We start from the raw sequence: 72089 nt of genomic DNA, 5'->3' as shown, positions 1-72089 counted from the left end.
AGTAGAAACAGTGTCAGACTTTATTTTGGGGGGCTCCAAAACCACTGCAGATGGTGATTGCAGCCATGAAATTATAAGACGCTTACTCCTTGGAAGGAAAGTTATGACAACCTAGGCAACATATTAAAAAGCAGAGACATTACTTTGCCAACAAAGGTCTGCCTGGTCAAGGCTATGGTTTTTCCAGTGGTCATGTATGGATGTGAGAGTTGGACTGTAAAGAAAGCCGAGCACTGAAAAATTGATGCTTTTGAACTGTGGTGTTGGAGAAGACTCTTGAGAGTCCCTTGGACTGCAAGGAGATCCAACCAGTCCATCCTGAAGGAGATAAGTCCTGGGTGTTCATTGGAAGGACTGATGATGAAGCTGAAACTCCAATACTTTGGCCACCTCATGCAAAGTGTTGACTCATTGGAAAAGACACTGATGCTGGGAGGGATTGGAGGTAGGAGGAGAAGGGGATGACAGAGGATGAGATGGCTGGATGGCATCACCGACTCGATGGGCATGAGTTTGAGTAAACTCCGGGAGTTTGTGATGGACAGGGAGGCCTGGCGTGCTGCGATTCATGGGGTCGCAAAGAGTCAGACACAACTGAGCGACTGAACTGAACTGAACTAATGGACAAATGCTCCAATTGAGACACATAGAGTAGCTGAACAGATTTTTTTTTTTAAAGACATATATATGCATCCTATAAAAGACTCATTTCACATCTAAGGAAACAGTTTGAAAATGTGGAGCTGATGAAAAGAGATCCCATGCAAATAGAAACAAAAAGAAGGCTGAGGTAGCAATGCTTAAATCAGACTAAACAAACTTTAAAGCAGAAACTGCAGCAAGAGACAAAGATCATTCCATAATGATAAACAGATTATTTAACAAGATGTAACAAATTTGAGTATATATGCAACAAATGTAGGAGCACCTAAATTCAAAAAGCAAATGCTAAAAAAAAAAAAAAAAAGAATAGCAGAGGGGACTATAAACCTCCACTACTTCAATGGACATATCATCCACACAGGAAATCAATAAGGAAACAGTGGTCTTAATTGATGTATTATCATAGACAAATTAATACATATGTATAGAGTATTCAATCTAACAGCAGCAAAGAACACATTCTGTTCAAGAGACCATGGAACATTCTCCAGAATAGATCATGAACATGGCTGTTCAGAAAACTAGTCTCAATAAGTTTAAGATTGAAATAATATCAAGTGTCTTTTCTGACCACAATAGTATGAGACTAGCAATCAACTAAAAGGAAAAAAAATGTGAAAAACACAAGCATACAGAGTCTAAAGAACATGTTAATAATGGATCACATAAAAAAATCAAAGAGATGATCAAAAACTGCCTGGAGAAAGTTGAAAACAGAAAGAAAACAATCAAAAAGCTAAAGAAATAGGGTAAAAAAGAGAGAGAGAGAGAGAGACAGAGATAGCCCAAATAAAGTTAGCAATTAAATAGGAGAATCTACAATTAGTACTACAGTAACACAGAAGGTCAAAAGAAGCTTTTATGAGCAATTTTATGCCATTAAGTTCTTCCCAGGTAGTACTAATGATAAAAACCCACCTGTCAATACGGGAGACACAAGAGACACAGGTTTAATTCCTGAGTAGGGAAGATATCCTGAAGGAGAAATGGAAGCCTACTCCAGCATTCTTGCCTGGAGAATCCCCACGGACAGAGGAACCTGGCAAACTACAATCCATAGCGCCACAAAGAGTCAACATAAAGTCAGAAATATTTTCATTGAGGTCTCAATAAAAACTAGATCCAATGTCTGTATGGTAGACATATCACAGTTGTAGTTTCATTTTGACATTATGGATATTGATGAGCCCCCTAGGATCAGGATCTCAGTCTTGGAAAATTTTTTTATTCAAATGATCTGCAATTCTGAGGCTGCTGAGTGAGACACAAATCAACCTCTGAATATTTCTTGGGTTTGGCTGTTCTCAGATGGAAAACATGGTAAGAATGCTCAGCTTGCAGTAGCCTACATCCCCTTTAGATCCATTCCCAGATAGAAACAGGACTAAATTATATTGAATGGTCTAAACAGACTCTAAATGTGCAAGTTTGTGATTTAATTTAGAAGACTCTAGACATCCTATGTTAGTATCTGAGAGGGGCCATAGTAAAAGAAATCATAAAATACAGGATATGAGTAAGTGTGTTGATGTTGAGCCAAGAAAAATAAAACATAATAAAGATATGTTAAGGATATAGTCTATGAATTTTGGAAGTTTTTATCTGAAATATGAAAAGGAAAAAATATACTATAGGCAAAGGAGATAAGACAGATAGGGAGACTGGTTACAGTACTGATGGTCCCAGGTGATTCTCATGTATGGGTATGTGTGCGTGTGTGTATGTGTGTGTAAGTCGCTCAGTGGTGTCTGACTCTGTCATTCTATAGACTGTAAATAACCAGGCTCCTCTGTCCATGGGATTTTCCAGGCCATAATACTGGAGTGGCCTTCTCCAGGGGATCTTCCCGACCCAGGGATTGAACCCAGATCTCCCACATTGCAGGCAGATTCTTTACCATCTGAGCTACCAGGAAAGCCCCATTCACATGTATAGGCCCACATAAAAGCATAAACCAAAGCGGGGCAAATGGCCCTATTTATGTGCCATCTATTCCTGATCTTGGTTTTAAGCGCACATGCTCTATGAGAAGAATGAAAGGGTAAGTGACAGTTGTGAAAGTTCTCCAGTGGCAGCTAGTATCTGGCAGGCCTGATGATTGCAGTATAGCAGAAGGCAGACTCAAATTTTGAGCTAAAACCTTCATTTCTTCTAGTTAATGAGCATCTAAGATTTTTCATGATTTTCTCATGAAAACTGGCATGGCAGATATTTATCACACTATATTATAGAGGAGGAAAGCAAGTTTCAGAGTAACTTGCTCAACAACTGAGAAAGACGAAGTTCCAAATATGAGCTGTCAGATGGCAAAATCTACACATTTTCCAGCTATGCCAAGCTGACTCTAAGTCATTAAGAATCTTATCTAAGTGATTAGAGGTGATTTTCTGAAGTTGATGAGAACTGGGGATAATGGAAAGAAAAATTTTTATAACAGGAAAGATGTTTATATGTAATAATGGTGTCACCAATACAGCAAGATTACCCACTCAAAGATAGTAATAACAGAGAACAAAAGTTTTGGAAAACTATAATTCTGATAGTGAAATGTGACAGCATTAATAATATGAAATTTTTGCTTTAAAATACCTAGAAACAGCATCTTTTCAATAAACATAACCAGAAATATATTCACAGACACTTTAAAAAATGCAACATGAATTTCTTCCCCCACAGTAATTAAATGATGGCTAATTCATTTTTTTCAAAGTTCTTTAGTATTCTTAGAGTATTATGCATATTTTTAATTTTATGGAATAAATTTCAATAAATATGCATAATTTGAATAGCAAGCCATCTGATCTGAAAATAAAAATAAAACTACCTGACGTCTGTTGCCAGTTGTACTTTCAACTCATTATTCCCAGGTTTTCTTTTCAGTACTATCTTGTACTCTTCAGTTGTCCTAAATTCATGCCTTTTTTTAATCATAATTTCTCTCCCCATTCTCTCTTGTCCCATCTTACATTATATCAATTTTATAACATGCAACGCATTCTACCCTGCATCTTAAGTCTTTTACACATGACTTTTTTTCCTTTTTTTGGGGGGGGGGGAGGGTCAGAAACATATTTTATTTCTATCTTATCAGTTAAATTTTATAATATTTTTCTGCCTAATAATTTGTTTTATTTGAAATAAATTTTCATTTCTTTTTCAGCATACCACTTGCCTCCAAAACATTTTACCAGTACACAAGCTATGTTTAATACTTTTGAAACATCCTGGCTCTCTTTATGACCAGATTATTTTTATTTATATATCTGAGCAATTTCAAAATCACAGAGCACTACTTTAGTTTCTCAGAGATAGGCTTTTTGATGACTCATGATGTCACCATGCTAGTTATGGCAAATATTTAATTTGTGGCCAGTGCTTTAATGATGGGAGAACCATGGAGGTCATCTGACCCACTCTCCCAGTGTTACAGCCAACAGGAAGCTACCTAGCACAAAGCTGGGGCTATTTACCCTGGAATTTAGGGATGCATAGATTCAGATAGGTGTCTTACAAGGGTCCTGCTACTGCTCTTTCTACATAATACCATAGAATCATACAGGAGACCTTTCACCCTAAGAGAGATAAATCTATCATACTAGGTTAATCCAAGGGTAATGTGTCAGGTATATGGAAAATTGTTAGTACTACAGAGTAGAATTTATTCAATTTACTTTCCACGGCAGTAGCTTTGAGTTTATCCCTGAATTATGTCACATGTAATCCATTGCCAAAGCCAAATAGCACAGTGAAAAGTGGGAGGATTCTGAAAATAATTGTCTCTATTTGGCAGCATGAGAGGGAAAATCTCTAGGACTCAAATAATTTGATGCAAATTTAATTGATAAGGAAATCTCCCAAATTCTATGAAAGAGGTTTTCAGGATGACCTCCAGGGTCTGGAAAACAGCACAATGCTCAAAGTAGAAATGCTAGTGGCCTGGACCAGTGTAACAGCTTCAGACAGAAAGAAAATTTATTGGTTGCAATGTAAGTACTGTCTGCAGTGTTAGGGAAGTTGCAGCAGGAAGTTCAGTGTAACTTTACTGAAGCATTACTGGAATCCAGAGCATCATCACAAGAAGCAAAGTTGTCTATTGAGTGGGAGAAATTGCCAGTGTTGAAAGCAGGGCACTTGTGTGCATATGAGTAATGTTCTTTGGGACCTCTTGGTTGGAAATAGAGATATGGGAGAACTAAAAATACTGGAACCAGAAGCACTTGAGGGCAATGGCTACCAATTATGACCTAGAGTAATATCAGTTGTCATCCTTAAAATGTGTAGCCAGAAAAATAATAGCTCATTAGAGATGAGGTGAAGCAAAATAAGCTTTTATAAAATTAGCCAATGAAACATGATACTTTCTTTCTTAGTTTTTCTGCATTATTTTCTAGAGTTCTTCAATCCTCACTTACACAAAGTGTCAAAAATTCTCATTTGATCTTCAACTGGCCAGGAAATCTGAATTCAGTTTCTTAAAAATGAATCCTTTTCTAAACCTCTGACTCTACCTTAAACTATCCACAAGGCCAAGTTCTTTCTTTGTGATAATTTTTTCTTGTGAAATGCATATGGAAATATATACTTTTTTTTTTTTTTCAGACAGTCTGAACATGGAGTACTAGAAAACTATTTGTGCATTGCCTGTGTGCTAAAACTACCTCTGTGAAGTGGTATATAATGTTCTGATTTATCGGTAGGTTGCACTGCTGACAGTTATTTGCCAGACACCTGATCAGTCCTATTATCTCTTAAGTGAGGATGTTACATTAACTAGATTTACATGATAGCTGCAAAGTCTCAAAGTTTTATCACTCATATGTTGTTTAAAGCATGAGATTATGTTAAATAAACTTGCAGGTTTGTGCTACTCTTGGGACTTTCAGGACTGCAAGATACCATAGTAGGAAGTGGCCATTCTTCACAGTAGAGGGCAGCTCTCTGCATTTAGCCACTATTAAGTTCACGGGCCTAAACTTTCTTTGTTGATCTGTAAATCTATAAGGAATGTACCATGCTCTTATAACATTTTTATTTCTTCAAAATTATTTCAAATCACACAACGAAGAAAGGAATATTCTTCTGTTTCCTGCATAGCATTTCATTGTCATCCCACTTTGCTTCTAGTGTACCCAGGACAGAGTCCACCTTTTCACTTTCATTGCAAAGGGGAAATTGTAAATTTAGAGTAGACGGCAGTCATGTTCCAAAGATCAGGCACAATTTCTGAGATTATGTTGTGCTTAAGATTCAGGAAAGAAGGTTCTGCATACAGTTTTTTGTTTGTTTGTTTCTTTCTTTCTTTTTCTCTTTTCCCTAGCTGGTGCTTTTTTTTTTTTTTTTCCCCCTTTCCAGTTTGGGGACTCCTGGATTTTGAAAAATAGATAAAAGTGAAAATCAGTAAAAAAATTTTCGGCTACTTTTACACATCCCTTTACCAATCAATCTTCCTGATGGTGTTAAGGACTTAGGCTCTGTAAATGCCCAACTATTACATTGTTAAATATATTACAAAAGACATTCCATAAGGAGGTTGGTAACAAGATAGTCTATTGAGGAAACAATGAGATGACTGGCTTCTGTCATCTATGATGAAGGAACATATATACATGTTCTAGATGTATATAATACATCTAGATGTATTAATCTAGATGTCTAGATGATATAATAAAATCCTACACTCTAGGTCTATTTTCCTTCACTCCATAGAACCCAGAACTTCCATACAAATTAAGGAATTTTGATTAAAAGAGGCAGAACTAATAAATATTGAGCACAATTTCAGAAAGTTTGCTTTTAACATTAGAGGACCTGATTTCTGCTATTTAACAGATGTTGATTAAATACTCAGAATGTATGACATTGTGCAAGGACCGGGGAATGGACATTTGTGTGTGAGAGATGGAAAGACATTTAAATGACTACAAGATTTTGGGAGTAAATAACTAGAATAGTGGAGTGTACTTTTAGTAGGAGGTGGAAGACTTTGGTAGGAGGTTTTCAGCTGACAAGGAGCTGATTCATTGTGACTACTGTTTTGAGTGTGCTAAATTAAACATACAAGATGTTAAACATACAAGTGGAATTTCTTTACAACATATTCAGAAAGAAATGCCAAGTGAAAAAGACCTTCATTCTTTAGAAAATGAGGTTATTCTTCACATCTCAAAAGAATATACCTTAAAATATATTTTCTATAGCATGCTACTGAGGAATGAATATGATATTTTAAAATAAAAGATTTAGGCTCCACTCTTTGGACAAGTTATATAATGTTTCAGTGTCCTCATCCATAAGATGGACTCAAAGATCTTAAATAATTCACTTGGGCTTTTTGAAGATTTGATGAGTTTAAAGTATATCAAACTACTTTATTAACTCTAAATCAGTGCTGCTAAAAAAGATGTTGATAGTAAGAACTCCCTGCTGAAGTTTCATTTTGGTTTTGGTTTGTTGTTGTTTGTTCTTAAAACATAGTATGGTCCTATCAGAAGTCTACTGAGACAGAAATTTCAAGAGTAGGGCTTGTTAATCTATCTTTCTAAAAACCCAAGTTCCTCAGCTTTCTATTTTGAGATGTTTTAACTTAAGACTCTGCTCCAACTCTATCAAATAAGTATTGTATATTTTAAAAATTATATTCCCTTATATAAACAGTTCCATGGATTAAAGACAGTATCAAATAGAATTTGACACACAAAACTATTTAGTTTAAAAGTTTCCAATTGGTAGTTCTATTGGTGTAGCATAAGGCTTGATAAAGAGTTAGGCTGCCCACAACTACACCCTCCATTTGTTTTAGAGATCTTGGTTGATTTTGATAACTAACCATTTAAACCCCCCCTTTTTTTTTTCTCTTCCTGAACTTTAAATATCCACTCTTTTGTTGTTTGAATATTTATTAATTGAACATGGTTGGTTTATAATACAACATTAGTTTCAGATGTATAAAATGACAATTCTGTATTTTTACAGATTGTGTTCCATTACAAGTTATTACATGATATAGGCTATAATTCTCTGGGCTATATAACATATTCTCATTGCTTATCTATTTTATACATAGTAGACTATCTCCATTAATACCCCAGAACTAGTCCAACCACATTTGTAATGCATAGGCTAAGACTTGTGCAAAACAGTGAAGTAACACACTTTATAATAATTCTGCTTATTTAACTTTTATGCACAGCATGTCATGTGAAAAGCTGGTCTAGAGGGATCACAAGCTGGAATCAAGCTTGACAGGAGAAATATGAACAAATTCAAATATGCAGATAATACCACTCTGATGGCAGAAAATTAAGAGAAACTAAAGAACTCCTTGATGAGGGTGAAAGAGGAGAGTGAAAAAGATAGCTTGAAACTCAACATTAAAGAAAAAAAAAAAAACAAGATCATGGCATCTGGTCCCATCAATTCAAGGCAAATAGAAGAGAAAAGGTGGAAGCAGTGACATATTTGGCTTTCTTAGGCTCACAAACACTGTGGACAGTGACTGTAGCCATGAAAGTAAAAGAGCTTTTGAGAGAGTCATTTCCTTGGAAGGTTGATAGGAAGTCTAGGGGTCCCCTTGGAAAGAGGGGTCTGGATTTCTCAAGGAGGAAGAAAGGACAAACTTTTTTTCCCTTCTACATTCCTCTGGATTATATAACAATAATGTGTCCTGCTTGAGGACAGTCTCTGGAAAAACCTTCTGGCTAATCCTGTTATCTCAAAATGTAAATTATGGGAGTAGGTCTGGTGAGGCCTTTACAACCTCCAGGCAGTCTTTTGATTCACTGTAATAAATAATTTGAATATATAATTACATTGCTAAGACTAGCAAGGCGGTACTCTTTCTGCCCCCTTCTGATGTCTATGTCAGAAGGTTTCTCTATCCCTTTTACACTTTAATAAACTCTATTGCATAAAAGCTCTGAGTGATCAAGACTCCTCTCTGGCCCCGGATTGAATTCTTCTCTTCTGGAGGCCAAGAATCCCAGCATCTTTTCGTGGGTTCAGCAACAACCTTACACTTTCTCCTTGAAAGGAGAACTATGACAAACCTAGACAGCATATTAAAAAGTAGAGACATCACTTGGCTGACAATGATGGATATAGTCAAAGCTGTGGTTTTTCCAGTAGTAATGCACACATATGAGTTGAACTATAAAGAAGGCTGAGTGCCAAAGAATTTATGTTTTTGAATTGTGCTGGAGAGGATTCTTGAGAGTCCCTTGGACAGCAAGGAGATCAAACCAGTCACTTCTAAAGGAAATCAACCCTGAACATACATTGGAAGGACTTTTGCTGAAGATGAAGCTCCAATACTTTGGCCACCTGATGCAAAGACTGACTCATTGGAAAAGACCCTGAGGCTGGGAAAGACTGAAGGCAAATGGAGAAAGGGGCAACAGAGAACGAGATGGCTAGAGAGCATCACTGAGTCAGTGGACATTAATTTGACCAAACTTTGGGAGATAGTGGAGGACAGAGGAGCCTGACAGGCTACAGGCAATGGGGTCGCAAAGAGTCAGATACAACTTAGCAACTGAACAACAACAATAGCAACTCTAACACCAAACCTACAGGATAATTTTGAAAAATATTAAGCTTATCTTTAGAATTTACTATCCTCTTGAGCATCCTTCCTTTTTAACCACATTTACACTCACACAGGAGCCAGAATTGTGCAAGTTTCAAGGTTGGATTTACACTCATTCACCTCAGTTTGTAGTATATTAATATAGTATGCCTCTTAAATACCTTAAATAATGTTAAGTAATATGTCAGCATATTCCAAAGTGGACATTTCAAAGAGGCAATATTGAAGCTTAAAGAATGAATAGTACAAGCATAAACATTTATAGCTGAATGTCTATTTAAGGAAAGGTACTATTTCTCTGGAACTTGTTATGCCAATGTGTTTAGAAAATCTCTCTTTACCTGTTGGGAAAATAGATCTCAACCAGTCTACAAGAAACTACTAAGGGAACATAATAGTAGCAGAGGTCCCAAGTTAGCCTCTCAGTAAGTCAACTGATTTTTCTACTTCTCATCTGTTATGCATGAGGGTGAAGAATTAAGCACCTGGAAAAAAGTACTGGGAAAAAAAAGATCCATATTGACCAAATTATGTCTGATTTTAACATTGGTGTTTCAAATTTCTCGCTCTCTTTATTTTTTTTAACTGCCTTTTCTAAGATATGTGGATAAATGAAAATGACCAGAGTTGTTAAATGACTGAATGATATCACAATAGAGTAATATATCTTGGGTTGTACAAAATTATATAATCTTAAAAATATTAGAAAAAATTAATTACCCATGATAAGAGTTAAGTTAGGTTGGAACCTTGATATGCTGCCAGTCCTACCTCATGTAGCACAGTTTGCACACTGCCTGTCTATAATTTTTTCAGTACACATATTTCTATGATAATTAATGTGATAAAATTATTAACATCTTTTTTCCATATTTTATAGCAAATCCACTATCACTTTCAAGCAAAAATCTGGTCTACCTAGATTTTCTTATTTCAGTAATGAAAAGGCCAACTAACATGGTTTGAATTTTCTTTTTTGTTACACTAGAAGTTTTATTATTTATACTAATAATAGTGAAATGCTTTTTACTATTTTTTCCCACAAAATATATCTTCAGAAAGAATTAAAATATTTACAACTATCTCTCTCTAAACAAACATGACTGTCCCTATGGCTAGCTATTGGGAGTAATTAAACAAATTGTGTTGTCCACATAGTTCAAAAGGTGGAATACATAGAATGAGTAATTCCCTTTGATGTGAATGCGGCATCTGAATGCAGAGTTCCAAAGAATAACAAGGAAAGATAGGAAAGGCTTCTTATGTGAACAGTGATGGGGAAAATATAAAAATAATTTAAAAAAAAAAAGAAGGAAAACAATAGAATGGGGAAGACTAAGGATCTCTTGCAGAAAATTAGAAATATCAAGGGAGCACTTCATTCAAAGATGGCTGCAATAAAGGGCAGAAGTGGTAAGGAACTAAGAGTAGCAGAAGAGATTAAGAAAAGGTGGAAAGAAAACACAGAAAAACTGTACCAAAAAAAAGTCTTAATGACCTGGATAACCACAATGTTGTGATCACTCACCTAGAGCCAGACATCCTGGAATGCAAAGTCAAGTGGGCCTTAGGAAGTATCACTATGGACAAAGGTAGTGGAGGTGATGGAATTCCAGTTGAACTGTTTCAAATCTTAAAAGATGATGGTGTGAGCGTGCTGCACTCAATATCCTCATGTGGATTTACACTGCGGTTTGTACAACTGGCTGTCACTGGAGCAGGCCCAAGTCCTCCAGGGCAGTCTCAGGGCAAATCCCTGTGGATGACTCACATGCAGAGGTAAATTGTGGAGATAAAGACACAGTTGAAACCCAGGGGCGGGGTGGCTAATGAGCAGGACCTAAAACCTTCCCACTGGCTGTGCAAGCTGCTCAGTAAATCCACATGATCTACTTGCAGACTCTGTGTCTATAGAATATATAAAAGGATACTGAAAGCTCCCACAAGAGAAAATGCATGAATTCTGACAGCTATGGACACTGGAAACAAGAACACACAGGAGCAGGACCAGGTTAGAGTCTGAGCTGCCCCTACAGCAGGTCCAGAGACCAGCACAATATTGGAGGACAACCTAGGGAGGCAGGGTGGACTGTGACTCCCCGCAAGGGAAAGTATGCTGATAGCAGAGACTCAAGAAAAATATTTCTTATTCTTATATTATGACTTGTTCTATAGATGCTTCTGGATTTTTTTCCCCTTATTTCCCTCCCTTCTCCACCCCCCCTTTTTTCTTCTTCTGTTGTTGTAGGTGTCAGTTTTATTAGTAGTATTAAACTTATTTAAACTTTTAAAAATTTGTTTTTAATCACACTTTTTATTTGCTATTTGCTTCTGCATGTAAGCTGGTCTTTTGTGGTCTGTGGGGTTTTCTTGCTTTTTTCTTTTCTTTTTTCAATTTTAATTAAAAAATATTTCAAATTTATTATAATTTTTCTACAGTTACTCTTTTGTTTGCTTTTCCTACTGTTTTATTCCTGTTGCAATTATTCTTTAATATTTATAAATCTTCTTTATCCACCTCTATTTGCTATGCATTTCTATTCTTTCTTTTTCTAATAATATTTGTTAGTTTCTTTGTTTTTGTTGCTTTATTCCCCAGTTGGCACCTTGCTTTAGTTTTGATTTCCAGTTTGTGCTTTAGTTAGCTTTGTCTTAACTGGTAGATATCATTTTTTGTTTCCTTTGTTCCTCAGTTCAATCTATCGCACTTTTCTTTGGGATGGGGAGGCTGTTTTGGCTTTGTTTATGGATGTATATATATTTGTGTATATTCCATTATTTTGTTTATTAATTGCCTGACTTTGTAATTGCAATTTGTCTGGGATGCATCTTTTCTCATTTTTCTATATTTGTTTTAATCCCATTTAATGCCATAACAAACCACTGGTGGAATCTCCATTCCCCAGCCAGAGATCAAAAGCCTAGACTACCGGAGAACTCCTAATCCTGGGAACTCCCACAGAGGCAATCACTGTATACAAGATCCAGCATGATCAAACTGCCAGTAGCATCCTGTGCAGGATTTCTGACCCAAATAACAAACCAAAATACAAACCCAGTTATCAGCAGACAAGATTATCACCTACCACCACACTAAGTCCTGCCTATCTGCAAAAAAAAAAAAAAAAAAAAAATTAAAATAAAACAACTCATCTCCCACCAGGACACAAACACGAGCCACACCCTATATGAAGCTTACACAAACCACTGGATCAACCAAAAGGAAGAAAGAATTCAACCTTGAAGCCTGGGAAAAGGAGACCTCAAACACAGTAAGCTAAAAAAAATAATAATAATAATGAAAAGGCAGAGAAGTACTGTGAAAATGAAGGAACAACCTAGAAACACACAAGTCCAAATAAATGAAGAGGGAATAGGCAAACTATCCAAAAAAGAATTCAGACAAGTGATAGTAAAAATGATCAAAAACCTCTAAAATAGAGTGGAGAAAATGCAGGAATCAACTAATAAAGACCTAGAAGAAATAGAGAATAAACATACAGAGACAAACAACACAATTGCTGAAATTTAAAGTATTCCAGAAGGAATCAATAGAAGAATATCTGAAAGAGAAGAATGGATAAGTAAGTTATTCATAATAGTATAAATAACTGCTGAAGAGCAGAATAAAGTAAAAAGAATGAAAATAACTGAGGACAGTCTCAGAGACCTCTGGGACAATATCAAATGCACCAACATTTGAATATAGGGGTCCAAGAAGAAGAAGAGAAAAATAAAATGAATGAGAAAAAATTTGGAAGAGAGATAATAGTTGAAATTTTCCCCAACAAGGGAAAGGAAATAGTCAATCAAGCCCAAGAAGCAGAGTCCCTTATAGGATAAACCCAAGGAAAAACATACCAAGACATATACTAATCAAACAAAAAATATTAAAAACACAAAGAAAGAATACTAAAAACAATAAGGGAAGAGAAACAGTAACATACAAGGGAAACCCTATACATTTAACAGCTGATCTTTCAGCAGAAACTCTGCAGGTCTGAAGGGAATGACAGGATATATTTAAAGTACTGAAAGGGAAAAATCTACAAGCAAGATTACTCCACTCAGTAAGGATGTCATTCAAAATTGATGGACAAATCAAAAAATTTACAGACAAGCAAAAGTTATGAGAATTCAGTACCACCAAACCAACTTTACAACAAATGTTAAAGGGACTTATATAGTCAAGAAATACAAGAGAAGATAAAGATTTACAGAAACAAACTCCAAACAGTTAAGAAAATGCAATAGGAACATATATACCAATAATTAGTTCCTGTAAATGGATTAAATACTCCAAACAAAAGACACAGACTGACTGAATGGATACAAAAACAAAACATGTATGCATGCTGTCTACAAGAAAACCACTTCAGAATTAAAGGCACATATAAACAGAAAGTGAGAGGATGAAAAAATGTAATCCATGCAAATGGAAATCAAAAGAAAGCTGGGTATCAATCTTCATATCAGACAAAAGAGATCTTAAAAAATATTACAAGAGATAAGAAAGGACACTGCATAATGATAAAGGGATAAATCCAAGAGGAAGATATAACAACTGTAGGTATCTATCCATCCAACATAGGAGCACCTCAATACATAAGACAAACACTAGCAAACATAAAAGGAGAAACTGGCAGTAACACAGTAATAGTAGACTTTAACACCCTACTTACACCAATGGACAAATAATAAAAATAGAAAATTAATAAGTAAACACAAGACTTAAGTGACATATTAGAGCAGATGGATCTCATTGATATAAATAGGACTTTCTATCCAAATGCAGAAGAATACACTTTCTTCTCAAGTGCACATGGAACCTTCTTTTGAATAGACCGCACTTTGGGTCACAAATCAAATCTTGGTAAACTGCGGAAAATTGAAATCATATAAGCATCTTTTCTAACTACAATGCTATGAGACTAGATATCAATTACAAGAAAAAATAAAACTGTAAAACAAGCACACACGTGGAGATTAAACAATACGTTTCTAAATAAAGAACAGGTGACTGAAGAAATCAAAAATGAAATAAAAAGATTACCAGAAAGAGATGACAATGAAAACAAAACAACTCAAAACCAATGTGATGTAACAAAATCAGTTCCAAGAGGGAAGTTTATAGCAATCCAATCCTACCTCAAGATACAAGTTCAGTTCAGGTCAGTCATGCATAACACTTTGTGACCCCATTAACTTCAGCACATCAGGCTTCCCTGTCCATCACCAACTCCTGGAGATTGCTCAAATTGAATCAGTGATGCCATCCAACCATCTTATCCTCTGTCGCACACTTATCCTCCTGCCTTCAATCTTTCCCAGCATCAGGGTTTTTCCAAATGAGTCAGTTCTTCACAAAAGGTGGTCAAAGTATTGGAGTTTCAGCTTCAGCATTAGTCCTTTCAAAGAATATTCAGGACTGATTTTCTTTAGGATTGACTGTATCTCCTTGAGTCTTCTCCAACACCACAGTTCAAAAGCATCAATTTTTTGGCTCTCAGCTTTCTTTATAGTCCAAATCTCACATCCATACATGACTACTGGAAAAACCACAGCTTTGACTAGATGGACATTTGTTGGCAAAGTAATGTCTCTGCTTTTTAATATGCAGTCTAGGTTGACCACAGCTTTTCTTCCAAGGAGCAAGCATCTTTTAATTTCATGGCTGCAGTCACCATCTGCAGTAATTTTGAAGTCCAAAAAAATAAAGTCTCTCACTGTTTCCATCATTTCCCTATCTATTTGCCATGAAGTGGCAGGACCAGATTCCACAATCTTAGTTTTCTGAATGTTGAGTTTTAAGCCAACTTTTTCACTCTCCTCTTTCACTTTCATCAAGAGGCTCTTTAGTTCTTCTTTGCTTTCTGCCATAAGGGTGGTGTCATCTGCATATTAAGGTTATTGTTATTTCTCCTGGCAATCTTGATTCCAGTTTGTACTTCATCCAGTCTGGCATTTGGCATGATCCATTCTGCATATAAGTTAAATAAGCAGGGTAACAATATACAGCCTTGACGTACTCCTTTCCCATTTTGGAACCAGTCTGTTGTTCCAAGAATCAAGACCAATATCGAATAGACAAACTAGCTTTAAACCTAAAACAGCTGGAAAAAGGACTATCAAACCCCCTCAAAGTTAGAAGGAAAGAAATCATGAAGACCAGAGCAGGAAAAAAATGAAAAAGAATAAAAGAAGCAATAGTAAAGATTAATAAAACTAAAAGCTGGTTCTTAGAAAAGATAAACAAAATTAACAAATCTTTAGCCAGACTCACCAAGAAAAAAAGAGAGAAGAATCAAATTAAGAAAGCTAGAAATGAAAAAGGAGAGGTTACAACAGACAACACAGATATACAAAGGATTATAAGAGGCTACTATGAGCAACTATATAGCAATAAAATAGGCAACCTGGAAGAAATGGACAGATTCTTAGAAAAGTTCAACCTTCTAAGGCTGAACTAGAAAGAAATAGAAATTATTAATCACCCTATTACAAGCACTGAAATAGAAACTGTGATCAAAAATCTCCCAGAAAGCAAAAATTCAGGGCCAGTTGGCTTCACAGGGGAATTCTATCCAACATTTAGAGAAGAGCTAATGCATCTCTGTCTAAAACTCTTTCAAAAAATTTCAGAGCAAGGAACATTTCCAAACTCATTCTATGAGATCACCATCATCCTGACGCCAAAACCAGGCAAAGACAACACACACACACACACACACACACACACACACACACACACACACACACACACGAAAGTTGCAGGTCAATATAATGATGAACATAGATGCAAAATCTTCAACAAAATTCTTGCGAACAGGATTCAACAACACATTTAAAATCACATACACCATAATCAAGTTGGATTTATTCCAGAGATACAAGTATTCCTCAATATACAGAAATCAGTCAATGTGATACATCACATTAACAAATTGAAAGATAAAAACAATATGATAATCTCAATAGATGCATGAAAAGCCTTTGAATCAGCACCCACTTATTATAAAAAACTCTCTAGAAAGTGGGCATAGAAGGAACCTACCTCAACATAATAAAGGCCATATAGGACAAACCCTCAGAAAACATTATTCTCAATGGTGAAAAATGGAAACCATTCCTTCTAGGAACAGGAACAAGACAAGGGTGTCCACTGTCACCACTAACAACATAGTTTTGGGAGTTCTAGCTACAACAATTAAATAAGAAAAAGAAATAAAAGGAATCCAGATTGGAAAAGAAGTATAAACTCTCATTTTTTGCAGATGACATGACACCATAGGTAGATAACCCTACAGATACCATCTGAAAATTACTGGAGCTAATCAGTGAATTTAGCAAAGTTACATGATACAAAATCAATATAAAGAAATCACTTGTTCTCCTATATACTAACAATGAAAAATCAGAAAGACAAATTAAGCAATAAATCCCATTCACCACTACAACAACAATAATAAAATATCTAGGAATAAACCTAACTAATGAGACAAAAAAAAAAAAAAAAAAAAAGAACTGTATGCAGAAAAGTATAAGACACAGATGAAAGAAATCAAAGGCTACAATAAACAGATGGTGAGATATTCCATGTTCCTGGGCTGGAAGAATCAATATTACCAAAATTACTATACTACCAAATGTCTTCCCTGTGGCTCAGATTGTAAAGAATCTGCCTGCAATACAGGAGACCTCACCACTCCAATATTTTTGCCTGGAGAATTCTATGGACAGAGGAGCCTGGTGGGCTACAGTCCATTGAGTCACAAAGAATCTCACACAACTCAGTAACTAACATACACACACACCAAATGCAATTTACAGATTCAATGCTATCCCTATCAAATTACCAGTGACATTTTTCACAGAACTAGAACAAAAAAATGACACAATTCATATGGAAACTTGTACAAAAGACCATGAAAAACCAAAACAATCTTAAAAAAGAAGAATGAAGCTGGAGGAATAAACCTTCCTGACTTCAGACTATCCTACAGAGCCACAGTCATCAAGACAGTATGGTAGTGGCACAAAAACAGAAATATAGACCAATGAAACAAGATAGAAAGCCCAGAGATAAACCCATGCACCTATGTGTACCTTATTTTTGACAAAGAAGGCAAGAATATACAATGGGGCAAAGACAGCCTCTTCAATAAATGGTGCTCGGAAAACTGGATAGTTATATGTAAAAGAATGAAATAAGAACATTTCCTAACACCGTGCACAAAGATAAACTCAAAATAGATTAAAGACCTGCATGTAAGACCAGAAACTATAAACTCTTTGAGGAAAACATAGGCAGAACACTCAATGACAGAAATCAAAGCAAGATCTCCTATGACCCACCTCCTACAGTAACGGTAGTAAAAACAAAAATAAACAAATGGGACCTAATTAAATTTGAGAGTCCCTTGAATTGGAAGGAGATCAAACCTTGGAGAGCAAGGAGATCAAAAGCAAGGAGATCAAATGGATATCAAAGGAGTACTAAAGAAAATCAACTCTGAATACTCATTGGAAGGATTGATGCCAAAACTGAAGCTCCAATACTTTGACCACCGAATGTGAAAAGTCGACTCATTGGAAAAGATCCTGATGCTAGGAAAAATAGAAGTCAGGAAGAGAAGAGGGCAACAGAGGACAATATGTTTGGATGGCATCACTGACTCAGTGGACATGAGTTTGAGCAAGCTCTGGAAGATGATGAAGGACAGGGAAGCCTGGCATCCTGCATTTCATGAGGTCTCCAAGAATCAGACATGACTGTGTGACTGAACAGCAATAACAACAGCAAGCCTTCAAAATTATGAGACAAAAAATAATAATAACAGTTGTTTAAGACATTCAAGTTGTGGCATTTATTACAGCAGTCTTAGCAAGGTAATATTCTATAACATCTCTTTTTAAAAAATTTCTGAGTGCAAATCTATGTTTTGTCACAAAATAACTTTTAAATTGCATTGTTTGCTTTCATCATAATTATTGAAAATAAATTATATGATCTAAATGATGTTCATTTTTACAAATATCCCAGAATTTGTAGAATTCTTTCTATGGCTTATGAAACTGATTAAGTTTAAAATTTTACTTTTGCTCCTAACAGCATGTTTGATACTTAATTCAATGCAAAGCACCCAGGATTTTGCACGAATTTATTAATATGCATGAATGAAGACAGAGCTGCATAACATAGCAATAAAGTTCAGCTCAGTTCAGTCTCTTAGTCATGGCCACATGATGGTGTGATCACTCACCTAGACTCAGACATCCTGGAATGTAAAGTCAAGTAGGCCTTAGGAAGCATCATTATGAACAAAGCTAGTGGAGGTGATGGAATTCCAGTTGAGCTGTTTTAAATCCTAAAAGATGATGCTGTGAAAGTGCTGCACTCAATATGCCAGCAAACTTGGAAAATGTAGCAGAGGCCACAAGACTGGAAAAGATCAGTTTTCATTCCAATCCCTAAGAAAGGCAATGCCGAAGAATGTTCAAAGTACTGCACAGTTGCACTCACCTCACACACTAGCAAACTAATGCTCAAAATCCTCCAAGTGAGGTTTCAACAGTATGTGAGCTAAGAACTTTCAGATGTTCAAGCTGGTTTTAGAAAAGGCAGAGGAATCAGAGATCAAATTGCCAACAGCCGTTGAATCATTGAAAAAGCGAGAGTTCCAGAAAACCATCTACTTCTGCTTTATGACTATGCCAAAGCCTTTGACTGTGTGGATCACAACAACCTATGGAAAATTCTTCAAGAGTTTGGAATTCCAGACCACCTTACCTGCCTCCTGAGAAATCCGTATGCGGTCAAGAAGCAACACTTAGAACTAGACATGGAGCAATGGACGGGTTCCAAATTGGGAAAGGAGTACATCAAGGATGTATATTGTCACCCTGCTTATTTAGCTTATATGCAGAGTACATCATGTGAGATGTAGGGCTAGATGAAGCACAAGCTGGAATCAAGACTGCCAGGAGGAATAATAACCTCAGATACACAGATGACACCACTCTTATTGCAAAAGGAATAAAGTAAGTTAACCCCCCAAAAAAATGTTGTTTCAATTACTCCTAAAGAAAACATTTTTCTAATATTATTTTTTTAAAATAAAGCATTTTTTATACAGCTGACATTGTCTACTTGTCCCTGTGTTCCATGTAATTTCATCATTCATAGCACATTCCCATCATGAATCATTTGGAATTTTCCTAATTCAAAAAGGTTTTTTTGCTGTTTTCTCTGTGTTTTGGCTCTGCCCTGTCTTAAACATGAATTCTGTCTGAAGGGCTGTCTTTCTCTAGTCCTGTTATTTCTTTTTCCATTCATAATTGCTTCTACTGGTAATATACAAAATTTCACTTCTAATAAACTGCCAAATTCACAAACAACTAGAAAAAAGTGATATTTTTGTTACCATGTTCATGAATTTGTTGTAAGGATTAAATATTAAAATAAATATAACAACATACTATAAAATATAAATTGATTTCTAGAAGCAGTTAAAATACTAATACTTATTTTTAAAGTCTTAAAAGACACATTTTCTGAAAAACCATCACCATACAAAATTATTCTCTCTTCCCACTACCCTTCCATGCAAACTGGACATTTTCTTTTTAATGGAGGAATTATGATCCATGCTTTTTTAAGAGGAAGACATTGAAACAAATATTTAATAACAAACAATCCTCACATGGCTAATAAGAGATGAAGTAAAAATTCAAACCAGGGTGACTAAATAAAAACTTACCCTGGAAATAAAGACTAACTGTACTCAAAATAATCAAGATTATGTTGATCAGACCATGGGTAACCAATCTGCAGATGAATGTCAGCACTGACTGTGTTATGCAGGTAGCCCCTCCCTTTGTCTATAGAACTCTCGCTCGCTGACTGTCAAGGGTTGGGGTGTGAATCACCCTTTGGACAGGCATCAACCAACTCTGTTGCTGACATCCAGAATAAAACAAATTTTCCTTTACAAAAAATAAAAATAATGTGGTAATAAAAAATAATAAAATAAAGCTCATATTTCATTTTTTTTAATCCAGTAAGACAGAAAAGTGAAAGTTTTTTAGTCGTGTCTGACTCTTTGTGACCCATGGACTGTAGCTTGCCATGAAATTCCATGAAATTCTCCAGGCCAGAATACTGGAGTGGGTAGCCAATCCCTTCTCCAGGGGATCCTCCCAACCCAGGGATCAAACCAGGTCTCCCACGTTGCAGGTGAGTTCTTTACTATATGAGCCACCAGGATAGCTCAAGAAAACAGAGAGACAAAGAAAATATCATTTTATGTAAGAAGAAGTTGACTTAAATAAAGCAATGTAATCAATTCACATTTTAGCAACCCAAAATCAAAAACCATGAAATTTTACTTATCAGAGACTAAATGGAAACATTTCCTTTAAGCTAGGGAAAATAGTCCTCAGTACATAGATTAATCAAGTTCTTCAGTTTTCTGTTAAGCCATGATTTGTCTTCATAATCCACTTTAGTATGATTTTCCACATAGAAACTTTGGATTGGTATTCAAGATGACATCAAATTGTCATTTCCGTATCAAACACTTAAACCTGAATGTTCAGAGATTAAGCTGTAGTTCTTAAAAACTTTTACTGGAAATTTTACACATATTCAGTTCCAAGTTCTACCACTATTAAATAAAAATTATTCTAACACTTGTTAAACATAGCAAGAAAGACTTTATTAAAGCTTTCGCAAAAGGGGAGAGACACAGAAAACTCAACTCAGAATATGGCAATGATAACTGGGGATTTATAATCAATCAGATGAGTGAGGGGGCTAGTGGATCAAATATGTTCAAGGGGAACTTCATTAGAAATCAAGGGTAGAGAGATTCTTTGTTAACTGTCTTAATGGATTTTTACTAAAGGCAGGTCAAGAAGTTAGATATCAGGGGTGGGTTGGGGGACAAGAAGTTTAACCAGATATCAAGAGTGAGGGAAGATTCTTGATAAATCAATTCAGCCTTGACAGGCTAAAGTTGAGGCCTAGAAAAAGAGGGTTCATAGGAGCTTGACTAAAGTTTGGTAAAGGAAGAAACTTTTACTATTTACTTGTTTTATGATCTGTATTGGGAAAAAAAAAAAAACTTGAGGGGTTAATTCAACCATATTTCCTAGTATTTTCAGTATTTGCCATAGATCTGACATTATCATAAAGACTGAGTGAAAGAAGAAAAATGTATGATTCTGTGCCAGTTTAAAAAAGGTCAGTGCGATGCTATACACACAGTAGGGACTTTGTATTTAAGAGGTACCTCTTGAGCAACCTATGTGCAGATCAGGAAGCAATACTTAGAACTGGACATGGAACAACAGACTGGTTCCAAATAGGAAAAGGAGTACGTCAAGGCTGTATATTGTCACCCTGCTTATTTAACTTATATGCAGAGTACATCATGAGAAACGCTGGGCTGGAAGAAGCACAAGCTAGAGTCAAGATTGCTGGGAGAAATATCAATAACCTCAGATATGCTGGTGACACCACCCTTATGGCAGAAAGTGAAGAACTAAAAAGTTTCTTGATGAAAGTGAAAGAGGAGAGTGAAAACGTTGGCTTAAAACTCAACATTCAGAAAACTAAGATCAAGGCATCTGGTCCCGTCACTTCATGGGAAATAGATGGGGAAACAGTGGAAACAGTGTCAGACTTTATTTTGGGGGGGCTCCAAAATCACTACAGATAGTGATTACAGCCATGAAATTAAAAGACACTTACTCCTTGAAAGGAAAGTTATGGCCAACCTAGATAGCATATTAAAAAGCAGAGACATTACTTTGCCAACAAAAGTCCATCTGGTCAAGGCTATGGTTTTCCAGTGGCCATGTATGGATGTTAGAGTTGGACTGTGAGGAAAACTGAATGCTGAAAAATTGATGCTTTTGAACTGTGGTGTTGGAGAAGACTCTTGAGAGTCCCTTGGACTGCAAGAAGATCCAAACAGTCCATCCTGAAGGCGATTAGTCCTGGGTGTTCATTGGAAGGACTGATGCTGAAGCTGAAACCAATATTTTGGCCACATCATGCGAAGAGTTGACTCATTGGAAAAGACCCTGATGCTGGGAGGGATTGGGGGCAGGAGGAGAAGGGGATGACAGAGGATGAGATGGCTGGATGGCATCACTGACTCAATGGATATGAGTTTGAGTGAACTCCGGGAGTTGGCGATGGATAGGGAGGCCTGGCGTGCTGCAATTCATGGGGTCACTAAGAGTCAGACACGACTGAGCGACTGAACTGAACTAAACTGAAATTCCATCTGATATCAACTGTGTGCTTTTAAATGACATCAAAATCTGAAGTTTATCTTTATCATCAATTGAACTAGAGGATTATTACTCACATTTTGGATTATACTGCACATTAAGTGAGATGCTATAAGTTAGAATACACATTATATTATTAAATTTTCAATTTCAATGTAATAAATTTTGAGTTACCTTCTACCATGAACAGATATTAGGGATACAGCAATGCCTATTACAGAAAGATTCCCCTTGAAGAGGGAATATAAACTTTAGACAAGTAATTCTGGGGTGCTACATTTTAGTACTAGAGGTAATAGAACAGTAGTATCACTCACATTGTCAGTATTATCTGCAATCTAGGTCAGGGGAGCAATTTGGGGTTGAGAACTAAACATTTCACAAAAGTCATTAGCTTTCATGGATATTCTGTTGAATTATAAGTGACCTATGAATGTAGCAGAGACTGAAGCAATACTTTCAGTGTTTTCTGGCCTTTGCCTGAGCCATGCTGACATTTGAGGCCTGGGGATCCACTTGCTTGCTCTGATTTCTGAGTTGCTGTCTAAAGGACTTTGCACAGGCCACCTAAGTAGGTACTTTGGTAATTCCATGCTCTTAAAGTGTTTTGCTTAGATGAACCTTAGCACTTTAGTGGGTCATATTTCATGTGTGCTGTATGATCTCAGTATTAGAATTTCAAGTTATTCACAGTAAATTTTCAAGCCATATCCATGTCTTAGTTGCTTTTATTTTTATCCTTTTAACTTTTTATATGCATCTGGGTTTTAAAAAGTGATTGCAAGTTTTTCTATTAAATCCTAGTTTTGGTGATATAGAGTTCTGTTATTTTTCTGTTGAACAATCATGATACAATGGTATTATGTGAGTAATAGTTACACAATCACAATAGTAAAAGATGTTTCTCAGGCTGGGTGGATGAAAGCATGTGCATGCATGCACTTCCACTTACCACATCACTCTGCTTGAACAGCCCCCCCCCCCAATTATATGTGATCATTTTATATTGTTAAGTTAATCATGTTCTCATTATAACTTTCAATTGTAATTCTCTCTCTCTCTTTTTTTTTTTTTTTTTGAGTCTGGCTACTGATTGCTAGCATGCTTTTGTTCATCTGATAAACAGAAAAATGTGAATGCATGTACATATTTGTATATATTAAAAATTGGAAGAATTAACCCAAAGTTTAAAATTCAGTATGTATGGGAGAGGAGGGAATTATGGAATGTAGGAATAGACAGACTTTTGTTAATTGTTTTGTTTTATAAATATATCTTTATAAAATACAATATTTTATATAACTATAAGCAAAATTAAACTAAAAAATCAATTTCCTAAAAATAGAAGAAAATTTAAAATCTGTTTAAATTAATGAATAGGCAGTATGACTAGACAGAAAACATCACAAAGACTTTAAAAGCAGTTCTCCAACTACATATTCCTGAGGAAATGCACATTATGGAAAAAAAATTATCTCAAAACATGTCAAATACTAATTTTCATAAACCTATTGTTGGTAATAACAATAATATTGCTATTTCTTTTTCTTATAGTTATTAATGAGTTCTATCTTACACATTTTTAACAGTTTTATTGAATTATAATTGAGACATATAGTAAACTGTACAATTTTTATATAAGTATATACTCATGGAAACATTACCACAATGAAGAAGATGAACACATTCATCATCCCTCAAATTTCTCCCTATTGCCTTTTAATCTCTTTCACTCTCACAAGTCCAGATTACCTCTTAAAATCCCAAGCAAACACTGACCTGCCTTTTATCACTAGAGATAAGTTTGTGTTTTCAGACATTTCCTATTAGTTAAATCATAAATTATACACTCTACATTGCTGAGGACTCCATGGGGGAAATAACTAGCTTCTTAAGATTCATATATGGTATTGCATGTATCAACTGTTCATTCATTTTTATTGTGCAGTAACATTGTATTGTGTGGATACAACACTATTTATTCATTCACCTGTTGCTGAACAATTAGATTAATCCAATTTGGGGTTATTACAAAAAAAGCTTCTACAAAAATTAATATGTGAGTCTCTGTGCAAACACATTATTTCTTCTCTCTTAGGTAATACCTGGAAGTGGAATGACTGGGTCATTTGGCAGTTGTATATTTAACTTTTTAAGAAACTGATGACCCAGAGGGATGGAATGGGGAGGGAGGTGGGAGGGAGGTTCAGGATGGGGAATACATGTACACTCATGGTGGATTCAATTCAATGTATGGCAAAACCAATACAATACTGTAAAGTAAAATAAATTAATCAATTAATTTAAAAAATTAAAAAGACAAAAAAATAAAAGAAACTGACTACTTAAGAAACTGCTTCTCAAAGAAGATATGTATTTTATATTTCAATGAGCAGTGTAGGAACCAACTAATTCCTTCAAATTCTCACCAACAGTGGTGGCTTCAAGATGGCAGAGGAATAGAATAGGGAGACCACCTTCTCCCCAACAAATACATCAAAGATCATCTGAATGTGGAACAATTCCCACAGAACAGTTTTTGAAAACTGGCAGAAGAACCCAGATGTCCAGAAAGGTAAATCAAACTCCTTGGAATAAGGTAGAACAAAAGATATAGACAAAAAGGGAGACAAAGTATTTCAAAATGTGGAGCCCTGTCTCTGGGGGAGGGATCCCTGAAGTAGGAGAAGCTTCTACACAATAGGAAATCCCTTCACACAGATAGGGTCGGGGGAAGCTTAGGAACATCAGAAGAAGTACAATGAGACAAAATGGGGGAAATTCACCAGAGACATTGTGAATAATGGCAGTTTTCAGTCAAGAAGCAACTCACAAGCTCACATCAGCCCACAGTGAGTGGGGGTTCAGTGAGGAGACTTGAGCTGCGGGTGTCAGTCCTCAGGGAAAGGATGAGGATTGAAAACTGTGAAGATACTCTGAGAGGGCTAATGTGACACCACACAGACAGAACAGGGAAAATCCTGGAACAACCAGAGAAACAAAGGATTGCCCCATGAGGAAGGATCTAATGCCACACTCTACCTTCTGGTGAGCTCACAGAACAAAGGACCCTGGGCTAGTGAATAATGAAATGGGGCAAGCTGGCTATGGTCTACAGCCCAAGAGGCAGAGAAGTAGGCCTGCAGTTGGCGGAGGTGGAAGGCAAGGATGCAGCTACCATCAAGCCATGAGGGGCTGTGTGTTCCTACCCACATCTTCCTGGGATTCTGAGTGACTCAAATCTGAAAAGTGTGCCACAGCCCAAGACAGGTCCACTCGGGAAGTGCATAAACTGCCTAAGACTGGCAAACCCCACATGGTGAGCTTGGAGCCCAAGTGGCCTGTCTCTGCTGAGGGCCTCACAAACAGGAACCCACTCCCTTGGGAGGTGTGTGGCCCGGTTTGGGCTGTGGCGACCACCCTGTATGGCCCAGACATGGAGAATGCTTCCCACACATGCCAGTGACATTTGTAGCATCCCTCCCTCTCCACAGCATAACTGAGCAAATGAGCCCTAAGAAGCAGCCACTTTCACCCCCTCATGTCATGAAGGTGATCAAATGCTGGAGAGAGACTTAAAAGCAGAAAGTGAAAGTGTTAGTTGCTCAGCTGTGTCCAACTCTTTGTGACCCCACAAACTGTAGCCCACCAGGCTCCTCTGTCCATGGCATTCTCCAGGCATGAATACTGGAGTGGGTTGCCATGCCCTCCCCCAGGGCACCTTCCAAACCCAGGAATCGAACCCAGGTCTCCCACTTTGCTGGCAGATTCTTTACCATCTGAGCCACCAGTACAAGCAGAGTTGGGTCAAAAATCAAAGTGCAAGCTTGAAAGAAAAGAAGGGAGAACCATTCCAAAAATGACAGGTGCAGGAGATCAAAATCCTGTAATTAACATGACACTGTGTACTTTAGGGGATACTGTAGATTTTGAGAGCAAGCACAAGCTGAAACAAGGAAAGATATAAGTGGGAACCGACCCCACACTGCCCACAACGTGTCCAGAGATCTTCTGAGATATATTGGAGGACCTTCTAAGTAGGCAAATTGACTGAAACAGGAAAGTGAAGGAACCATATGGACAGTCCTTTCACTACCACCCTGTAAATAGCTCCTGCTGAAAGGTTGTTGCTGAACCATGAAAAGATGCCAGGATTCTTGGTCTCCGAAGGAGAAGAATTCAATCCAGGGCCAGAGATGAGGCTTGATTGCTCAGAGCTTTTGTGCAATAGAGTTTTATTAAAATATAAATGGATAGAGAAAGCTTCTGACAGACATCAGAAGGGGGCAGAAAGAGTACCCCCTTGTTAGTGTTAGCAATGGAGTTATATACTCTCCAGTTAGTTATTACAATGAATCAAAAGAATGTCTGGAGCTTGTGAAGACCTCACTAGACCTACTCGCATAATTTACATTTTAAGATAACAGGATTAGCCAGGAGGTTTTTTTCCAGAGACAGTCCTCAAACAAGATACATTATCATTATATAATCCTAAGGAATGTGGAGGGGGAAAGTTTGTCCTTTCTTCTTCCTTGAGAATTCCAGACCCCTCTCTCCTTGGGGACCCCTGGACTTCTTATCAACCTGTCTAGGAAATGACTCCCTCACCACCCCCTATTTTAATTTTTATTATTTTTAATTCTATTTTTTAACTTACCCTCCCCTCCTTTTTTTCATATTGCCCTAGTATGGCCCATTATTGTTCCTTTCATTTTTATGTTTTATCACTACTTTTTCCTTTTTTTAAAAAAAGACACCTTATTTTTTAAATAAATTCCATATTTTAATTTTTGTGTTCAACATTTTGTTTTGACACTGTACTTATAAGAGATTAACTTTTACTCTAGGCTTTTAATTTTTCCTTTCTGATATTTTGTTATTAATTTTGTATCTTTGAGAGTCTAATTTTAGTGCCCATATTCAGTTAGGGATTTGACAATTGACTTGATTACTTTCTTCTCTTTCAATTCTCCCTTTTCTCCTCTTTCTCCTCTTTTCCCTTTCTTCCTCTTCTGTTGTCTATATAATTCCGTGAATATCTTTGGGTTTTCCTGGATGGGGAGAATTGTTTCACTAATAATCTAGTGGTTTTGTCTTATGTGATATGTGGCCTGAGAAATCTTAATGCTACTGTAAGAGGTGAGGACTGAACTCCAGAGGCAGGAGACTCAACCCCAGGACTCTGGGCCATCAGTGAACTTCATACTCCATGGAACATTAATAGAGGGAAGCCTGCAAAAGGGCCTCCATTTTTGCACTTAGACCAAGCTCATGCAAGAGCCAGCAAGCCCCAGTGCAATATCCCTCACACCAGCCCTTCAGCAAAACAGGAACACAACCCTGCACATTAGCAGACGGGCAGCCCAAAGCCATACCAAGCCCACAGACACCCCCAAGACATACTATTGGACACAGCACTACCCTTCAGAGAGATGAGATCCAGCTCCACCCACCAGGACACAGGAACACATCCCCCAGCCAAGAAATCTTCACAAGGCCCTGGTCAAACCCCACCCATGGAGACTCCATGGAGACTCCGTGCAGACTCCACAACTAAGAGGAGCTGCAACCCAGCCTGCAGAAGGGAGATCCAAGGACAAAAAAATAAATAAAACGAAAAGATAGAGAAATATGCAGCAGGTGAAGGACCATGGTAAAACCCACCAGACCGGACAAACAAGGAGGAATAAGGAGTCTACCTGGAAAATAACTCAGAATAATGACAGTAGGAAGTGTGAAAGTGTTAATCACTCAGTCGTATGCAACTCTTTGTGATGCCAACGATAATAAAGATGCTCCAAAATCTTTCAAACAAAATGAAGTCAGGGATAAATAAACTGGAAGCATGAATAGAGATGTACAAGAAAAGCTTGACAACGATTTGGAAGAATTAAAGAATAAATGGTCAATAATGAACAGTGTAATAACTGAGAATAAAAAATGTTCTAGAGGAAACCAACAGTGGAGTAACTGAGGCAGAAGAATGGATAAATGAGCTAAAAGATAGAATGCTGGAAGTAACTGAAGCAAAGAAGAATAAAGGAAAAAGGATAAAAAGAAATGAGGACAGTCTCAGAGACCTCTGTGACAACATAAAACACCCAACATTCAAATTATAGGAGTCCCAGAAAAAGACAAAAAGAAAGGGCAAGAAAAGGTATTTGAGGAGATAACCAAAAACTTCCCTAAAATGGGAAAGGAAATAGCCACCAAAGTCCAGAAAGCCCAGAGTCTAATACAAGATAAATCCAGAGTAACTCACCAAGACACATATTAATCAAACTAAAAAAAATTAAATACAAAGAACAAATGATAAAAGCAGCAGAGGAAAAGCAACATATGCAAGGGGATGCCCATAAGGCTAACACCTGATGTTTCAACAGAAACATTTCAGTGAAAAGGAAATGTCAGGAATATTTATAAAATGAGGAAAAGGAAAAACCTATAACCAAAAATACTCTATCCACCTACGACCATTTTCAGATTTGAGGAGAAATCAAAAGTGTTACTGACAAGCAAAAGTTAAGAGAATTCACCTGAACCAAATCAGCTCTTGAACAAATGCTAAAGAAATTTCTCTACACAGGAAACACAGCAAAGGCCTATAAAAACAAACCCAGAACAAGATAGTGAATGGTAATGGGATAATACTTACCAAAAATTACCTTAAACATAAACAGGCTAAATGCTCCAATGAAAGACATTTGTTGTTTAGTCACTCAGTCTTGTCCAACTATTTGGGACCACATGAACTGCAGCATCCAGAACACTAAGATCATAGCATCCGGTCCCATCACTTCATGGGAAATAGGTGGGGAAACAGTGGCTGACTTTATTTTTCTGGGCTCCAAAATCACTGCAGATGGTGATTGCAGCCATGAAATTAAAAGACGCTTACTCCTTGGAAGGAAAGTTATGACCAACCTAGACAGCATATAAAAAGCAGAGGCATTACTTTGCCAGCAAAGGTCTGTCTAGTCAAGGCTATGGTTTCTCCAGTGGTCATGGATGGATGTGAGAGTTGGATTATAAAGAAAGCTGAGAGCTGAAAAACTGATGCTTTTGAACTGTGATGTTGGAGAAGACTCTTGAGAGACCCTTGGACTGCAAGGAGATCCAACCAGTCCATCCTAAAATAGATCATTCCTGGATGTTCATTGGAAAGATTGATGTTGAAACTGAAAACCCAATACTTTGGCCACCTGATGTGAAGAGCTGACTAATTTGAAAAGACCCTGATTCTGGGAAATATTGGGGGCTGGAGAAGAAGGGGACGACAGAGGATGGATGAGATTGGATGGCATCATTGACTCAATGGACATGGGTTTGGGTAGACTCTGGGAGTTGGTGATGAACAGGGATGTCTGGCGTGCTGCGGTTCATGGGGTTGTAAAAAGTCAGACATGACTGAGCAACTGAACTGAACTGAACTGAACTGCAGCATGCCAGGCTTCCCTGTCCATTATCTCCCAAAGTTTGCTCAAACTCATATGCATTGAGTCAGTGATGCCATCCAGCCATCTCATCCTCTGTCATCTCCTTCTCTTCCTTCCTTCAATCTTTCCAAGCATCAAGGTCTTTTCCAATGGGTCAGCTCTTTGCTTCAGGTGGCTAAAGTTTCTATAACTTCAGGTCTAGCATCAGTCATTCCAATGAATATTCATGCTTGATTTCCTTTAGGATTGACTGGTTTAATACATTTGCTGGCCAGGACTTTCAAGAGTATTCTCCAAAATTACAGTCCAAAAGCATCAATTCTTTGGTGTTAAGTCTTCTTTATGGCCCAGCTCTCACATCCATACATGACTACAGGGAAAACCATAGCTTTGACTAGACAGACTTTTAACTTCAAGTAACATTTCTACTTTTTTTAAAATACACTGTCTAGGTTTGTCATATTTTTTCCTCCAAAGAGTAAGTGTCTTTTAATTTAATGGCTGCAGTCATCATCTACAGTGATTTTGGAGCTGAAAGAAATAGTCTGCTGCTGTTTCCATTTTTTCCTCCATCTATTTGCCATGAAGTTGTGGGACTGGATGTCATGACCTTAGTTTTTTGAATGTTGAGTTTCTGGTCAGCTTTTTCACTCTCTTCTTTCACCTTCACCAAGAGGTTCTTCAGTTCCTCTCTGCTTTCTGCCATTAAGGTGGTATCATCTGCATGTCTGAAATTATTGATATTTCTCTTGGCAATCTTGATTCCAGATTGAGCTTCATCTAGCCCTGCATTTCACATGATAAGTTAAATAAGCAGGGAGACAACATACAGTTCTGATGTACTCCTTTCTGAATTTTAAACCAGTTCATTCTTCCATGTCTGGTTGTATCTGTTGGTTCTTGACCTGCATACAGTTTCCTAAGGAGGCAAGGAAGGTGGCCTAGCATTGCCATCCCTTTCAGAATTTTCCAGTTTGCTTTGATCTGCACAGTCAAAGGCTTTAGTGTAGTCAGTGAAACAGAAGTTGTTTTTTCTGGAATCCCCTTGCTTTTTCTATGACCCAACAGATGTTGACATCTTTATCTCTGGACCCTCTGTCTTTTCTAAATCCAACTTTTACATCTGGAATTTTTCAGTTCATGTATTGTTGAAGCCTAGCTTGAACAATTTTGAGCATTTCCATGCTAGCATGTGAAAAGAGGGTAATTGTGCAAGAGTTTGAATATTCTTTGACTGCTTTCCTTTGCGATTGGATTGATAACTGATATTTTCCAATCCTGTGGACTTTGCTGAGTTTTCCAAATTTCATGGCATATTGAGTGCAGCACTTTAATAGCATCATTTTTTAGGATTTGAAGTATCTCAGCTGGAATTCTGTCATCTCCACTAGGTTTGTTTATAGCAATGCTTCTTATGGCCTGCTTGACTTCATGCTTCCTGATGAGTGCTCTAGGTGAGTGATCACACCATCACAGTTATCTGGGTCATTAAGACCTTTCTTTGTACAGTTTTTCTATATATTCTTCCAACTACTTCTTACTATCTTCTGCTTCTGTTAGATTCATACTGTTTCTGTCTTTTATTGTGCCTATCTTTGCATGAAATGTTTCACTGGTATCTCTAATTTTCTTGAAGAGATCACTAGTCTTTCCCATTCTATTTTCTCTCTCTCTCTCTTTTTTTGAATGTTCACTTAAGAAGGCTTTGTCATCTCTCCTTGCTATTCTTTGCAACTCTGCATTCAGACAGATGTATCTTTCCTTTTCTCCTTTGTCTTTCTCGTCTCTTTTCTTCTCTGCTATTTGTAAGGCTTCCTCAGACAACCATTTTGCATTTGTGCATTTATTTTTTAGGGAGATGGTTTTTATCATCCCTTCCTGTAAAAAGTTATGAACCTCTGTCCATAGTTCTTCAGGCATTTGTCTATCAGATCTAATCCCTTGAGTCTATTTGTTACTTCCACTGAGTAATCATAAGGGATTTGATTTAGATCATATCTGAATGAGCTAGTGGTTTTCCCTACTTTCTAAATTTAAATCTGAATTTTCCAGCAAAGAGCTCATAATCTGAGACACAGTCAACTCCATGTGTTGTTTTTGCTGACTGTATAGAGCATCTTCATTCTTGTCTGCAAAGAATATAATCAAACTAATTTCAGTATTGACCATCCAGTGATACCCACGTGTAGAGTCATCTCTTGTGTTATTGGAAGAAATTGCCTGCTATGACCAGTTTGTTCTCTTGGTAAAACTCTGTTAGCCTTTGCCCTGCTTCATTTTTCACTCTAAGGCCAAACTTGCCTGTTACTCCAGGTATCTCTTGACTTCCTACTTTTGCCTTCCAGTTCCCTATGGTGCAATGGACATTTTTTTCTTTTTTTTCTTTCTTGTTGTTAGTTCTAGAAGGTCTTATAGTGCTTCATAGAACCATTCAACTTCAACTTCTTCAGCCTTAGTGGTTGGGGCATAGACTAGGATTACTGTTACATTGAGTGGTTTGCCTTGGAAACATATCAAGATCATTCTGTCATTTTTGAGATTGCACCCAAGTACTGCATTTTGTACTGTTTTGTTGATTGCAAGGCCTACTCCATTTTTTCTAAGGGATTCTTACCCACAGTTGTAGATATAATGGTCATCTGACTTAAATTCATCCTTTCCTATCCATTTTAGTTCACTGATTCCTAAACTGTTGATGGTCACTCTTACCATCTCCTATTTGACCACTTCTAATTTACCTTGATTCATGAACCTAATAGTCCAGGTTCCTATGCAATATTGCTCTTTACAGCATTGGGTTTGACTTTTACCACCAGACATATCCACAGCTAGACATCATTTTCACTTTGGCTTGGCCTCTTCATTCCTTCTGGAGCTATCTCTCTTGTCTTCTCCAGTGTCATATTGGATACCTACAGACCTGGGGGTTCAACTTTCAATTTTATATCATTTTTTCTTTTCATGCTCTTCACGGGGTTCTTAAGGCAAGAATGCCGAAGTATTCCTTTCCATTCCTTCTCTCATGGACAGAATTTTATCAGAACTCTGCACCATGATCTGTCTACCTTGGGTGGCTCTACATGGCATGTTTATTGTTACATCGTTATGCAAAGCTGTGATCCATGTGATCATTTTGATTAGTTTCTGTGATTGTGCTTTTCATTCTGTCTGCCCTCTGGTGGATGAGACTAAGAGGTTTATCTTCTTTCGGTGAGTTCCAACATTCTCCTGTCAATGCTTGTGCAGCAGGTAATTGCAATCTTGGGGTTCTTGCAGGAGAAGATAAATACACATCTTTCTACTTTGTCAGACATATATTGGTTGAATGGATACAAAACAGGACTGCTATAATTCTATGAACAAGAGATCCACTTCAAACATAGGACACACATACAGAGGGAGTGGGAAAAGATGTTCCATGCAAACAGAGACCAAAGAAAGCAGGGGTAGCAATACTCATATCAGATAAAATAGACTTCAAAATAAAGACCATTATAAAAGACAAAGGAGACTACATAATGATCAAGGGATCAATCCAAGAAGAAGACATACAGTTATAAATATATATGCATCCAATATAGGAGCACCTCAATACATAAGACAAATGCAAACAACTAATAAAGGGAAATCAATAGTAGCACAGTAACAATGAGGGATTTTAATACCCTACTCACACCAATAGACAGATCATGCAGACAGAAAAGTAACAAGGAAATACAAGCTTAAAACAGTACATTGGACCAGTTGGACCTAACTGATATCTACAGGGTCTTTCACACAAAAACAATAGATTTTTTTTTTTTTTTTCAAATGCACATGGAACATTCTCCAGGAGAGATCCCATCTTGGGCCAAGAATCAAGCCTTGGTAAATTTTTTTAAATTTATATCCTTTCAACCAGCTTTTCTGAATACAATGCTATTAGATTATATATCAACTACAAGGGGAAAAAAGCAATAAAAAGCACAAACACATGAAGCCTAAAAAGCATACTTCTGAATAATGAACAGACCACTGAAAAAATCAAAAAAGAAATAAAAATATACCTAGAAAAAGTGATAATGAAAATATGACAATTCAAAACCTATATTATGCAGTAAAAGCAGTGTTAAGAGGGAAATTAACAGCAAAACAAGATTACTGCAAGATACAAGAGAAACTTCAAATAAACAATCTAACCTTATACTTAAAGCGACTAGAAAAAAGAAAAACAATAAAAAGCCCCTCAAAGTTAGCAAAAGTAAAAAAAAAAAAAAAAAAAAACATAAAGATCAGAGCAAAAATACGAAAATAAATGAAGTAGACTATAGCAAAAGTCATAGAAAAAAGCAAGAGAATTTCAGACAAACATGTACTTCTGCTTTATTGACTACACCAAAACCTTTGACTGTGTAGATCACAACAAACTATAGAAAACTCTGAAAGAGATGGGAATACCAGAGCACCTTATCTGCCTTCAGAGATATCTGTATGCAGGCCAAGAAGCAACAGTTGGAACCAGATATAGAAAAACATACTAGTTCCAAACTGGGAAATGAGTACATCAAGGTGGATATTATCACCCTTCTTATTAAATTTCTATGTGGAATACATTATGTGAAATGATGAATGAAGCATAAGCTAGAATCAAGATTGCTGGGAGAAATATCAATAACCTCAGATATGCAGATGGCACCACCCTTATGGCAGAAAGTGAAGAGGAACTAAAGAGCCTCTTGATAAAAACTGAAAAAGAAGAGTGAAAAGACTGGCTTAAAACTCAACATTCAAATAACTAAGATCATGGCATCCAGGGCCCCATCACTTCATGGCAAAATATGTGGGGAAATAAGGGAAACAGTGACAGACATTAATTTCTTGGGCTCCAAAATCACTGTGGATGGTGACTGAAGCCATGAAATTAAAAGACACTTGCTCCTTGGAAGAAAAGTTAAGTCAAACCTAGACAGCATATTAAAAAGCAGAGACATTGCTTTGCCAACAATGGTCCATCTAGTCAAAGTTATAGTTTTTCCAGTAGTCACGTATGGATGTGAGAGTGAGTGTTGAAGAACTGATGCTTTTGAACTGCGGTGTTGGAGAAGACTCTTGACAGTCCCTTGGACTGCAAGGAGATCAAACCAGTCAATCCTAAAGGAAATCAGTCCTGAATATTCATTGGAAGGACTGATGCTGAAGCTGAAGCTGAAGTTGAAGCTCGAATACTTTGGCCACCTGTTGCGAAGTACTGACTCATTGGAAAAGACCCTGATGCTGAAAAATTTGAAGGCAGGAGGAGAAGGAGATGACAGAGGATGAGATGGTTGTATGGCATCACTGACTCAATAGACATGAGTTTGAACAAGCTCTGGGAGTTGAAGTGAAGCCCGGTGTGCTGCAGTTCATGGGGTCACAAAGTGTCAGACACAACTGTGTGACTGAACTGAACTGATAGCAAAGATCAATAAGACTAAAAGCTGTTTCTCTGAATAGATAAAACTGACAAACCATTAGCTAGACTCATCAAGAAATAAAAGGAAGAGACTCAAATCAATAAACTTTTAGCAATGAAAAAGGAGAAGATACAATGGACAACACAGAAATACAAAGAATCATGAGACTACTATGAGCAACTGTATGCCAATAACATTGACAACTTGGAATTAATGGACAAATCCTTAGAAAAGTGTAACCTTTTGAAAGTGAACCATGAAAAAAAGAGAAAATACGAACAGACAAATCACAAGCACAAAAATCTTAAGTATGGTAAAATATCTTCCAACAAACAGAAGCCCAGGGCCAGATGGCTTCACAGGCAAATTCTACCTAAAGTTTAGAAAAGAGCTAACGCCTATCCTGTTCAGACTCTTTCAGAAAGTAGCAGAGGAAGGAAAGTTCCCCAACTTGTTCTATGAGGCCACCATCGCCCTGTACCATTTGTTCTTTATTTCAAAGCTATTTCATTTATTCTAGATACTTGTATATTTGTATCAATATTAAAATCAGATTATCAACTTCTATTAAAAACCTGCTAAAATCTCAAAAAAATTCTCACCAACACTCGGCATGTTCAAACTCTTTGATTTTAGACACTTTAATAAGGTGTGTTTGATATCACATTGTGGTTTTAATCAGAATTTCCCTAATGATTAATTCCATGGAAAATCTCCTCAGCGGCCCTGGCTGCTTTTGTTAAGTAGGCCTAAAATATATTTGAGCACTTAGATGTAATTACCAACTAAGTCTTTTGACATATATGGGCACATTCAATACAATTAATGTGCTTTAGAACAAAAATATAATGGCAGCAGATTTTGGTTGTATTACATTTACAAAGCTGTTTATCCAAGTATGATAATATAGAACACCTCCATATAGACTAGTTCTGTTTAAAAAAAAAAAAAAATGGCTGATCCTCCTTGTGATTAATCCCATAGCTCCATTTACTTTAGCTGGTGTCTAAAGGAAGTGTTGTATATGTCCTCAGGTTTTTTCCTACCTTTCTTTGGAAGAGATAATGGCTTCCATTTCAGTACCATTTTACTAAATAAATCTATCCAATGCAAAGATATAGGAAAAATTAAAAAGAAAATAAAAAATAGTAATACAAAATGTGTGCTAAGTCACTTCAGTCATGTCCTACTCTGTGCAACCATATGGACTATAGCCACACAGGCTCCTCTGTCCATGGGATTTTCCAGGCAAGAATCCTGGAATGGGTTGCTATGCCCTCCTCCAAGGGATCTTTCAGACCCAGGGATCAAATCCAAGTCTCTTGTGTCTCCTGCATTAGCACGTGGGTTCTTTACCACCTGGGAAGTGGTAAAGAGCACCACTTGGGAAGCCCCCAAACAAAACAGGTAATGAAAGAGCCTAAAGCGAGAAATAAAATCATAAAAGACAGTAAAAGGAGGATTAAATTTAAAAATTGTGACAGAAAATGGAAAAAAGGAACAAAATACATAAAGAAATTGTTAAAGAATGTGGGCATGAATAATTTTAAGAATATAACAGAGCCAATTTATGAGGATTCCTGGAGGAGATTGGCCTGCCATAGAGAGAAGAATGAGGAATATGATGAAATCTTTTCACATACCATTCATGTGAACTTGAGTCAACTGCCAAAGTTCCTTTAGCTTCAGGTTTTGCTCCTGTAGATGGATTAATGGTATCTGTCCTGAATGAATTTTATGAAGATCAACCAAAATATAGCAAGATATGTGGAGATCTTGGTGCCAACTCATTATGTTCCTTAATCTGTGCCAGATGATCTGTTAGGGAAACTTGAGAACTTAGAAAGAAGAGAATCCACTGACAGAAAAGTTTGAGTTGAAATGCGTTGGGCAAAAGCAGCCATTTATTCATGTTTTATAAACATGATCTTACAAACATCATACAGAGCTGGCACAAAAGAATAGACACCATCTCATACACCATGCTTCCTTCCAAACCACTTCTATTAAGTTACAACATTAGAACAAATCAGTTACTAAGTTACACAGTTCTTCAAACATGGACATCTCCCCACTAGAGTGGTTAGATTGGCTAATAAGACAAACAATTAATTTATATGTTTAATACAGTGCAGAATTTGTAACAGAATTCAAGATCACACTGATATTGTAATACCATATAAAACAGGATTTTCAGAAGATAATGCGATCACTGTGCCTCTGCCTACTTCAGTCCTGTTCTAGTTTTTCTTCTTTTTTTACCTAACAATAATTGCAAATAGTTTTGTTTGACTTTTCACAATGAAAAACACTTTAATTAAAAAAAAACTAAAAACTATTTACAAATTAGTTATTGTCATCTTGTAATTATCTGCTGTTGGCTTTATTGTCCCTCCTCCAATGACCATACTTCGCTTGGTACCATCATTAACTTCTGGCAACTGTGAAGGATACTTAGGGTTTACTTTTTTTAATGTTTCAGGGCTTCAAAATATATTTCTTGGCCATGATACCAAATATACAAACATAAAAAGGCCATATGATTTACCCAAACCATATGCTGACTACAATTTATTTCACAGAAATGCTGAGTGGACCAAGATGCTGTGACGTGACTTTGTGATGGCATGAAAACAATGATTGGAGAATAGTCTCGTCTAATTCCAAAATCATCTTAAAGCTCAAAAGAGAGGTTGATTTCACTTTTTGTATACAGAGTGTAAAACATTTCCTACTTTCAGCATAATCATAAAAAGTATGTACATGTTGTTTGGAAAATGTATTGTCATAGATTTTACAAACACTGTGATGTCAAACACATTCTCAAAAACTGCTGGAGCGCTGACACAAAACCTGACTCAAAATGTAGAGTTTTCAGTAGACTCCATTTCTAACTTGCATATTTAAAATTCAACTGTACCTGAGTTTCGCTCTTGCTTTTCTAAACACTCAAATACAGTGATACTACCTCAAGTAAATTCTCTCCAAGTAATCACAGAGCCCTGGCACTGGAAAGCAGTACAAGATACAAGTTTATAAACTGGTCCACAGACAAGAGCTCAAGACAAATTAGCCTAGAAAAGATAGTGAAACATAGTCTACTGTGTTAATTTGGCAGCATAAATATGTTATGTATGAACATATGTAAAGTATATTAGGCTTGCCATATGACTATTTTCTATAATTTGTTGGTTAAAGTAAAATTTTTCCATCTGGCAATGACAGAAACTTTAAGACTTTTTGTCTTCATTTCTTTTCAAATAATGATTTAGACCTCTCTGGGAGAGAACAAACAAATGAAGACTTGGTCACCCATGACCTCTCTATGTTCAAGGGATACACTTGAATGTACACTTATAAACTATACATATTTCCTCTAGGAAAATTGCATTTCTAACTGGATTTCTAGCTGAAGTTTATTTCTTTACTCATTAGCCAACTCAACAACTTCACAAATATATATAGGGCTTTTTTAGGCCACATTGAGTCTTGTCACAAGCAGAGAATAATGCAAGGCCATGGGTCTTGTGTGAGATTATATTTTACATTTGACCCACATGTAATCACAGAGGAAGGAAATCATATTTTGGCTACACTGTCCTCAACTCAGCCCTTTAATAAAATGATTTCTCATCTCATTTTGTTTACTGCTTTTTTTTTTTTTCCCAACAAACCTAAGTTACCTCTCTTATGATAAAGTTGTGTCAAATTATTACAAACCAAAGAACAATAATCATATACTTTTATAATCAGGAAAAATATTTGTAAATGACATATCAATAATTAATAAAGCAATCTAGAACATTTGTTTAATATCTTTGGGTTTAAAGAAAAATTTATTTCTCCACTTGATGAACAATGGGTGAATTTTCATAAGAGAAGGCATGCTTTTCATTTCTAAATCCTAATAATCACATTGATTTTTAGTGACGTGTTTCAATGAGATCATCACCACATCCATAATTTGAGACTACAGAGCAGTATTCCTAAAATGCTCAAGTAACCTGCAGGGGAAATTGGATATCTTATGAAAATTTATCCAGGTTCTCTAACAAAGAGGAAATGATCATGATACACATTTACAGTTACTTTCTGCTAATTCAATCCATTTCTAACAACAACAACAAAAAGTTTGCACTCACGTGTCAGGGAAAAAAAGGAAAATTTCTCCTTGCCTAGTAAAAATCGTTAAGTTCCAATTCATCCCAGCTCGGGTGCTAACCATCACAGAGCGCGTGCCACTTGGCGATTTGCCTCCTGGGATAGTCACAGATCTCTTTCCAGTGCTGTCCACTGGCCCCTTCCGCCGCTGCTCCCAGGACCAACCGCCCAATCACCTCATTGCGGGATCCCCTTTCAGAATCCAGAACCAGAAATTCAACGCTTATCTCTTCTAGACCCTCACAAGGAATGTCAAAGACAAAGAGTTCATTGAACACTGCATTGGGGGTGCATTTCTTCACATGCGTCTTCTTTTTAGAGATTCTCTTTTTGGCATGGTACAGGTTCACTTTGACATAGGGATCTGCAAGGATACACAACAGACAATGTACTGGCAGAACGAGGCAGGAGCTCTGATCTCAAGATAACGGTGTCCTTAGATATTACCGCATACTGACAAAATGTGACTATAATGAAAATGAGTCAGAATGAAGGGAAAATATGGATAAAGCTCGGCTTCTCTTTTGTCAACAAGTTGAAAATAAGTAAGAATGTAAAACATGAGAGATAACAGAGGATAGGAAAGAACTGTAAGGGCAGGATGAAGCGATGACATAAAGGGGGAGGAAAGAGAATGTTCTAACAACACATCCTGAACACTAATAACTCATTCCCGAGAACGAAATAGAAGGAAAGAACATTGCACAGCGTCTAACCTTACTGAGCTGTCTGACTGTGGGTATGTCTCTCTGCCTCTCTGCTTTCTCTTTTGAATGGGGCACTGGGAATTCAGAGTTCACAATGGCAATGCCTTTTTCAGTTTTAATTTTTCTGTGGTCCTTTAATCACCCGCTGTGTTCGTTTCCTGTTACCCTGTATTTACATTCCTTGTGTCACATGTATCCTGTGGATTTTAAGATAATGCTACTTTGTCACATATTTACTTACATTATTTTGCCATATTCTGGTTGCAAAAGTTCATTTTAGCTTCCTAACCTATATCTTTAAGATCATGTTTTCAGCTTCCATTACTTAATTATAAAATTATAACTAATAATAGCTCTAGCTGATATTGAATGAAATGTATATATTTCATTATATATATATGAATGAATATATATATATATGAATGAATTTATATATATATGAGTGGAATCTATATACATATATACACATATATGTATATATCCAGTCTTCACAACCCCCTTCAAGGTAAGTACTATTAGGTCCAGTCTGTATAGAGTTTAAGAAACATAACCAAGATTACTATGCTAAGAAACAGAAGGGTTAGGGTTTGAACTCAGATCATTTTAACCCATAGGTCACATGTTCTTTCTCATATAGCAAAGTATTTGTGTGTGTGTGTGTGTGTGTGTGTGTGTGTGTGTGAAAGCTAGTCACAAAACTAAAAGCTAATTCTTGAAACAGACAATAGATACATAATGAATTGAAAGAAAGATAATAAAAACAATAGACATGTAAGGGTAGACAGGTTCATTTAAAATACTAAAATTAAGAACTTTTCCTATAGTTTATTGCTTTCTTCTGCATTTATCACTGCTTTATGCTTCAACTTTATTCAATCAGACATCTCTCACATACTAACTCAGTCTTGTATTTTAGAACTACTTAGTTTTCTTCTTTTTGTTAATGGCATTGGGTCACACTTATTCCATAAAATGAGAAACAGAGGAACAATCACACCATTTGTAATTGTGAATAAAGGTAAATAAAAATCATAGGCCAGTGTTAGTTGTTAACTGTTTTCCCCAATATATAGCTCATTTTTCGTTGAGCCTATGTTTTTCAAAGCATTCTTACCTGAAAGTCCAGACACATCAGATTTAGGCAGGTGCCGAGCTTTTAAAACAACCACAGTAAGAGTATTTGTGGTGGACTGATAGCAGAGAGAGATCAATAACTCACCCCGTCCTGAAGATTTCTAAACAAAAAGAGGTAAGATATTAAAATATTTTTAATATTCTTTAGTTTTGAAATATATACTTTTATCAACATTTAAAGTGGTATAATTTACATTTCCTTATTGTACTTTAATGTACAATACTAAATTTACTAAATACATTTACTAAATGTACATTTCCTTATTCTACTTTTAAAGAATCAGAGTAACTAAAAGTATGTATGCTGGGCCATCACCTCCTAAGAACAACTCTCTGCCATCTTGTGGACTTTTTAGGTACTGCAGAATGTTAAAATTCATAATTTGTTAGCCACACTCATCACTAGAAACGTTTTCAACAGGGATATTTAGAACATAGCTTACAGAGAGGTATTTTTAGTTTTTGCTTTTTCATTAACTCTCCACTTTAATTAAGTTATTAATGGTAATTAACATTATCTAATTATTTTGATAGATCTGTATATGGGAAACTGATGTTCAGTTTGATTTATTTCAAATCCTTTAGAACAGACATTATTAAAACTTGAATTCAGAAAACCTGAAATTTAGTTTGACACCCACCATTCTCTTGGCCCAGAGGGCTGCTGGAGTTAGAACTCGTTTCCCCAAACCTACCCCAAATCCTCCTTTAATCCAAGGAATGAGCTAAATATTGGAGAGAATTGCTTTGTCTTTGAATAGTATCATAGAATTTATTTTTTACATAAGACTTAGATCTGTTTTTACTTTAACATTAGATAAGATGACCAAAAAATCAAAGTACAAGTTCTAACTGAAATAAACAAAAAGTAACTTGAGGTTTGATTATAACTAAGAATGATGGCTGACTAGAACTCCTAAAACTGCAATATATATTTATAAAAAAAAGCTACGATGGGGTAACTGTGTGAATGAGCACTCCAAGAAAAGGAGTAGGAAACAAATCTTTATTCCCACTGTGCTACTAAGCAGCCTGGTGTATCAAACTACTTAACAATTTTAGATATTGACTTTCATTAATTTGAACATACAAAGGTGAGGATGTAGTCAAAACAAACTTTATGGTATTCTATAAAATTATGCCTTACAGACACCAGGTATTCTGAAACACCACAGCTGGAATCAAGTCAGTTCCATATTTAAGGGGAAAATACAATTAAATTTGATTAATTGATGTCTTATCATTTTCTAATAATTCTAGAACTACAAAAGTAGTGTAACTACAAAAGCAGAGTAACTCCTGTTATGCAACACAAAGGTGAATATAATTCAATATAATGATGTACCTCTTCCTCAAGAAGCAATTCTATGAAAAGTCAATACAACTTCAAATACTCAGGATGAATTGACTTAATTTTTTATTTCAGTGATGCTAACATTGATACATATTTTTTTACTTGCTATGAGTAAGAAATATTTGTCCACATTTTAGTGGCAGTCTTAGTCAAAATACTTGTGATAGAAATTCATAAAAGTTATAAAAATAATATTTAAATAAATCCATAAAGTGTCCCTATTTCTTTTATATCTGATATATTTTAAGCATTTTAGTAGTGGATTAAATTTTCTTTCATCTATCTGTCTCCCTGCTCCCATTTGATTATGATCAATAATAGTTAAACATGGCAAATATGGTATGTACAAGACATCATTTTAATAAAAATCCTCTTGATACAGAAAAGATTATTTATAAAAATGTTTAAAGACTAAAAATTAATTACCCTAACATTTCTCTTGGTAATCTCTCTGTTCATTAACATCTCTCCACCAGTTAATTCAATTCCTGCCAGAGGAATCAGGACTTCTCCAATGACATCATCTCTTGAAAACCTGTCAAAACTCAAGACTGTGAAGTGCAAGGCCAGCTCCTGGATCTGGGTGTAGGGTATTCCATAGAATGTGAAGGTCTCATCGAAGGCTGGGTCCAAGGTCTTTCTCAGAACTCTTGTTTTTACTTTATGCTTCTTCTCTGGAAGAATCATCATCTTGATGTATGGGTCAGAGGTCAGTGACTGGTCATCCATGGCCGGCAAACCACGGGCTTCCTTAATATTTACCACAAACGCTTTCCTCTCAAAGTTGTACTCTAAGGAGAAGAAGAGGGTTCCCAGCTTCTCCTGTTTCTCATCAGAAGTAAGAGACATGCTGGACTTTAAGCTATCGGGGGAAACTACCTCTTGTCCCCCTTCTGAAGAGTGTTTTGGGGTCACGCTCTCCAGGTCAGAAGGACTGCCAGCTTTGAGATTTGTTTTGGGAAAATTGCCATTTAGATCTCTCTTCTCAAGATCAAGATGCAATGAATTCTTTGGCACAGCTGATTTATTCTTTACTTCATTTTTCTCATCGGCTCCGAACTTCTTCTTGCTGTTCAAGCTTTCAGGGTAAATGTCAACTCCCTTTAGCACATGCACAAACTTATATGGAGGAGTCTTGCTAGGTTTGGATGACTTTCTCTGACAGCATATCCATGCAAACAGAGAGACGGTGAAGACCAGGCCAAACGCACTGAAGATCCCCACCACTGTGGGGATTTCATCTGAAAAATCAAATGACCAATAACATGCATTAAAGGAGCAGAGTTGGAAACACCCTATTTGAAAAGCCTCCTAAAGCTGACAATTGCTGTATGTTGCACAGATTGAATTGCCTTCCAACTGTTCTGGGTGAATTATGTACCAATTTCATATAACTTTCAGGAAAAAACACAGATGTGACACATAGAGAATAAATAGAAAATCCTTCCTTGTAGTAATTTTCATAAATAAAATGAGAGGATGAAACTTGGTTGAGGCTATGGGTGGGGGAATACTAAATGACTGTGACCTACCATTGTTTTCTCACAACATGAGACAAATAGAGTGAAATACATGAATCAGTACTAATTTCATAATATTTTCATCCATATTTTGAGGCTTTCCAGAAGCATCAATTCTTACTATGTAACTCTAAGTCACATTCTTCAAATGCTGAGAGAAATGATGGAACATTATCTGCAATTATCACAAACATGAATAATTTCTACCCAAATTACAATGAAAGAAATGTATACATATTAGGGAAAAAGAACAAAAAGGTGAACAACAGAATATTAATATTATACAGCTTGTAAGACTACAAACTCATATACCTACCCCAAGTTCTTCAAATAAATACTGAATTATCCAAAGTACAAATTAATTATCTAGATAGGATAAAACTCAAAGAATGGTTATAAATGAATCATTGTTCCTTAAAATGTAATGAAAAGAGTGAGCAGAGATAATTTAGAGTTCAATTTTATCCATAACTGATTTTTTCCTAGCACATTTTCACATGGCAAATGGTGATCAAATTGAAATTGGCATTCATTCCTTGAATGAGGGCACATTAATTGCTGACATTATGTAACATTGATTATTCATGAAGCCTATCATGTTCCATATGTAAGTATATTCTCCAACAAATGATTCATATCACTGTGTAAGTAAAGCAGTATTACTATATATGGATACAGTGAATTGAGTCAATGTTTAATAATGATCAAAATTAATATAACTAATGTAATAATATCTGCTTTTGGCTCCATTTCATTCTATTTTTTAATCCCAAGTAGTGAATAATAAAGTTAAAAGTCCCAGTCAGGAAAAGGTTAAGGCTTGCTTAAGTAATCCCTGAAAGAATAGCCTTTTGTTTTTCTGCTCCTCAATCCCTCAAACTTCTATCTATTTCATAATCACAAAACCAAACTCAAATAATATAAAATTAGGAAATGATAACAGCAAAGATACCAAAGGAGATAAAACAGGAAAAACATCAATGAAAAATATTCTGCAGTTTAATTATATCAATAAACTGAATTGTGTAGAGATGAAAAATATACTTTGGATTCACAAGATAGAAAAAGCAGTGGATGCTACAGAAAGAAAATGAGGTGAGAGCTAAAGATCATTAGTTAAACTTACTATCAGCTTTTCAGTTTTTCCTTCTATTTAAGTTTTTGTGGGAAGAAAAAACAAACATACAAACAAAACACTCCTGGACTTTCTAATCATCCAAGTCCAGGGAGCAAAAGCAAAGTCAGGAACTATTCTTTATTCTTTAGTCAATGAAGAAAGAAAAAATTTTTTAAAAGGAATAGTATTTTTTTTCTAGATAGACTTATGGCCCATTCCAGAACATATTTTTCTCTAGCACAGCATCTGAAAATTCCTCAGTATTCAAATATTTCTGATTTTCAATCAGAAACTGGGAATACATATCATATTACAACAATATAAACTCAATCAGTCAAATGGACAGCTGTGAAAGAAATTCCTTCCTGAATATAAAATGATATATTGTCTCATTTAATATTAATTTCAAATGGCAAAATATTTGATATAATATACAAAGGTTCATCTGCTCCCTATGTACTCTCTAATAATAAGATCCTAAAGTTTTGAGAGCAAAGATCTTTCATTTCACTCAGTTTCATAGCAGACTTCTATAAATTTCCTGATATTTCTGAATATATGTAAAGCAAAACTCCAATCTCTTGCCTTTGGAATATAATGGAACCTAAAATAGCACTTTTCTATTTGGAGAAATACCTCTGATATTTTCTCTTTTTCTTTTTTCACTAAAACAGAGGAGGAGAGTAAGAGTGTTAAGCATAGATATAGGAAAAGGGAAACTGAACCGGAAAATGTAAGTCTTAAGTATAGTTTCCAGTAGTTTTTAGCTAACTGACCTGCAGATTTTCCCTTATCTCTCTGGCCTCTGGTTACCCGTGAAAAAGAATGGGCTCAGCTAATTAATTTTGAATACTCTATTTAACCCTCGAATCGTAGGATTCTGTCTTTCACTAGCAGCATATTTCAAGAATACAAGAAAAAAACATAGCAGAGAAATTAATACCTTATGGTACATTCTGCAATAAAGCATACATTCTAAATGCCCGATAGTCAAGTTATTTTATATTGAGATCAAACCCTTATGTAATCACAGAACCATTTGGCTTCCCCTAATTAGTTAAATACCGGTTTTCATGCAAATAAAAATCACCTACAGAATTAATGAAACCAACAAGCAAACAGATCTCTTTTCTTTACTTAGCACGTGCTGCAATTTACAGGGATACCTGGATGACTAGGAACTTCTTGGATGTAACATCGCGCTAGCATAAAGCAATTTTAAGGACAAAAATAGTCAAGAGAGAAACCACTGAGGTAAATCACTATTGCCGTTTTACAATTCTCATGTTCCTTTCAGTTTACCTGGGGAATTTATAATCAACATCCCATGGAAACACAGACACAGACACACACAGACACAGACACACACAGACACACACACACACACACACAGACACACACACACACACACACACACACACACACACGCAAGCACACCAGAATATTTAGGGAACAATCGCAGTTCTAAGTTGAGTAACTTGCTTACCAAATTCTTCCCGGCTGGTAGAGATCGGAGCCATTTTTTGTTGCGTATTCTGTCCGAGGTGCTGAACGGAAACCCTCTGGCTTGGTTCGCTTGCCTGGATCTGAAGGGACAGGGGCTTTTCCTCGCGCTGGAAACAGCAGTGCGAAGCCCGGGGGACCTAAGCCGGGAGTGGGGAAGAGGCAGCGAGGGAGGTCCACTCGCCCTCACACGGTGATTTTCCAGCCCTGTTCCTGTTTTGGCTCGTTAGAGAAGCTTGTCTCCGAGACTCCAGACGTGGCTGAAACACGAATTGACGCAATCCTGACGCTACAGGGTTGAAATCAGCACCTCCCTCCTCTCTCCAAGCCACTCCTCTCCCCCTTCATTCTTTCTTCCTCCCTTCTCTCCTGGGATTTCACCACACATTCATCAATTAACTGTTGGACTACTGGAGATTAGTTTGCTGTTCTGTGGGGGCTCAGAGACACATAGAGATGAGTCCTGAAACTCATCAATGTCAGTTCCTAACGTAAAAATCCCCTGACCATCTAGATCAGTGAAAAACTATGTCTGTTTTATCACAATAATATGTTACAGAAGCGATTTGAGGGAAGAGTAAGAAAAGAAATTTCTACATCAATGATCCCTTGTAAAATGAAAATCTATACTTTCTTGATATTTAAATTTTTCTTTGATATAATACACAATAAGAATATCAAATTTTTCTTTGATATAATATAATATAATAATTAGAAAATTTACTGCACATTGATTCATTTGAAATAAAATTTCCTATCATTATCACTTATTTTCTAATAAATTATTAGTCTGAACATTTTGTTGATTCTGTTGCTCAACCTTTCTCTCAGCTCTCTTCCTTTAATATTTGACTTTTGACCAGCTAAATTACTTTTGCATGTATTGAGATTGGTTTGGAAATGACATTTCTGGTTAAAATCCCTGACTTCTAACAGATTTATTCAAAATAGTTACAAGAATGACACCACAGTCTAAAATGACATCAATAATTATTGGTTATTTTCAAAGGAAAACATACTGCTTTTCTAACTACTGATATCCCCAGGGTTGAGGAACTGGGAAAATATGTTGTTAGATTCTGATTAATTTTAATCTGAAGAGTGTGCCTTTTTAAAACAAATGTTAACAATTTTCCAAAGAAGAAAACTCAGGCTGTAACTTCCACTGTAAATTACTGCTCCATAGGGAATTCCTCTGCTCTGGAACTCAGTGAGAAAATAGCATCCAGTGTGTTCTGGGATGGGGGAGGCGTGAGTATCGGGTGAGTCTCAGAAATCTACTGTAAAATGACAGGTTCCTCCATACTGGCAAGCAGCTGGCTCTGAACGTCAGGACTGTGTCTGGGGAGAAATTGGCTCAGTCCTTTTGCATCATGGAAAATTTTATAAACCTAAGTCCCTCTTTTTTCCTTTTCTATTCACTCCCACATACTTGGCACTTTAACATTCTTCTAACGGATTTTTTTTCTTTACTTTATATCATCTTCCTATGAAAACATACAAGCTAATTTACTCTATTCAATTTTTCCATTATCAAAATCTGTGTTTTCAGGCCTCGTTGTTCCATTTCATTCAGATTACTTGCTTCCTTGATTTTGCATGCAGCTGGTGAGACTGTCCCTATGAATAAATATCCATTAGATAGATGAAAGAGTGAGTGTCATTTATTTGTGATACATTTATGGTATGAGGTTTATTAAAATATGTTTTCTACCTAAGTTATTAATAGCAAATGATTATACTCACTTGTAAACAGAAGTACTTTATGTATGTGTTTGACACAAAATAGTATCTCTGTAATTTTACCTTCAGGTGGTAAAATGCCATCATCTAAAACCTGTCTAGCTTGTTCAAACTCTCCTTAAACGACCCTAGAACTCTCTTTAAACAGAACCCCACCCTACTCTGGGTTGTCTCATTTCTGAGGACACATTGTGATGAAATTACGTCTTGCCCAGAGCTAATGCTATTGTGAATGGAGTAACTCTTTCATTGTTTGCTTTAAAAGCAAACTGAAAATCAATGTTATTAACTAAATGTCAGATGTTTTCTTCATTTTCATTTGATAAGCAGCATATTAAGCATTAAATAATCTCTTGAAACAAACTTCCAGCAGCATCAGATGAGGAGTGGGAAGCTGACCCAATTTAGAGGAAACCCTGTAAGTTTCTTGTGCTTAAGAGCCACACCCTACCACTATATTACATTGTTCTCTCTAGATCCAGCAAACAACTAATCAATTCTCTGACATAAACAATACCATTCTTGCAGCATTGATTTGAGAGGAGGGGTTGTTGCTAGGTAACCAGCTAATTGCTACCCAAAACACACAGTCTCAAGTAAGTTCCTGCCCTGAGTAAGGCAAACCCATCTGTACAAGTGGCATTATTTACCTCAGAGTGATTCTTTGACTGATGAAGTGCTTAAGTGTTTACCCTATTTTATTTCTGATTACAAATATGTATATGAATATGTACATATGGGGCTTCCCAGGTGGTTCTAGTGGTAAAGAATCTGCCTGCCAACGCAGGAGACATAAGAGACATGGGTTTGGTCCCTGGGTCAGGAAGATCCCCTGGAGAAGGAAATAGCAACCCACTCCAGTGTTCTTGCCTGGAAAATCTCATGGACAGAGGAGCCTGGCAGGCTACAGTCCATAAGGTCACACAGAATTGGACATGACTAAAGCGATTTAGCATGCATGTATGTATACTTTGATAAGCAGTGAATAAAACATTTGAATTCAATTTGGGTTTAAGAAATCTAGTTGATTTTAAAGATAAATAAATGATTATAAGATTTTTAGTTCACTTTATTTACTTTTTTAATTTTAGTTTCATTTATAAACCCTGAGTGGTTTACTAGTTATATAATTGTCTATATTTTTTCAATTCATTTCCTTAAAAATATTATTGGTAGATGTGTTTAGAAATCCCTGCTAAGCAAAAGAAAATTTCAAAAGGTTGTGAAAATGTTTCAATGATTGTCAGCATTCAGTAATTTTTCATAGTACTCAGATTAATAATACAAAGGCATTTTACTGGTATGCAGGTTGAGTAAAATGAAGTAATTGATAATGGATAATTGTTTTAATGTTTCATATCATTCTGTTAAGAAGGCTAGCTCTAATGTTAATAGGATAGGTTTGTATTCCAAGCACACCCAAGTTAAAATCCTACAAGACAAATGCTTTCCCAATTAGTATTGCAGAAATTCCTATACATAAATCATTTCTATGTTTATTTTTCTTCAAACTCTTCAGCACTTACTATGTGCCAACTTAAACTGGTCTCTGATAGCTCGTGATTGAAAAACTCTACCTTAAACCAAAAATAAAAGTTTATAAACTTTCTTCTTTTCTTTCTTTCAATACATCCTTCTTAAAGATGTGATACCTCTTAGGTTTTACCTAAGTAGGGAATTTATGCTAGTAAAGAGGATAGAAAAGAGCGTTGCCCTCATGATGCTTACAGACTATAGAAGAAATAGACAGCCCTTCATTTAGAACTGGGAAGAAACTTTTAAGGTCATAATTCAATCTTATTTATTTTGCTTGATATTTTCTACAAAGCTTGGTCAGCACTATTCCACAGCCATCACTCTCTACCCCTTTCATGCCATCTTTATCTATCCTCTTCTTCATAACTGCAGATTCAATATGATACACTCAGATTTGCGTTCTTCCTTCTCCTATGAGCTGTCTACAACTTCTCTCTTATTTAAGAGTTTCATTTTTAACTATGAGGTTTCTGACAACAGCACTTATGCATTCATATTAATTTAAAATGTTATACCACTATCTCTAATTAAATCCTTTAAGTCAGGTTGACATATCCTTGGTTACATGCCAACAACTCCCAAAAGAGATAAACCAAAAGAGAAGTCACTCAGTCATGTCCGACTCTTTGCGATCCCGTGGACTGTAGCCTACCAGGCTCCTCCAGCCATGGGATTCTCCAGGCAAGAAAACTGGTGTGGGTTGCCATTAATGCTCCCTCTAAATACTCCACAAGTTTTAAATTTCTTCATGTTCTTCCTAGCACCAATGTTTTCATGCCCCTTGGCTTTATTTTTGTCAGCAAAGTAATGTCTTTGCTTTTTAATATGCTGTCTAGATTGGTCATAGCTTTTCTTCCAAGGAACAAGCATCTTCAATTTCATGGCTGCAGTCACCATCTGCAGTGATTTTGGAGCCAAAGAAAATAAGGTTTATCACTGTTTCCATTTTTTTGCAATCTATTTGCCATGAAGTGATGGGACCGGATGCCATGATCTTGTTTTTTGTTTTTTAAATTTATTTTTAATTGAAGTATAATTGCTTTGCAGAATTTTGTTGTTTTCTGTCAAACCTCAACATAAATAAGCCATATATATAGATATATATATATAGGTATATATATTATATATCCCCTCCCTTGAGAACCTCCCTCCCATCTCCCTTCCATCCCATCCCTCTAGGTTGATACAGAGATCCTGTTTGAGGTTCCTGAGCCATACAGCAAATTCCTATTGGCTATCTATTTTACATATGGTAATGTAAATTTCTGTTACTCTCTCCATACATATCACCCTCTCCTCCTCTCTCCCCAAATCCATAAGTCTATTCTCTATGTCTGTTTTTTCATTGCTTCCCAGTAAATAAATTCTTCAGTGCCGTTTTTCTAGATTCAGTATACATGCATTAGTATACGATATTTATCTTTCTCTTTCTGACTTACTTCAGTCTGTATGATAGGCTCTAGGTTCATCCACCTCGTTAGAACTGACTCAAATGTGTTTCTTTTTATGACTGAGTAATATTCCATTGCGTATATGTACCAGTACTTCTTTATCCATTCATCTGTTGATAGACATGTAGGTTGCTTCCATGTTCTAGCTATTGTGAATAGTGCTGCAATGAACAATGGGATACATGTGTCTTTTTCAATTTTGGTTTCCTCAGAGTATATGCTTAGGAGTAGGATTGCTGAGTCACATGGTGGTTTTATTCCTAGTTTTTTAAGGAATCTCCATACTGTCTTCTATAGCAGCTGTATCAACTTATGTACTCGCCAACAGTGCAAAAGTGTTCCCTTTTCTCCACACCCTCTCCAGCACTTATTGTTTGTAGACTTTTTGATGATGGCCATTCTGACTGGTGTGAGGTGATAACTCATTGTAGTTTTGATTTGCATTTCTCTAATAATGAGTGAAGTTGAGCATCCTTTCATGTGTTTGTTAGAGAAATGTCTGTTTAGGTCTTTTTCCCACTTTTTGATTGGCTTGTTTGCTTTTCTGGTATTGATTTGTATGAACTGTGTGTATATGTAGGAAACTGATCCTTTGTCAGTTGTCTCATCTGCTATTATTTTCTCCCATTCTGAGCGTTGTATCCCACTTTGCTTATAGTTTCCTTTGCTGTGCAAATCCTTTTAAGCTTAATCAGGTCCCACTTGTTTACTTTTGTTTTTATTTCAATTACTCTAGGAGGTGGGTCATACAGGATCTTACTTTAATTTATGTCATTGAATGTTCTACCTATGTTTTCCTCTAAGAGTTTTACAGTTTCTGTCTTACATGTAGGTCTTAAATCCATTTTGAGTTTATCTTTGTATGGTGTTAGGAAGTGTTCTCATTTCATTCTTTTACATGTAGCTGTCCAGTTTTCCCAGCACTGTTTTTTGACGAGGCTGTCTTTGCTCTATCCTATATTCTTGCCTCTTTTGTCAAAAATAAGGTACCCGTAGGTGCATGGGTTTATTTCTGGGGTTTCTATCTTGTTCAATTGGTCTATATTTCTGTTTTTGTGCAGTACTATACTGTCTTGATGACCGTAGCTTTGCAGTATAATCTGACGTCAGGAAGGTTGATTCCTCCAGCTTCATTCTTCCTTCTCAAGACTGTTTTGGCTATTCAGAGTCTTTTGCATTTCCATATGAATTGTGAATTTTTTTGTTCTAGTTCTGTGGAAAATTTCATTGGTAATTTGACAGGGATCACATTGACTCTGTAGATTGTGTTTGGTAGTATAGTCATTTTCACAGTATTGATTCTTCCTACCCAATAACATGAAATATCTCTCCAACTGTTTATGTCATCTTTTATTTCTTTCATCAGTGTCTTATAATTTTCTATGTACAGTTCTATTCTCTTCTTAGGTAAATTTATTCCTAGATATTTTATTATTGTTGTTGTATTGGATTGATTCCTTAATTTCCCTTTAAGATTTTTCATTTTTAGTATATAGAAATGCAAGTGATTTCTGTGTATTGATTTTGTATTCTGCAACTTTGTTAAATTTGCTGATTAGCTCTAGTAATTTTCTTATACTATCTTTATGGTTTTCTATGTACAATATCATGTCATCTGCAAACAGTGAGAGTTTTACTTCTTTTCCAATCTAGATTCCTTTTACTTCTTTTTCTTCTCTGATTGCTGTAACTAGGACTTCCAAAATTATGTTGAATAATAGTGGAGAAAGTGGACCCCTTTGTCTTACTGCTGATCTTAGGGGGAATGCTTTCATTTTTTTCACCATTGGGAATAATGTTTACTGTAGGCTCATCATATATGGACTTTACTATTTTGAGGTAGATTTCTTCTATGCCCATATTTTGAAGAGTTTTAATCATAAATGGGTGCTGAACTTTGTTAAAGGCTTTTTCTGCATCTATTGAGTTTCTCATATGGTTTTTATCTTTTAATTTGTTAATATGGTGTATCACATTCATTGATTTGTGCATATTGAAGAATCCTTGCATCCCTGGAATAAACCCAACTTGATGTTGTATGAGCTTTTTAAAGTGTCTTTGAATACTGTTTGCTAAAATTTTGTTGAGGATTTTTGCATCTATGCTCATCAGTGATATTGGCCTGTAGTTTTCTTTTCTTGTTGTTGTGTTTGTCTAGCTTTGGTATCAGGGTGATTGTGGCCTCATAGAATGTGTTTAGACGTGTTCCTTCCTCTGCAGCTTTTTAAAAGAGTTTTCAAAGGATAGGCATAAGTTCTTCTCTAAATGTTTCATAGAATTTTCCTGTGAAACCATCTGGGCCTGGACTTCTGTTTTTTTTGAGGGGGAGATTTTTTCTCACAGCTTCAATTTCAGTCCTTATAATTGAGTTGTTCATTATTTCTAGATCTTCCTGCTTCAGTCTTGGAAGATTGAACTATTCTAAGGATCTGTCCACTTCTTCTGGGTTATCCATTTTATTGCCATGAAGTTGTTCATAATAGTTTTTATAATCCATTGTATTTCTGCATTGTCTGTTATAACCTCTCCTTTTTCATTTCTAATTTTGTACATTTGATTCTTCTCTCTTATTTTCTTAATGAGTCTGGCTAAAATTTTGTCAATTTTTTTTTTTATCTTCTCAAAGAACCTGCTTTAAGTTTTATTAATCTTTGCTATTTTTTTCTTTCTTTTTCATTTAGTTCTGCTCTGGTCTTCATGATTTCTTTCCTTCTGCTAATTTTTGAACTTTTTGTTCTTCATTTTCCAGTTGTTTTAAGTGTATAGCTACATTGTCTATTCATTGTTTTTCTTGTTTCTTGAGGTAGGATTGTATTGCTATAAACTTCCCTCTTAGAACTTCTTTTGCTACACCCCATAGGTTTTGGGTTGCCATGTTTTCATTGTCATTTGTTTCCAGAATTTTTTTTTTTTATTTCCCTGTTGATTTCTTCAGTAACCTGTTGGTTATTTAGAAACGTATTGTTTAATCTCCATGTGTTTGTATTTTTTTTACAGTTTTTTCCCCTTGTAATTGATATTGAGTCTTATAGCTTTGTCATCACAAAAGATGCTTAATAGCAATTTCAATTTTCTTCAACTTAGTGAAGTTTGATTTGTGATGCAAGATGTGGTCTATCTTGGAGAATGTTCCATGGGCACTAGAGAAGAAGGTGTATTCTGCATTTGGATGGAATGTCCTGAAGATATCAATGAGATCCATCTCATCTAATGTATCATTTAAGACTTGTGTTTCCTTATTAATTTTCTGCTTTGATGTGAGTGAGGTGTTAAAGTCTCCTACTATTATTGTGTTACTGTCAATTTCTCCTTTTATGTCTGTTAGTGTTTGTCTTATGAGTTTGGATGCTATGTTCGGTGCATAGATAATTACAATTGTTACGTCTTCCTCTTGGATTGATCCCTTGATCATAATGTAGTGTCCTTCCATGTCTCTTGTAATATTCTTTATTTTAAGGTCTATTTTGTCTGATATAAGAATTGCTACTCCAGGATTCATTTGTTTTCCATTTGTATGGAATATATTTTTCCATCTTCTCACTTTCAGTCTACATGCATCTTTAGGTCTGAAGTGGGTTCCTTGTAGACAGCATATATATCAGTCTTGCTTTTATATCCATTCAGCCAGTCTGTGTCTTTTGGTTGGAGCATTTAATCTGTTTTTATTTAAAGTAATTATTGATATATATTGCCATTTTCTTAATTGTTTAGGGTTTGATTTTGCAGACCTTTTTCCTTCTCTTGTATGTCCTGACTATATAAGTCCCTTTAACATTTGTTGTAAAGCTGGTTTGGTGGTACTGATTCTCTTAACTTTTCTTGTCTAAAAAGCTTTTGATTTCTCCATCAATTTTGAATGAGATCCTTGCCAGGTAGAGTAATCTTGGTTGTAGATTTTTCCCTTTCAGTACTTTAAATATATCCTGCCATTCCCTTCTGGCCTGTAGAGTTTCTGCTGAAAGATCAGTTGTTAAGCGTATGGGGTTTCCCTTGTATATTACTTGTTGCTTTTCCCTTGCTGCTTTTAATATTCTTTCTTTGAGTTTAATCCTTGTCATTTTTGATTAGCATGTGTATTGGCATGTTTCTCCTTGGGTTTATACTGTGCGGGACCCTTTGCACCTCTTGAAGTTGATTGACTGTTTCCTTTTCCATGTAGAGGAAATTTTCAATTATAATCTCTTCAAAATTTTTCTCATACCCTTTCTTTTTCTCTTCTTCTTCTGAGACCCCTATACTTCAAAAGTTGCTGCGTTTTATACTATCCCAGAGGCCTCTGAGACTATCCTCAATTCTTTTCATTCTTTTTACTTTATTCTGCTCTTCAGAAGTTATTTCCACCATGTTATCTTCCAGCTCACTGATTCGTTCTTCTGCTTTAGATATTCTGCTATTGATTCATTCTAGACTATTTCTAATTTCAACAATTGTGTTGTTTGTCTCTGTATCTTATTCTTTGTTTCTTCTATTTGTAATTGATTCTTCCATTTTGTTTGCAAGGTTTTTGATCTGTACCATCATTATTCTGAACTCTTTTTCAGGTAATTTGCCTATTTCCTCTTCATTTATGTGGACTTATATGTTTCTATATTGTTCCTTCATCTGTGTAGTATTTCTCTGCCTTTTCATTTTTTTTTTTTAAACTTATTGTGTTTGAGGCCTCCTTTTCCCAGGCTTCAGGGTTGAATTCTTTATTCCTTTTGTTTTCTGCCCTCCTAAGTTTGGTCCAGTGGTTTGTGTAAGCTTTGTATAGGGTGAGATTTTGCTGAGTTTTGTTTTATTTTGTTTTGATTTTCCTCTGATGGGCAAGGCTGAGTGAGGTGGTAATAATCCTGTCTGTTGATGCTTCGGTTTGTATTTTTGTTTTGGTTGCTGTTTGGATGCAGCATCCTTAACAGGGTGCTCCTGGTGGTTGGGTGATGCTGGGTCTTGTATTCAAGTGGTTTCCTTTGGGGAGCTCTCACTGTTTGACACTCCCTGGGGTTAGTTCTCTGGGAGTCTAGGGTCTTGGAGTCAGTGCTCTCTCTCCAAAGGCTCAGGGCTTGACCTCTGGCCAGGAATGAAGATTCCACAGGTGGTTTGTTACAGCATTAACTGAGATCAAACACATACCCAAAAACGAGATGCAAAAGACGAACTCCAGACAAATAGCAGTTATAAAATTAGGCAAATAATAATTAAAATAATGGAATATACCCATATACATATACATCCATAAGCAAAATCAAAAGAGTCCAAAAATAAAATACAGTGGATTGATCTGGTGAGCAAAGGAAACCAAAAATAACATCTACCAGTTAAGAACAAGACTAACTAAAGCACAAACTGGAAAACAAAACTAAAGTAAGGTACTAAATGGAGAATAAAGCAATGAAAACAAAACTCACAAATATGTTGAGAGGAAAGGACAGAAAGAAAAGAAAGAAAGAATAGAAATGCAAAGTTAAACAGGTATTTAAAGAAGATTTATATACATTAAAGATTAACTGCAATGGAAAAGAACAGCAGGAAAAGCAAAGAAATAAATGTAGAAAAATAATAATAGGTTTAAAAAATTAAAATTGAAAATTAAAAAAAAGAAAAAAAAATATTTGAAAGAAAAAAAAAGGAAAACTCCACAGAACTGCAAAAGCCCAATGTAGGACACAGGTTTATAACAATATAAATTATGATTTTTTAAAAAAAAAAAAGAGAGAAACTCAAAAGCTTAATTAGATTTCATAGTGCCAATAAAAGCAACAACTACAGTGGGGTGGGGGAAAGAAAAATTCTTTCAAATGAAAAAATATAAAAGAAACTACAGAACAAGTTAAAATATAACAATAATAATGTTTTCCTTGAGTCACTGCTGTCAGGGTCCTTGCCCTCACTGGGAGTCACAGTCCACCTCACCTCCCTAGCATGCCCTCCAACACTGCTGGTCTCTGGACCTGCTATGGGGGCAGCTCAGATTCTTATCTGGTCCTACTCCTGTGTGTTCTTGCCTCCAATGTCCAAAGCTATCAGAACTAGTGTGTTTTCTTTTGTGGGAGCTCTCATTGTCCTTTTATGTATTTCGCAGACACAGAATCTGCCTAGCTGACTGTGTGGATTTAATCTGCAGCTTTTATAAATGGTGGGAAAGTTTTGGGTCTTCTTCCTTACCCATTGTGCCCCTGGGCTTCATTTGTGGTTTTATTTCTACCTCTGCATGTGGGCCGTCCGCTGGGGTTTCTCCTGAGGCTGCCTGGTAGGACTTGGATCTGTCCTAGTGAGGGTCAGGTGTGGAGGTTGTGCAGGTGCTTGGGTCGGAGGGGTTCTGGTAGCACCAGGTTCTCAGGGGAGTTGGCGGCTAGGACAGCAGGAAATACAGTGCTTAGGCAATGGCACCCCACTCCAGTCCTCTTGCCTAGAAAATCCCATGGGCAGAGGAGCCTGGTGGGCTGCAGTCCATGTGGTCTCGAAGAGTCGGACACGACTCAGCGACTTCACTTTCACTTTTCACTTTCATGCATTGGAGATGGAAATGGTAGCCCACTCCAGTGTTCTTGCCTGGAGAATCCCAGGGAGGGCGGAGCCTGGTGGGCTGCTGTCTATGGGATCGCACAGAGTTGGATACGACTGAAGCGACTTAGCAGAGCAGCAGCAAAAGGGTATGACAACCAGTACTGCCCAATACACTCCAGTATTCTTGCCTGGAGAACCCCCTGACAGAGAAACTGGCAGGCCACGGTTCACAGGGTTGCAAAGAGTTATATATGACTGAAGTGACCCCGCATGCATAGATAGAAGACTTTTCTTTTGCCTGTGGCAGCTCTGCCCCAGTGAGGATTGAGCATAAAAATGGCACAGCTGCTTAGGTTGCAGGGACTCTGGTGGTGCCAAGCGTGCAGGGACATGGACTGCCTTAGCCACAGGAGTTATGGCCCTACCAGAGTCTTTTCTCGAGCCCCTGGGAGCTGGCAATCAGAAGGCCTCTTTGGCTGGTCTTTCTCCATAGCTCCGCTGGTTCAGGCACTTAGAGAGCTCCCTTGCCTGGGGTCCTTCTCTGTTGTTTGTTTTGGCATGTCAGGAACATAGACGGGCCCGCCTGGCTAGGCTCCTACTCTATAGATTGTCACATCGGTCACTTAAAGGGTCATCCTGGGTGGGGTCCTACTCTGCAGTTCAGTGTATCAGGTACTTGATGGGCTAGCCTATCTATTGTTCAGCTGCTGATGCTGGCACGTGGAGAGAGAGAGGTCATGGCAATGACTCCGCCCCCTACACATGACTCAGCAGTATCACCTTGCTTCCATGGCTGCCTAGCTTTCCTCCACAGGCATTGCCCACCAGTTTCCTCCCTCAGAGCCCCTCTGTCCATTTCTCCACCGTCAACAGCCCCCCTTGCCCTGGAATTGTTCCACAATCCCAAACTCCAGCTCCCAGCCACTGTGCTTTCTAGGGGACCTGCATCCCTGTCCGGGGTACATATGGCTGCAGCAAGGACTGTTTGATTTTCATTCCATTTATGTTGCCACAGATCAGCTGTTTCACTCTCAGCCTTAAATGTTTCTCCTCTGACTCAAACAATTGCCCCGAAGTGAGGATCAGACCCCCTGCATCAGTTTCTCCACCCGGTGAAGGCAGGTTCAGCCCTAGTAACACTCTGGTTTTCCCCCCTGTTCCTTCATCCTACCAGGTTTTGCATGGCTCTGTATATTCTTTTCCACTGGTCAAGTACTCCTGTCTGCTTTCAACTGGTGTTCTGCATGCACTTCTGTGTCTGAAGGTATATTCCTCATGTATCCATGGAGAGAGATGTACTCCACATCAACCTATCCCTCCACCATCTTGTTCTCCCGATCTTAGTTTTTTGAATGTTGAGCTTTAAGCCAGTTTTTTTGTTGTTGTTATTTTTTACTCTCCTCTTTCGCTTTCATTAAGAGGCTCTTCAGTTCCTCTTCATTTTCTGCCTTAAAGGTGGTGTAATCTGCATATCTGAGGTTATTGATATTTCTCCCAGCAATCTTGATTCCAGCTTGTGCTTCATTCATCCCAGTATTTCGCATGATGTACTCTGCCTGTGAGCTAAATAAGCAGGGTGACAATATACAGAAAAAAAACGGGAGGTATTTACTTTCCTACTTATCTACTTCACATAAGTAGATCTTTAAGTCCAAGAAAAAGGTATTTGGAAGATAATACAGGATATTTTAAAATGATAAAGTTATAACTATACTAGGGAGATATGAAGCTTCAACATGTCTACATGCTCATTAGTACAGCTTCAAAAATCTAAAAAGTCAAAGTTGGTAAGAAATAATGTGAGAAACAGACAAATCCACATACAGAGGAAAATTTTTTCAAAAGTTCTTCATTACTGAAAGAAACAGATAAAAATCAGCACAGATGCACAATATCTAAACAAATTAATAAATTTGAGCTAGTTCAAAATACGTAGTGATTTTTAAAATATGGAACATTTAGCAAAATTGATCATGTTCAGTTCAGTTCAGTCACTCAGTTGTGACTGACATTTTGCAACCCCATGAACTGCAGCACGCCAGGCCTCCCTGTCCATCACCAACTCCCGCAATCCACCCAAACCCATGCCCATTGAGTCGGTGATGCCATCCAACCATCTCATCCTCTCTCGTCCTTTTCTCGTGCCCCCAATCCCTCCCAGCATCAGGGTCTTTTCCAATGAGTCACCTCATTTGGCATGAGGTGGCCAAAGTATTGGAGTTTCAGTTTCAACATCAGTCCTTCCAATGAACACCCAGGACTGATCTCCTTTAGGATGGACTTGTTGGATCTCCTTGCAATCCAAGGGACTCTCAAGAGTCTTCTCCAACACCACAGTTCAAAAGCATCAATTCTTCAACACTCAGGTTTCTTCACAGTCTAACTCTCACATCCATACATGACCGCTGGAAAAACCATAACCTTGACTAGAGGGACCTTTGTTGGCAAAGTAATGTCCCTGCTTTTTAATATGCTGTCTATGTTGGTCATAACTTTCCTTCCAAGGAGTAAGCGTCTTTTAATTTCATGGCTGCAGTCACCATCTGCTGTGATTTTGGAGCCCCCAAAAATAAAGTCTGACACTATTTCCACTGTCTCCCCATCTATTTGTCATGAAGTAATGGGACCAGATGCCATGATCTTAGTTTTCTGAATGTTGAGCTTTAAGCCAACTTTTCCATTCTCCTCTTTCACTTTCATCAAGAGGCTCTTTAGTTCTTCACTTTCTACCATATGAGGTAGCCATTAAACAAGTTTCAAAACACCTCAGAGGACTGAAATAATTCAGTTTGTTCTTAAACCACAGAGACATTAAGCCGTAAACAGTACAGTAAACTATCTAGAAAGCCTCCTATTATTTGAAAACTAAGCAAACCACATGTAAATAACCCATGAGTCACGGAAGAAATCTCAGTAGAAATTAGAAAAAAAGTGAATTGAATGATAATGACAACATGTCATAATAAAGTTTGTGGAATGCAACTTAAAATATGCTAAGAGAGTATGTGTTTGTAAATGCATGGGCTAAAGTAGAAAATCTTCTGGAAATCAATAATTTAACTATTTATTGTGAAAAATAGAAAAGAAAAAAATTCTACGTAAGAAATGTTGAGAAGGAAAATGATAGAAAATTAATATCATTTAAAAAAACAATACATAAAGAGAACTAACAAACAAAAAATAATTTAAGATTAATCTTATTGATAATTCCTGGCAACATCGACAGGAAAGAAAGGAGGGAACAAATCAAACAACAAAGCAAAAAATACAAGCCATGGACCAGGACTTAGAGAATATGACTGCAATATAAATTTCTGATATAGGAGTTACATCCGGAAATTTGTAAAGAAAAATCATTTTTTTTCTTTTTTTTCCATTTATTTTTATTAGTTGGAGGTTAATTACTTTACAATATTGTAGTGGTTTTTGTCATACATTGACCTGAATCAGCCATGGATTTACATGTGTTCACCATCCCGTTCCCCCCTCCCACCTCCCTCTCCACCCGATCCCTCTGGGTCTTCCCAGTGCACCAGGCCCGAGCACTTGTCTCATGCATCCAACCTGGGCTGATGATCTGTTTCACCCTAGAAGGAAAAATCAAATTTTAAAAGATAAACATTCCAATTAAAAATGGACATCAGCCCTCTTATAAGTATGTCCCTAAGAAAGATACATCTTAATGGCTAATGATCAATGGAAAGAGTCTTGCAGCAGCAGCAGTCATCAGGAAAAAAGAAAAAAGAAATATAAAGAAATTCCCTGGCAATCCACTGGTTAAGACTCCATGCTTCCACTGCAGGGGACACTGGCTTAATTATTGGCCACGGGACTAAGATTTCCACATGCCACAGGTTAAAAAACTAAAATCTCCCACAAGAAATAGGAGAAAAATTCTTGAGAGATCCTTGGATTGCAAGGAGATCAAACCAATCAATCCTAAAGGAAATCAACCCTGAATATTTACCAGGACTGTTACTGAACTTGAAGGTTCAGTGCTTTGGCCACTTGATGTGAAGAGCCAACTTATTGGAAAAGACCTTGATGCTGGGAAGGATTGAAGGCAAGAAGAGAATAGAGTGGCAGAGGATGAGATGGTGAGATAACATCACCGTCTCAATGGGCATGAATTTGAGCAAATCCTGAGAGATAGTATAAGAGAGAGGACCTGATATGCTGCAGTACAGAGGTCCCAAAGGGTCAGACACAACTTAGCAACTGAAAAACAAGAAGAAGAGATAGTACTACATACCCACCAAAAGGCCTAAAGCTGTAGGGGAAGTTGATACAAAGTACTGATAAGGTTATCATTACCATCTTTCTAAATTCCATATATATGTGTTAGTATGCTGTAATGTTCTTTATCTTTCCGGCTTACTTCACTCTGTATAATGGGCTCCAGTTTCATCCATCTCATTAGAACTGATTCAAATGAATTCTTTTTAACAGCTGAGTAATATTCCATGGTGTATATGTACCACAGCTTCAGAACAGCATGTATATTATCTATAGTGAAACAGATCACCAGCCCAGGTGGGATGCATGAGACAAGTGCTCAGGCCTGGTGCACTGGGAAGACCCAGAGGAATTGGGTGGAGAGGGAAGTGGGAGGGGGGATCAGGATGGGGAATACATGTAACTCCATGGCTGATTCATGTCAATGTATGACAAAAACCACTGAAATGTTGTGAAGTAATTAGCCTCCAACTAATAAAAAAAAAAAAATCAATATGCAAAAAAAAAAAGTATTGATAAGGATGTGGGGCAAGAAATTTATTCAGTTTCTTGGCTTTTATATTGTTGCAAGTATATTGAAAAACTGTTTGACAATATTTATTAAAACAGAACATAGAAATGTGCTATGACTCTGCTATTCCACCCCTTGTTAAGTTCTAAAGTGAAATTATTACACAGAAATCCCAGAATATTCATAGCAACATTATTTTCAGTAGCCAACAATTGGAAACGACTCTCTTTTCCTGTAATACTGAATTGAATACTTTATAAATCAGAATAAATGAGCTTTCTCAATAGCTCAGCAGGTAAAGTATCTGCATGCAATGGAAGAGACACGGGAGACATGGGTTCAATCCCTGGATTGGAAAGAATCCTTTGAGAAGGAAATGACAACTGACTCCAGTATTCTTGTCTGGGAAATCCCATGGAGAGAGGAGCCTAGTGGGCAATAGGGTTGCTAACAGTCGGACATGACTGAGTGACTAAGCAGACAAACGCATTTGTTGTTGTTCATTTCCTCAGTCATGTCCGACTTATTGTGACCCCATGGACTACATAAGACGACAGGCTTCTTTGTCCTTTACCATCTCCCAGAGCTTGCTCAAACTCATATTCACTGAGTTGGTGATGCCATCCAACCATCTCATCCTCTGTCGTCCGCTTCTTCTCCTGCCTTCAATCTTTCCCAGCATCAAGGTAGTTTCTAATGAATCAGCTCCTCGCATCAGGTGGCCAAAATATTGGAGTTTCAGCTTCAGCATCAGTCCTTCCAACCAATATTCAGGACTGGTTTCTTTTAGGGTTGACTGGTTTGATCTCACTGCAATCCAAGGGACTCTCAAGAGTCTTCTCCAACACCACAGTTCAAAAGCATCAATCCTTCAACACTCAGCCTTCTTTATAGTCCAACTCTCCATACATACTACTGGAAAAACCATAGCTTTGACAAGACAGCCCTTTGCTTGCAAAGTAATGTCTCTGTTTTTTAATATGCTGTCTAGGTTGGTCATAGCTTTCCTTTGAAGGAGAAAATGTCTTAATTTCATGGCTGCACTCACCATATGAAGTGATTTTGGAGCACAAGAAAACAAAGTTTCTCACTGTTTCCATTATTTCCCCATTTATTTCCCAAGAAGTGATGGGACTGGATGTCACAATCTTAGTCTTTTGAATGTTGAGTTTTAAACCAGCCTTTTCACTCTCCTCTTTCACTTTCATCAAGAGCCTCTTTAGTTCCTCTTCACTTTCTGCCATAAGGATAGTATCATCTGCATAGCTGAGGTTATTGATATTTCTCCTGGCAATCTTGATTCTAGCTTCTGCTTCACCCAGCCTGGCATTTTGCATGATATACTCTGCATATAAGTTAAATAAGTTGGGTGAAAATATACAGCCTTGATGTACTCCTTTCCCATTTTGGAACCAGTCCATCTCCATGTGCAGTTCTAACTGTTCTTTCTTGATCTGCATACAGGTGTCTCAGGAGGCAGGTATGGTGGCCCATCTCTTTGAGAATTTTCCAGTTTGTTGTGATCCACACAATCAAAGGCTTTAGCATAGTCAGTGAAGCAGAAGTGGATGGTTTCCTGGAACTCTCTTGCTTTTTCGATGATCCAACGGATGTTGGCAATTTGATCTCTTGTTCCTCTGCCTTTGCTAAATCCAATTTGAACATATTTGGAATTTCTCAGTTCATATACTGCTGAAGCCCAGCTTGGAGAATTTTGAGCATTACTTCGCTGGCATGTGAGATGAGTGCAATTGTGCAGTAGGTTGAATATTCCTTGGCATTGTCTTTCTTTGGGATTGGAATGAAAACTGACCTTTCCAAGTCCTATGGCCACTGCTGAGTTTTCCAAATTTGCTGGCATATTGAGTGAAGCACTTTCATAGCATCATCTTTTAGGATTTGAAATAGATGAGCTGAAATTCTATCACCTCCACTATCTTTGTTTTTAGTGATACTTGCTAAGGCCCACTTGACTTCACACACCAGGTTGTCTGGCTCTAAGTGAGTGATCACACAATCGTGGTAATCTGGATCATTATTATTATTATTATTATTTTATAGTTCTTCTGGGTATTCTTGCCACCTCTTCCTAATATCTCTGTTTCTGTTAGGTCCATACCATTTCTGTCCTTCATTGTGCCCATCTTTGCTCGAAATGTTCCCTTGGTATCTCTAATTTTCTTAAATAGATCTCTAGTTGTCTCTATTTCTTTGCACAGGCACATACACTAGAATACTATATAGAAATGAAAATGACCAAGAGTCCTGCTACTATATATACATGTTTTGATAAAATGAGGGTTCATGTATTTTTTGGGGGGTGGAGAGTTTATTTTGTTGTTGTTGTTTTCATTTATTTTTATTAGTTGGAGGCTAATTACTTTACAATATTGTAGTGGTTTTTGCCTTGCTGGATATATGCCCAGCAATGAAGTTGCTGAATCATATCCTACTGTCTTTTCAGTTTTCTGAGAAAACTTCATACTCATTTCCATAGTGGCTGTACCCAACTTACATTCCCAAAAACAGTGTAAGAGTGTTCCCATTTCTCCACTTCCTCTCTAGCATTTGTTATTTGTTGACATTTTAATGATGACATTTCTGACCCGTGTGAGGTAGTACTTCATCATAGTTTTGATTTGCTTTTCTCTAATAATTAGTTACATTGAGCATCTTTTCCTGTGCCTATTTGTCATTTATATTTTTTCCTTTTAGGAAATATCTATTTGTCCTGATGCTGTTTTTTCAATTGGATTGTTTGTTGTTTTTGAGCTCTATGAATTGTTTGTATATTTTGGAAATTAAGCCCTTGTCAGTCACATCATTTACAAATATTTTCTTCCATTCTGTATGTTGTCTTTTATTTTATTTGGGGTGTCCTTTTATGGGTAAAAGCTTGTAAGTTTGTAGGTTTCATTCTTTATTTTTGTTTATATATATTATATATATATATTGTTTATACACACACACACACACACACACACATGCTATATATATAGTGCCATGGAGACTGACCTAAGAAAATGTTGGTACAGATTTTGTGTCAGAGAATGTTTTGCCTATGATCTCTTCTAGAAGTTTTATGGTGTCATGCCTTATGCTTAAGTCTTTGTATGCTTTATGTAAAATAAATAAATAAATAAAAGTTTACCTAAAATTCTGTGTGTTTATGCACTTAACATTGCTGCACATTTTACATGGGCAATTATATTTTCAAGGATATATACACAAACAAATCAGGGTAGATATTAAAGTAGATGCATATAAGGAAGGAAACTAACTGGCAATTGGACTTAAGAAAAGTAAATTAAATTAGAGATAGACTGTGTATAACTTATTACACACCTATGATTTAAATTGTTTTCCAAAAATCGAGTTATCTTTTAAACTTTAACTTTTCAACTATCCAGTCAGTTTAATTCTATCTCAGAGTGATAGATCTGCAATGTTACTTTGGATTTACAGTAACACAACAATTCTGATCTATTTATTTATCCAGGTGCAGATATTACAAAAGTGGGTGATTAGTATGGTAATTGATAGTACTAGAAATTGACTCTGAAGATTATAAAAAGAAAATATATGTGAAAATGTAAACTTTTTGAACTTCTACATAAAATTAATATGAATTTGAATGTTTTTCCCATTGTATTACCAAACAAATTAACAGATAAAAGTCATAGATTTCACCTGGCAATTCTAGGAATTTAATAACTTTGAAGCTTTATTTTATATTTATAAAATGCATTTAGGGTAAATTTCCAGAGCTGGAACCATTACCTAGCATCTGATTGGAAAGGTAGGATTGGGGAAACTTAGCACTTAATGAACTTTAAGCTTCCTTCCAATTTTTCTATGCTAAGAAACAATTCACTACCCCAAGAGAAATAGCTGCAGTCTCCATGTTACTGAACCCATTCTAGTTGAAACACCATTTCCACTCTCAAAAGTCGGGTATAGCAATATAAATGTTCAAAATAAAAAATTAATGATGAAATATGTCTTTACATCCTCATTATTGTCTTATTGCAATTTTTTTTAACCTTATAGCCTGGGTCCCCAACCTATGGAATCTAGTCAGTATAATGTAATAATGATAGAAGTAAAATCCACAAAACATGTAATGAGCTTGAATCTCTGGCTCAGATCATGAGTTTCTTACTGCAAAATTCAGACTTAAATTGAAGTGGGGAAAACCACAAGACCTTTCAGGTATGGCCTAAATCAAATTCCTTATTATTATACAGTGCAGATGATGAATAGATTCAACGGATTAGATCTCAGAAAGAGTGCCTAAAGAACTACGGATGGAGGTTCATAACACTGTACAGGAGGCAGTGACCAAAATCACCCCAAAACAACAACAACAACATGCAAGAAGGCAAAGCAGTTTTCTGAGGAGATCTTACAAATAGCTGAGTAAACAAGACAAGCAAAAGGTAAAGGAGAAAAGTAGGATACACCCAACTGAATGCAGCATTCCAGAGACTAGCAAGGAGAGATAAGAAAGCCTTGTGAAGAACAATGCAAAGGAATAGAGGAAAACAACAGAATGATAAAGACTAGAGGGATCTTTAAGAAATCTGAGATATCAAGGGAACACTTCATGAAAAAAAATAGGCACAATAAAGGACAGAAATGGCAAGGACCTAACAGAAGCAGAATAAATTAAAAACAGATAGCAAGAATACACAGAAGAACTACACACAAAATAAATGTCTTAATGACACAAATAAAGGTCTTAATGACCCAGATAATCACAAAGGTGTGATCACTCACCTAAAGCAAGACATTCTGGAGTGTGAAGTCAAGTGAGCCTTAGGAAGCATTACTATGAACAAAGACAGTGGAGGTGATGGAATTCCAGCTGAGCTATTTCAAATCCTAAAATATGATTATGCTATTGTGGCTCAGCTGGTAAAGAATTGGCCTGCAATGCGAGAGATCTGGGTTCAACCCCTGGGTTGAGAAGATCCCCTGGAGAAGGAAAAGGCTACCCACTCCAGTATTCTGGCCATGTTAAAAAGGTAATGTTCAAAATGCTTTAACATAGGCTTCAACAGTACCTGAACTGAGAAATTCCAGATATACAAGCTGAATTTAGAAAAGACAGAGGGATCATAGATCAAATTACTGATATTTATTTAAGCATAGAAAAAGCAAGGAAATTCTTTTTTAAAAAATCTATTTCTGCTTCATTGACTACATAAGAGCCTTTAACTGTGTGGATGACAACAAACTGTGGAAAATTCTGAAAGAAATGTATTTAACTTATATGCAGAGAACATCATGCAAAATGCTAGACTGGATGAATCACAAGCTGGAATCAAGATCGCCAGGACAAATATCAACAACCTCAGAAATGCAGGTAATACAACCATAATTGAAGAAAGCAAAGAAGAGTAAGATCCTCTTGATGAAGGTGAAAAAGGAAAGTTTAAAAGCTGACTTAAAACACAACACTCAAAAAACTAAGATTATGGCATCTGGTTTCATCACTTCAGGGCTTCCCTCATAGCTCAGTTGGTAAAGAATCTACCTGCAGTGCAGGAAATCTGAGTTCAATTCCTGGGTTGGGAAGATCCCTTGGAGAAGGAAATGGCAAGCCAATCCAGTATGCTTGCCTGGAGCCTGGCATCACTTCATGGCAAACAGATGGGGAAAAATTGGAAACAGAGGCAGACTATTTTCTTGGATTCCAAAATCACTGTGGATGGTAACTGCAGCCATGACATTAAAAGATGCTTGCTCGCTGGAAGAAAAGCTATGACAAACCGTGTTAGGTGTTAAAAAGCAGAGACATCACATTGCTTACAAACTTCCATCTTGTCAAAGCTATGTTTTTTCCAGTAGTCATCTATGGATGTGAGAGTTGGACCACAAAGAAGGTTGAGCACAAAAGAACTGGTGCTTTCAAACTGTGCTGCTGGAGAAGATTCTCAACAATCCCTTGAACAGCAATGAGATCAAAGCCGTCAGTCTCAAAGGAAATCAACCCTGGATATTCATTGGAAGGACTGATACTGAAACTGAAGCTCCACTACTTTGGCCACCTGATGTGAAGAGCCGACTCACTGGAAAATGACTTTATGCTGGAAAAGATTGATAGCAAATGGAGAAGGGGGTGACAGAGGATGAGATGTTTGGATGGCATCACTGACTCAATGAACATGAATTTGAGAAAACTCCAGGACATAGTGAAGGAGAAGGAAGTCTGGTGTGCTGCAGTCCACAGTGTGGTAAAGAGTTGGACCCAACTTAGGATGAATGATAACAACAACAAAATTGTACAGAGGCCCTTTGTACACCATAATTCTGTAACATGTAAAACATTTTATTTATGATCTATTTCTGTTCTTTTAATTTTTTATTTCATTATGCAATACGCCTTTTTATAACAAAAAATGTGTTGGAAATTGATATATTAAAAACCTTATGCTGTCATTTTCTCAGTTACTTCAAAACTCTGAACAAGTAATCTCAAATATTTATTTCTGATGATTTTTATTAGGTGGGGAAACAGTGGAAATAGTGGAAATAGTGTCAGACTTTATTTTGGGGGGCTCCAAAATCACTTCCGATGGTGATTGCAGCCATGAAATTAAAAGGCACTTACTCTTTGGAAGGAAAGTTATAACCAACCTAGATAGCATATTAAAAAGCAGAGACATTACTTTGTCAACAAAGGTCCATCTAGTCAAGGCTATGGTTGTTCCAGTGGATGTGAGAGTTGGACTGTGAAGAAAGCTGAGTGCCAAAGACTTGATGCTTTTGATCTGCGGTGTTGGAGAAGACTCTTGAGAGTCCCTTGGACTGCAAGGAGATCCAACCATTCTATCCTGAAGGAGATCAGTCCTGGGTGTTCATTGCTGAACCTGAACCTGAACCTGGGTGATGCTGAAGCTGAAACTCCAATATTTTGGCCACCTCATGCAAACAGCTGACTCATTGGAAAAGACCCTGATGCTGGGAGGGATTGAGGGCAGGAGGAGAAGGGGATGACAGAGGATGACAGATGGCTGGATGGCATCACCGACTCGAAGGACATGAGTTTGAGTAAACTCCGGGAGCTGGTGATGGACAGGGAGGCCTGGAGTGCTGCGATTCAAGGTGTCGCAAAGAGTCAGACATGACTGAGCGACAGAACTGAACTGACTGAAACGACAGCATCATTTCATGTACAGTAATGAACATTTCCTAAACACAAAACCCAAGCATTGTGATTATAACTTTTTAGTAGGAAGAGTTTGTGTAGACCACTGAGGACAGTGGGCACAATGTTTATCTCTAAATAAAGAAGAATAAGGATAAAATGCAATGTTCAAAGTGAGCTACAATATAAAATTGATATAATTCCACTAGTTAAGTCTTAGTATTTAGTATTTGCCTGAGAATATCAATAGATCTAAATGAGGATATTAAGACACAGCATGAAGTGTAGGAAGTATTTTCCCCTTTGCTACTTACCTACTTTTATAAATATATCTCTGGAGTGAACTCCACAGTTGATGTAATTGGTAAGCCCATAAGGCCACTGAAAGAACCTGGTAATTCTGAATAAATTGGGCTACGTTTACACTGCCTACATTTTTGTTAATTCTTTGACCTTGTTGCAACCATAAACTTTGTTGGTTTCCTCTCTAACTTGGCACAGAGAAATCTGGTAGCAAACCCAAGTGATGGAGAAGAAAGGAGAATGTGATATTTAAATCTATTGTGATGTTTTTGAAACTCTTTGAAGACAAAAGCTCTATGAAGCTATCCGAGGCTCTAAGAAATGCTTATATATTCTTTATGCATTTCCTACACTATAGTTTCCAAAGGCATTCTAATCAGTTTGGTAACCCTAGGGCACAATGTTTTTTGAAGTAGTTAACAATTTGGCAATAATAAGTAATACTTCATTTCTATTTTTATAAAGAATAGTGTCCTTCCTCTTATAATACAAATCTTTTCATTATTTATTGTCTCCTCACGATCAGTCGAACACACAGCTCAAAATTTAGAGGTAGTTCTTTGTGTATGTTGCATCATCTGATGGCTTTGTTTGAGAATATATTATCTACATCAGTCAGTGGATCTGCAGACACAATGACTGGGAATGTGTGAATCATCAGATGGGGCTTCTGGCTTCTATGAGCTTCTCATTTCCCATTTGCGTTAATGCATCTTCCTCTCACATAGCTGTGGATTTTAATAAGATAATAGAATCATATGATTTTTAGAGCTGGAAGAAACTGCAGAAGTCTTTACCCCCTTCTTTGGAAAAATTGGAGGGTACAAACACTCAAGCTACTTAAGAGTTTGGGTACAAAGTCACATGTTATGATAACATCCATTCTGAACCACAGTCTTTTTAATCCAACATATTTTCTATTCAAAATACCTTTTATAATTAAAGTATTTGATGAATTCAGTACAGTTCATCTGTCTCTTTTATTGAACAGTAAACATTCAAGGAAATGGAAACAGTTTTAAGTGATGTTTACACTTCTAATAAAATATTGAGAAAAATATTTTTATTTTTAAGACATTTGAATATTTTTAAGGCATTTTAAAGACATTTGCTAGCTAGTATATCAGAAAATTAGATATATTCTATAATTAATGTCTAATATTATGAAAGGAAATATAAAATCTATTTCCTACATGATGAAAGTCAGCTGAGAAAATCCAATCTTCTGCCTAATGTTCCACTAAAAACTGGCCCTATTATCATCAAAAATTAAAATGTTCCTTCTAGTTACAGACATTGTTCTCATCGATTCTTTGTGTGCATTGATATTCATGAGATCAATATGTAATTTAGTATCAGTATGTTTAATCATAATCAGCCAGAGTCCTCTGTTTAGCTGAATCTATAAAATGTGCTATAATGATTCTAAAGTATTCAGGAGTCACTGCCTCTGTGCATACAGAATCCTGTGTTAACTTATGATAGCAACCAAAAGCAGACAAACACCATCTGGTGGCAAAAATGGTTTTAAATCCATCCCCCTTTCATAGTTGGCTCATTGATAGTGTTTCTCTAGATAAGAAAATCGACTTTCTTTCTGTATCCTAACAACTAAAAATGCTGTCCCTTTAAACTCCACAGCATCAATAACCATTGTTCTTCAGGCTTAAATAAAACTATCAAAACTATGGAGCAGTCAACTAAGTTTCCTTGTCATATCAGACCTCAATGAAATTTTTCAGTAAGATCTCTTTAGT

The 72089-nt window shown here is 36.6% G+C and overlaps 1 protein-coding gene across 1 annotated transcript; it reads right to left on the bottom strand.

Annotated features, from left to right (window-relative positions):
- Positions 1-39634: 39634 nt before the first annotated feature.
- Positions 39635-46931, bottom strand: SYT4 (synaptotagmin 4). Its single transcript, XM_065935221.1, has 4 exons — positions 46897-46931; positions 43200-44014; positions 41400-41520; positions 39635-39942 (listed from the first exon to the last, which is right to left on the bottom strand). The coding sequence occupies exons 1-4, from the start codon at positions 46928-46930 to the stop codon at positions 39635-39637; spliced, it is 1278 nt and encodes a 425-aa protein (XP_065791293.1). The 5' UTR covers position 46931.
- Positions 46932-72089: the final 25158 nt, after the last annotated feature.

Source organism: Muntiacus reevesi, chromosome 4, assembly GCF_963930625.1.
Source record: "Muntiacus reevesi chromosome 4, mMunRee1.1, whole genome shotgun sequence".
NCBI classification, from domain to species: domain Eukaryota; kingdom Metazoa; phylum Chordata; class Mammalia; order Artiodactyla; family Cervidae; genus Muntiacus; species Muntiacus reevesi.
This window is presented reverse-complemented; position numbering and strand designations above follow the sequence as displayed.

Coding starts and splice junctions, on each gene's coding strand:
- SYT4 (XM_065935221.1), bottom strand. CDS start 46,930: ATGGCTCCGATCTCTACCAGCCGGGAAGAATTTG. Junction 44,015..46,896: donor TACCAGCCGGGAAGAATTTG/GTAAGCAAGTTA, acceptor TTGATTTTTCAG/ATGAAATCCCCACAGTGGTG. Junction 39,943..41,399: donor TGATGTGTCTGGACTTTCAG/GTAAGAATGCTT, acceptor GTATCCTTGCAG/ATCCCTATGTCAAAGTGAAC.